This window comes from Oncorhynchus gorbuscha, linkage group LG25, assembly GCF_021184085.1.
Source record: "Oncorhynchus gorbuscha isolate QuinsamMale2020 ecotype Even-year linkage group LG25, OgorEven_v1.0, whole genome shotgun sequence".
Lineage (NCBI taxonomy): Eukaryota > Metazoa > Chordata > Actinopteri > Salmoniformes > Salmonidae > Oncorhynchus > Oncorhynchus gorbuscha.
The window spans coordinates 36,759,247-36,831,335 of NC_060197.1; the positions used below are offsets into that span (position 1 = coordinate 36,759,247).

The 72,089-nt window shown below is 43.2% G+C and overlaps 2 protein-coding genes and 1 pseudogene across 2 annotated transcripts; 1 reads left to right on the plus strand and 2 right to left on the minus strand.

Annotated features, from left to right (window-relative positions):
- The window catches only part of LOC124013865, a 15,546-nt pseudogene extending 7,343 nt beyond the window's left edge, over positions 1-8,203 (minus strand).
- Positions 8,204-11,680: 3,477 nt separating this feature from the next.
- On the plus strand, positions 11,681-25,624 carry LOC124014321 (activated CDC42 kinase 1-like). The gene is made up of 15 exons (XM_046329173.1): positions 11,681-11,965; positions 16,874-17,058; positions 17,429-17,499; positions 17,600-17,785; positions 18,128-18,280; positions 18,571-18,701; positions 19,444-19,590; positions 19,767-19,893; positions 20,123-20,269; positions 20,519-20,613; positions 21,024-21,263; positions 23,931-24,004; positions 24,198-24,712; positions 24,808-24,903; positions 25,108-25,624. Exons 2-15 carry the CDS (start codon positions 16,896-16,898, stop codon positions 25,309-25,311), a joined length of 2,349 nt encoding a protein of 782 aa, XP_046185129.1. The 5' UTR covers positions 11,681-11,965; positions 16,874-16,895; the 3' UTR covers positions 25,312-25,624.
- A 3,023-nt stretch (positions 25,625-28,647) lies between these two features.
- LOC124014146 (phospholipid scramblase 2-like) lies at positions 28,648-43,106 on the minus strand. The gene is made up of 8 exons (XM_046328888.1): positions 42,953-43,106; positions 37,619-37,700; positions 35,452-35,810; positions 35,261-35,303; positions 34,920-35,140; positions 32,381-32,542; positions 32,008-32,169; positions 28,648-31,851 (listed from the first exon to the last, which is right to left on the minus strand). Exons 2-8 carry the CDS (start codon positions 37,629-37,631, stop codon positions 31,792-31,794), a joined length of 1,020 nt encoding a protein of 339 aa, XP_046184844.1. The 5' UTR covers positions 37,632-37,700; positions 42,953-43,106; the 3' UTR covers positions 28,648-31,791.
- Between the last annotated feature and the right edge of the window lie 28,983 nt (positions 43,107-72,089).

Sequence of the window (72,089 nt, forward strand, 5' to 3'; positions counted from 1 at the left end):
GATTCTCAGGCAGTCCTCCTCTGTGTTGAACCCACAGGCTGTGCTGATCTCAGAGATGAAGTCTATGTATTTCTTATACTGGGACTTCTGAAACTGTCACCGCTGGTACTTCCCATAGAAGTCAAAGAAAAGGCAGAACAGTGTACCGGCCGGAGAAGGATGACCTAGTGTGAGGAAAGTGACAGAAATGACACATCAAAACTATCCTTTATTTCCCTGGTTTAGTCTTAGAGAACCCTGGCCAAGCAGAGGTAGCAGACATCATAGAGGTGAGAACATACTGTAGGAACAACTGAATTAGGCACAACATACTCAAAGTTGCGTGTAAGAAAAATGAGAACAATTTAAAGCCTATGGAGCTGAGGCATTGTTAAGTACTGTTGGGAGCTTTCAAACCAGAGACTAACTTCAAGAGCCAAGCGCAACATCGCCATCAGATGGCCACCGCATCAAACAAGTCCCTTCACACATCAACACACCACCAATCCCCCTCTCCCCAAACCAACCCAACTCATGAAAGTAACATGATTTCAAATTCAATAGATCAGCTGCCACTTGAGGCGGCTAAGCCAAATTGTGTCTGCTGATGACTTGCCAGGCCCCTATAACGGGGGATCCACGGCGAGAGCTCCTCCGAGTGGTTTCCAATCAGCCAGTCTGTATCCAGGAATAAGAAGCCATCACTGGGAGTGATTGCCATTTCCTGGAATAGAACCCACACCCAAAAGCACAAGAGGCTTCTTTAGATCAGAGAGACGCACCGCCAACAACCGTAATTTGATTTTTCAATCATTCATTTTTTTAAATGACTTGTGACACACCCAGCCACTCTCTGTCGCTAAAGAACTCTGTTGCCAACTTTTAATATTGAAGGAGGATAACATCTTGATATTTTTATCCCAGCTCATTTAGTGTTAGGGTGGGTAAAAGGAAGGGTGATCTGAAATAATGAGTCAGATGAGGTTACAAATTCAATTTATTTGTATTTAATTTAAACCAACATTTTGTGCCTATTGCCATGTAGGGCCTAATTAAATAACTGGTCTTATACAACACAACAAAAGTAAACAAGTAAATAAATGATTTTAGCCTAAACCTGTGAACTAGAGAAACTAGATAAAATGACAACAAGGAAAGCCCTTTCAGGAGTTGGAGACCACTTCATGTTCTAGTATACACATCATATCCCATCACCATGTTCTAGTCTAGACACCATCCTATCCCATCACCATGTTCTAGTCTAGACACCATCCTATCCCATCACCATGTTCTAGTCTAGACACCATCCTATCCCATCACCATGTTCTAGTCTAGACACCATCATATCCCATCACCATGTTCTAGTCTAGACACCATCCTATCCCATCACCGTGTTCTAGTCTAGACACCATCATATCCCATCACCGTGTTCTAGTCTAGACACCATCATATCCCATCACCGTGTTCTAGTCTAGACACCATCATATCCCATCACCGTGTTCTAGTCTAGACACCATCATATCCCATCACCGTGTTCTAGTCTAGACACCATCATATCCCATCACCATGTTCTAGTCTAGACACCATCCTATCCCATCACCATGTTCTAGTCTAGACACCATCATATCCCATCACCATGTTCTAGTCTAGACACCATCCTATCCCATCACCGTGTTCTAGTCTAGACACCATCATATCCCATCACCATGTTCTAGTCTAGACACCATCCTATCCCATCACCGTGTTCTAGTCTAGACACCATCCTATCCCATCACCGTGTTCTAGTCTAGACACCATCCTATCCCATCACCATGTTCTAGTCTAGACACCATCATATCCCATCACCGTGTTCTAGTCTAGACACCATCATATCCCATCACCATGTTCTAGTCTAGACACCATCATATCCCATCACCGTGTTCTAGTCTAGACACCATCCTATCCCATCACCATGTTCTAGTCTAGACACCATCCTATCCCATCACCGTGTTCTAGTATACACATCATATCCCATCACCATGTTCTAGTCTAGACACCATCATATCCCATCACCATGTTCTAGTCTAGACACCATCATATCCCATCACCGTGTTCTAGTCTAGACACCATCCTATCCCATCACCGTGTTCTAGTATACACATCATATCCCATCACCATGTTCTAGTCTAGACACCATCATATCCCATCACCATGTTCTAGTCTAGACACCATCATATCCCATCACCGTGTTCTAGTCTAGACACCATCATATCCCATCACCATGTTCTAGTCTAGACACCATCATATCCCATCACCGTGTTCTAGTCTAGACACCATCCTATCCCATCACCATGTTCTAGTCTAGACACCATCCTATCCCATCACCGTGTTCTAGTCTAGACACCATCATATCCCATCACCATGTTCTAGTCTAGACACCATCATATCCCATCACCATGTTCTAGTCTAGACACCATCATATCCCATCACCGTGTTCTAGTCTAGACACCATCCTATCCCATCACCGTGTTCTAGTCTAGACACCATCCTATCCCATCACCGTGTTCTAGTATACACATCATATCCCATCACCATGTTCTAGTCTAGACACCATCCTATCCCATCACCATGTTCTAGTCTAGACACCATGCTATCCCATCACCGTGTTCTAGTCTAGACACATCCTATCCCATCACCATGTTCTAGTCTAGACACCATCCTATCCCATCACCGTGTTCTAGTCTAGACACCATCCTATCCCATCACCGTGTTCTAGTCTAGACACCATCCTATCCCATCACCATATTCAAGTCTAGACACCATCATATCCCATCACCATGTTCTAGTCTAGACACATCCTATCCCATCACCATGTTCTAGTCTAGACACCATCCTATCCCATCACCATGTTCTAGTCTAGACACATCCTATCCCATCACCATGTTCTAGTCTAGACACATCCTATCCCATCACCATGTTCTAGTCTAGACACCCATCATAATATATCACAGAGGATAAGAACACCAGAAAGGACAGGGAGCAGAACCTGACAGAACCCCAAGCCTTTAATGAAAGGTACAGCGAGTCCCTAGCTAAACAAGCTAAACAATTGCCTCATGTAAGTTTGAAAGGAACACAAGAACCATAAGATGCAATAATTAACACAATCTCATTCCGTGTAATTCGTTCTTCTAGTCAACTAGCCTACTAATTGTGTGCAAACACTGTATGGTCGGATGAAAGGTTTTGTGCCTACATTTTTACCGGTATTGTGACATTTTAGCATTGTATTTTTAGATTTCAGCTCTGCTTAGGATTCACTATTTTAGTATATTGGCTAAAACAGAGGCAACAACTAAAAAATACAGTATCTCCGTTTCCTCTTAGTCACTAAATAAATGTTAATGTGCAATCAACCTTGTGCTCACATCAGTACACAAACACAGAGTCTATGGACAATCCATTAATAACAGTCTAGGAGGCCAGTCCAGTCCAGGTTTGCCACAAGCCACCTGGGAGACACACCAAACATGTGGAAGAAGGTGCTCTGGTCAGATGAAACCAAAATTGAACTTTTTGGCAACAATCCAAAATGTTATGTTTGGCGTAAAAGCAACACAGCGCATCACCCTGAACACACCATCCCCACTGTCAAACATGGTGGTGGCAACATTATGGTTTGGGCCTGCTTTTCTTCAGCAGGGACAGGGAAGATGGTTAAAATTGATGGGAAGATGGATGGAGCCAAATACAGGACCATTCTGGAAGAAAACCTGATGGAGTCTGCAAAAGACCTGAGACTGGGACGGAGATTTGTCTTCCAACAAGACAATGATCCAAAACATAAAGCAAAATCTACAATGGAATGGTTCAAAAATAAACATATCCAGGTGTTAGAATGGCCAAGTCAAAGTCCAGACCTAAATCCAATCGAGAATCTGTGGAAATAACTGAAAACTGCTGTTCACAAATGCTCTCCATCCAACCTCACTGAGCTCGAGCTGTTTTGCAAGGAGGAGCTGTTTTGCAAGGTCTCTCTATGTGCAAAACTGATAGTGACATACCCCAAGCGACTTACAGCTGTAATCGCAGCAAAAGGTGGAGCTAAAAAGTATTAACTTAAGGGGGCTGAATAATTTTGCACGCCAAATTTTTCAGTTTTTGATTTGTTAAAAAAGTTTGAAATATCCAATAAATGTTGTTCCACTACATGATTGTGTCCCACTTGTTGTTGATTCTTCACAAAAAAAATACAGTTTTATATCTTTATGTTTGAAGCCTGAAATGTGGCAAAAGGTCGCAAAGTTCAAGGGGGCCGAATACTTTCGCAAGGCACTGTATTTACATTGACCCCCCTATTTACATTTCCCTGTAAGGTCTACCTGTTCTTTTCGGCGCATGTGACAAATAAAATGTGATTTGATATTAAGGCCCTGGGACCCTGCAGGATGACGTTTGTCCTGAATCTTGCCCTGGAGGCAGAACTGAGCCATTTCTGCTAGATGGGTCAGCTGCAAAGTCAAAATTGTCTATATCATAAAGGTTAGGGTTGGCAATGTGGTTAAGGTTAGGTTAAAAATCAGATTTTATGAATTTGTGCCTGTGCCAGCTAGTGACCACTTTGCAGAGCTTCCCCCAGGGCAAGATTCCTGACAATAAATGCCAACCTGCTGCCAGCTGCCCACTGTTCACACGTAACTTGGCATACTATCCCTAGCTGCAAACAAAACTAAGGTTGAGTGTCTTGAATATGTTGCATAATGTGGTGCGGTACTGTAACAATAATCTCTATGTAAGCTAAGTAGGCCATGTTAAACACTTATACAAAATCAACAGAACAGTTTTGAAGTTGATAATCTAGAGTGGAGAGCCCTTGGTGATCGATTGACTGGTATTGTGCTGTCATTTGTTGGTAAGAGGGTAATAGCTTTTCCACAGCAGGGAAACCACAATGGTGTGCCCACTGTCTAGACTTCTGGGTCTGATATAATAAACACATGGGCTATCCTCGCGACTGTAGTCTATATAACTATAGTGGTGTAAAAAACAACAACAACACGGGGGAACTTAAGGTGAACTGCACTCCTGTATGCCAAAGAGAGAAGATGAGATTGTCATTTATACGACGCTGGGGAACTGAGGTGGCAAAATTCTCTCATGACAGCATGTTGGACTGAATTAAATTGACTTCACAGCTCTGACTGTCTGACACCTGAGATGAAATGTCCGAGAGAACAAGTTCTTTTTTGAGGCCCTAATTTAGCACAACTCCCTTTTCTCTCAGGTTATGTCCCAAATGGCCCGGTATTCCCTTTGTAGTGCACTACTTTTGCCCAGGGCCCCATAGGGGTCTGATCAAAAGTAGTGCACTATGTAGAAAATAGGGTGCTATAATCGATTTTATATTAATGCCCTGGGCCCTAATTGAAATCAAGGCTGGTCCAGACCGGACCAAAAATTTGGATCTGTAGATGTTGAAATCAAGGCTAGGGCTGACTGACTAAATTTCAACTACTTTTCAACGTCCGGTGACGGTTGTAGTTCAGTGGGTGAGGATGTTGGTTACAGTAAAGGGAAAGAGAACAGCATGTCTTCAGATGAAACATTGTAGGGGTGCAGGAGGGGGAAAGTAAAGCACAGCAGAGCACTGGTTCCCTGCAACCCCACGTGCAAGTCCATGTGTGTCTATGGGGGTTTAGACTTAGGCTACATGTGACTTCATTTGAAAAGGTGAACGAAATAGTTCATATATTACCGCTATAATACATACTGTACACATCATCTGAATTAATTTGGTATTCACAAATATTTCAAATAGTGCAATAGTTTTGGTTTCTTAGAAGAAAACATGGGAATTCCAAATTTCCACAAAGCCCTCAAAATGAAGTTGATCTTGGGGTCTATTAAAGGGTATTATGAGGCTCATGCAGGATATACACCCTCTAAAGTAACAAGCGCCAACTGATCAAAGCTGAATAAAACAGTGTTTCATTTAGCCCTTCCTCACCTCTAGATAGGTTTATGGGCCGTACATATTCCTTCTGTTTCCTTCTGTTTCACATCGATGCCCTTTCCAGGGTGCTGAAACACAAGCAGGTATGACGGTCAGTCAGTCCCTAATCACTTCATCAGCGGGCAGAACTGAACGTTGGGTACACAAAGACACTATTCACCTACCCCCAGTGTGTCATTTCAATCACGGCTATCCAGCGTTTTGATTAGACGTTAAATCACATCACTGATTGAATTGAACACTGGCATGAAATTGGCGTGGATTAAGCCCGCATCCCAAATGGCACCCTATTCCGTATATAGTGCACTATGGTCAATTCCAAGCCATGAGCACCAACATGTGAAGTTCATAGGAGCATGTCAAATGAAAGCTAAGAGTAAAACATTTGATTTATTAAGGTATATATATACATTTTTCAACAACAAATTCTGAATAAGCTAAGACTGATTTCTTGTCAAACAGATGGAAAAGGGGTCTTTCACAACATCTACCAGAAAGTCTTAAAAGGTATTAAAAATACAGCAAACCATAATGAAGTAAAGACCCCTGCCAACTAATAAACACATTTAGTTTAGCAGAATTTTTTGGCCTTTATGAAACATTGCCTTGTGCTTTGAAATTCCATCATCAAAAATCCACTTATCTTTAAGATATTGTCATTTCTCTCCTTCTTGAGGAAGGATAATGAAAGTTCACAGAAGTAACAAGGTAGATCTATCAATTAGTTAGTGTTTTTACTGATATCAATTTTGTTTATGAATTATTAAAATGAATGTAGACGCAGGGAGTCAGGAAACAAGTGCAGTGAGCTTAATAATAACAAACATTATAAAACAAGAGACAACTAAAACAAGGAAATATAAACAATACTACCTGACGACTGACAGAACAGAGTGCTGGATAAATGATAAGTAATCAAGGTGGTAATGAATTCCAGGTGTGACTGATGTGGTGCAGGTCTGCGTAATAATTGTTGCCAGGTGTGCGTAATGGTCGCAAGGCCCGTAAGTAAGTAAATCGGCGACGTCGAGCGTGAGCGAGAATGGACATGACAAATTTGAAATCCTGTTACCAAATCGTCAACAGAATTTCAGAAGAATCGGTAACAGAATTTCTGAAACTGAATTGGTTGCAATGGGAAATCATAGTAGTTACAAATCACAGTTGGGTCTTCCTCTTTGTAGTGGTAAAAGCAAGAGTGCGAAAGGTCTGGTCTACACATCCCTCTCACTCTTCTCTCCAATTAATATCACATATCTCAGTTCTTACATGTCACCTACCCAATAGCCCCCTCTCTTTCCATTTACTGTAACCAACATCCACACAAACTGAGCACCAATCGACAACTGACATCCCAGGATGTTAAAAAGTAGTTGAAATTTGATCAGTCCGAACTGGCCTTGATTTCAACGTCCATAGACATAATTATTTTGTCTGGTCTGGACCAGCCCTGATTTCAACATGCACAGACGTCTGGACCGGTCTTCATTTGGCCCAAATATAGACTTACATGATTGGTTCAGATTTGGTCTGAACCAATCATAGACATCTGTTCCACAAGTTTGGACAGCACAGTACCGTAAAGAAAAGTATAGTACAGTATAGAGCTGGGTGATATGGACAAAAATCAATTTCGGGAAAAATTGCCCTTTTTTTATTATCCTTTAAAGTACTACTACTGGTTTGATGGTTGTAGCCATCAATTGTCAATTGTATTTCATTTCAAACTTCACATTTCTTTAGTATAGGCTACTTATCGTAATGAACGGTATCAGCAAATGGTTGCAATAAGTGATTGGTTGGTGTCGATCATTTTCGGTTTATGGTCCCAGCTCTAGTACAGTACAGCACAGTAAAGAAAATTAGAGTATAGTTCAGTAAAAGTAGAATATAATTTAGTACAATACAGTCCTGTACTGTAAAGTAGAGTAGTGTACAGTACACACTAGAGTACACTAGAGTTGAGTACACTAATGTACTGTACTCTACTTGAATATACTTTACTCTACTGTGCTGTACCTTGATGTCAGAACTTGTGAAACATAGGCGTTTATTAATGGTTAAGATTGAGTCCGGTGCAGACCAACCAAATGTGGTCTTGTTTGGTAGGGGAGCTCGTTAAAATAGTGTGTAGAATAATACGCAATTATGCAAAGGAAAATATTGCATATTTCTACCTTTGTGTACCTATTGAGGATACAGCACCATGAAGATAATGACACTCACATCCATAATTATCCATTTCTGTGTATTAAAGATCAGGGACCCATGATGAAATTCCGTTACCAGGTGTAAATCCACTTCACTTACAGTTCAATAACCAAAATAGATTTTTTCAATGTGAATGTACACCACCCGATGTCACAGGAAGGCCAAAAAGATCATCAAGGAAAGCAACCACCCGAGCCACTGCCTGTTCACCCCGCTTCTCAGGCAGAAGGTGTATCTGATAGATGTTCTTCCTTCGAAACGCAGTACTTTCCGCACTCTCTTCAACTGGTATGAAGCTTACTTTACTCTTTGAGATTCAAAGTGTGAAAATGTAAAGATTTTTAAAAAGGAACACACAACATTTCACACATCCAACTGTTGTTGTGCACATGCTGTAAAGTCAGCCAGAACTCAATGATAAGCAGCTTATTGTCATTAGCATGTCCTTACTTTTGAGTATGTCTTTATGTACTGTTGTTCCATAACTTTACTTTAGGAATGAATGTCCTCACAGAAAAATACCAGTCTCTGCTTGTCATATTCAAGTTCAATACCACTATTCACTAAAGAAAGAACATCCTTGGACTCTGACGTATCACATCCATGACGTCCACAATGACATTTGTTCACAACGTGTGGTTTATTTATCTAAACATTAACGCCAGACCAAAATCCTCCCGGAAGAGAATTACATTCGTCTGTAAACTTAGTTTCAACATGGTTTTGATGTAAATAGCAAATTGCATAGCACTGAAACATTGTACATTGCAAACGTAATAACAAAAAAAAAACACTTCCGGTGATTTATATTTTCAAAGGGATTTTGTCGCGGGTTGATGACGCCATGAAAGCGCGACTCAGAAGAAAAGAGCGCCGTTTGAGAAACCAACAGCAGAGAGTGCTGTTGTATTTTTAATCTCAACATCTTGAACGACCCTGTACTGATGCTGCTGTCTAGTACCATCCAATTGTACATTATTTTATATGCAGAAAATGTGCAATCAGGATGCAAAAAAAATGATCACAAGTTTGACCTCACACCAATGACTAATCTTATTACCCTTCACTATTTTGCCTTTTTATGCTGATTTCCAAACACTCTGCTCACTGATCACCTTCTTAATGTTTTGATAAACACTTCAGGGGTAGAAGGTCTGATGCAAATTCTGACAACTACCCTCACATTACTGTTACAGCACCATGAACATGCTTCCTGTGAAACAAAGAGCATCTAAAGATTATTTACCCCTAAAAAGTTTCCCCTTTCATCTGTGAAGCATCTGAGGTGGATCCTGGTCCCAATTGTCAGGTGAGAAAAGGCTACAGAAAAATGTCACGAGCCTCCAGGTCACACACACATCATAAAATACGAGCTTCCCATGCTGTAAACTGACACTAAGAACCTTTTGCTCAATAATTTGCATTCTGAACCCTGTGACAGACGTTTAAAGACAAAATTATGGTCACCACTATTCCCACATACTCATGCTCTCTAGAAACTGAATATCACATCGCAACCTGGTATCATTAGGTCGTTATATTTCTCAATCCAGTTGGTAAATTAATGGTAATTAAGCAACGCGTCACTGCTAAAAAACCAATACAAAATATCTGATATAGCAATGATCTCTTTTCACAATAACAATGATTTTTACATGAGTCATTATTGATACATAATCATACATTCATTTACATTTACATTTAAGTCATTTAGCAGACGCTCTTATCCAGAGCGACTTACATCTACAGTGTATATATATATATATTATTTATTATTATTATTATTATTTATTATATATTATTTATTTAACTAGGCAAGTCAGTTAAGAACAAATTCTTATTTACAATGATGGGCCTACACCGGCCAAACCCTAACGCGGACAAAGCTGGGCCAATTGTGCGGCCTATGGGACTTCTGATCACGGCCAGTTGTGATACAGCCCAGGATCAAACCAGGGTCTGTAGTGACACCACTAGCACTGTGATGTAATACCTTAGACCGCTGTGCCGCTCTGAAGCCCTTTCGGTCATTTTATATCCCATGTGATAATGTCATGAAAGAGAACCGGTTTCCACTGTTTTTTAAATGAGAATAGACTCTTTGAGCGCCACTCTTGATTGTCCTTTAAATTGAGCATCATTCCCTTTCTATTGTGTTGTGTGTACCATACCACTAGTACAAGGAAGTGCATGCAGGGGGCACTCCACTTTGTTGCTGCCTGGGTGCACATTCAAATAGGAGGCCATGTGAGAGGCAAAAATCTAGTCAGACTGGCTTGACAGGAGCAGACATGCACAGTAAAGAGGGAGGGAGAGAGAAAGAGTATAGTTTCTCTACAGTACTTGAGTCATTGCTGCTGGCAAGTTTTGACATCATTCAAACAAAACAAGCAAAATATCAATGGAGAAAAATACCCCGAGGCTGTTATTGATGGAATATAACAGCGATATGATTCACTTTATGCTATGGTCACCTGCTTTTCAACTTAATCTTTAGAATTGACAATGTCCACATTCAGGGCCCTTTGTCCACACATGAAAATATAAATAAAAGGGAGGTTGAATCACTAACGTTTTAGGCAAAGGAGAACACAGGATACAACATACATGATATAACATATTTATCTTAATTTATAATTGATGCATAATGCGCATTCAAGTTGTTCAAAAGAGCCATCTACAAGTCCATGCTAGGTAAAGCTCCGCCTTATCTCAGTTCACTGGCCACGATGGCAACACCCATCCGTAGCACGCGCTCCAGCAGGTGTATCTCATTGATCATCCCTAAAGCCAACACCTCATTTGGCCGCCTTTCGTTCCAGTACTCTGCAGCCTGTGACTGGAACGAATTGCAAAAATCGCTGAAGTTGGAGACTTTTATCTCCCTCACCAACTTCAAACATCAACTATCTGAGCAGCTAACCGATCGCTGCAGCTGTACATAGTCTATTGGTAAATAGCCCACCCATTTTCACCTACCTCATCCCCATACTGTTTTATTTATTTACTTTTCTGCTCTTTTGCACACCAATATCTCTACCTGTACATGACCATCTGATCATGTATCACTCCAGTGTTAATCTGCAAAATTGTAATTATTCGCCTACCTCCTCATGCCTTTTGCACACATTGTATATAGACTCCCCCTTTTTTCTACTGTGTTATTGACTTGTTAATTGTTTACTCCATGTGTAACTCTGTGTTGTCTGTTCACACTGCTATGCTTTATCTTGGCCAGGTCGCAGTTGAAAATGAGAACTTGTTCTCAACTAGCCTACCCGGTTAAATAAAGGTGAAATAAAAAATAAAATAAAAATGATAATTACGCAAATGCCTATATAATTGTAGTCGTTTTGGTGTGATTGCGCAACATTATTATGTGTAATATATTATTGTTAAATAACTTACGTCAAACATTATTGTAAAAAAAAGTGATGTGTAGGCGGGTGGCTGGGCAAGTGTAGCACAGGTGGACGTTGAAAAGGGGTGGAGTGAAAATATGAGGAAGAGGCAGAGAGAGCACTGTGGACAGGTAGAGCGAAACACACCAGTTCAGATATTTTGCGATGAAATAAAACAACCGACAACACTAAGAAAATAAAAAATAATGATCATTTGTTGACGAAATGAAGAAAAACAGTATGGCATGTGATGTGGATTATCTCTAGGTCTACCGATCCTATTTGGAATCAGTTAATTTGTTGTTGTCGCGCATAACCGAAAGCTGGGTTCATAAATAAGCAAGATCGTGGCACCAGTAGACTTTCGGTCATTTTGTTGACGGTAAGTATTTAGCACTTATCTTTGTTGAACGAGCCTTTGGTATCAATTTACCCCACCAGTCAATACGGTATATTGACAGTATTTATTTATTCTGAAAGGCTAAACAATGGCGTCCCACAACTAACGTTACAGTTAGTGGCGTTCAGTAATTCATAGGCCTACACCTTGATTTGCTATCAACTCCAGGGTAACAAATGTTGCAGAGTTACTTTTAACTCTGTTGAGAAAAATGGCAATGACATTTTAATAGGCAAGAATGATTTAGAGAAAAGCATATTTTCACATTTTTGTTCTAAACTATTTTTTCGAAAGTCATCATGGATGACAATGGCAGAGTTTCCCAAACCAAAGGGTGCATGTTTTGGTTTTTGCCCTAGACCTACAGAGCTGGTTGAAATAGTCAACTCAGCATTAAGATTTGATTAATTGAATCCGCTGTATAATGCTAGGGCAAAAACTAAAACTTGCACCCTTTGGGGTCCCCAAGACCGAGTTTGGAAAATACTTATTTAACAAGGGTCATAGGCAAATAGTTATGTCACTGCTAAGAGAGGTTAGTGTGTATCCAGGATTGTGTATATATATATCTATATATATTTCTTTCTCTCTGAAATAATTACTCAACTTCCAGGCTACTTCATTGGGATTGCATGAAGGCACTCCCAGAGATTGCTTGAAGGCACTCCCTTTGTTGACTGATGTAGATTGGGGACAGTTCTGGTTGTTATGAATCAGACCGAGTCAGTCAGGCCATGCATTCTGTTAAAAGAGCCCTTCTCTATGAGGAGATGTTATTGGGAAGCTTTGTCAAACTCTCTCTTTGTTAGAATCCCAGTTTATCAGGGATCATGTGTCCAGTAGGTTTTTCAGACTCCAGTTATAAAATCAAAGTTTATTGGTAGCGTACACAGATCTGCAGGTTTTATGGCAGGTGCAGCAAAATGCTTATGTTACTGGTTACCCCATTAGTTTGTCTTTAATTGATCGAGTGCACTCACCCAATCAGCACCAAAAGACGTAGCCTCAATTGTAAACAAAGCCTCCCAAATGCTTCATGGACAGAGCAAATAGGCCCAAACAACCCTATAGCTACCTCCCTCTTATAACATTCATTATCCGGTAACTGAGTGGGTTAAAGATGCATTCATGTGTACATAAATCTGAATAACCTCAAAGCAATGGCATGCATGAGAAATGACCCGTGATTGGTTGCTCGCATGTTTTTACTGCAGACTTGGCACAGGATTGTGACTTTCATGAAATAGTTGGGTGTGGGTTTGGGAGTTGTCATTGGGAATCTCTTTTGACAGGAATAGTGCTTGTCCAGGCTAGCCCCTTCTTGCGTCTGTCTGCATCAATGTGTTTCTGTCGGTCTTTCTGTGGAAATACAAAATGGATATGGCCTTCATCTGTTAACCAAGCTACAGTCTGCACCCACATCAGGTACCCATCATCAGCTATGACATAGACATACAGACATGTTATATCTGATATGTCAGACAGTTGATGTGAGAGAACTGGTTTAGGTTTCCCAGAATAGTTGACACAAGAATGTAGGCCTCTGATTCACACCCTTCTCTGTGATTGTTTTATAGCGGCAATTCCCTGACGCGGAAGTCCACCACCAGACAAGGACATGAAATGACGTGTGTAGTTAGATAGACGTTGAGTAGTTGTTGGAAATTACAGCTTGGCGTCACAGGTGACGACTCTTTGTGAATTGCAAAATTTGAGATCAAGACAGAGAGAAGAACATGCACTTCCAGTAGTCTCTGAGCAACAGACGTGTGGGCTTGCTTGCTTTGAGATTGCAAAAAAATACTATTTCAAAGTTGATGTAGGAGCTGGACAAAAATACGTCACTTGATTTAAGAACCGAAGGATGGGCACCAATGTTGTGGTATGATTAGCTTTATATGTGGTAGCAGTAAACAGTGAGCAAATGTATTTTGACACTAAGTGAATAACACCCACTGGCGTATTCTATTAGCACCCAATTGCTTATTCTTATTCTAACACACTTTCATCTCTTTGTTTCCTGTCCCACCCTCTCTTCCCATCCTCCATTGGTTAATTCTTCTCCTCAATCGTCGCCTTTCCCCTCTGTTTCTGTAACTGGTTCTTTGTCCGTGTGAACAGGGGTGATAGGATTTCCCCCAACAAATGTGATATAACAAACTTGATTCAGCTGACACTGACTTTGGTGCCAGGTAAAAAAAAATGTTGCTCATTAGGGTTGTTTTATGGTGTTGATTTGATACAAAACAAAGGTCTGTTAAATGTTTGGCTGGTACTGAAAGCTGTCACACTCGTTTCCCTCTTCTGTTAGACAGCGCATTAACTCAGGACTTTTATTAATGAATTCTTGTTATGGGTGTCCATAGCGACCAGAAGAGGCCGGTATGTGAACTTTGAACATAATTACGGTAAAACAGGCTGGCTCGTTGTTGAATTGAGGCTCAGAAAAGGTACGGTCTCCTTTGGTTACAGCTCTTTGACTTTCTCTGATGTTCCTCCACAGAACAAAATCTGTGAATTCCCCATTCAATTATGCATAATATTCCAATGGTGAAGCTGCTGGGAATTAGCAACAAGGCAGTGTTTACGCTGCATCTTGGAATTGGCTTGAAATGCATCCTCCCTTAACTCTCTTAAGGTGACCACTGACTGGACTGGGGAAAGCTATACCCTTGCGTACTTACCTACCCATTCTAGTTAGATCAGAAGCGACTTTGACAAAGGAAGGATATATTGTTCTACTAATGGAACCGGACCATCCTGATACTAATGGAACCGGACCGTCCTGATACTAATGGAACCGGACCGTCCTGATACTAATGGAACCGGACCGTCCTGATACTAATGGAACCGGACCGTCCTGATACTAATGGAACCGGACCGTCCTGATACTAATGGAACCGGACCGTCCTGATACTAATGGAACCGGACCGTCCTGATACTAATGGAACCGGACCGTCCTGATACTAATGGAACCGGACCGTCCTGATACTAATGGAACCGGACCGTCCTGATACTAATGGAACCGGACCGTCCTGATACTAATGGAACCGGACCGTCCTGATACTAATGGAACCGGACCGTCCTGATACTAATGGAACCGGACCGTCCTGATACATTATTTGGATCTCCATGAGCTTTGTCAGAAGCAGCAGCTACTCTTCCTGGTGTCTGCACAAAACACAAGTAACAAAACACTGATGCACACTTAAGGGCAAGGTGTGCGGCTCTGTTTTAAGCCAGCTGCAGTTTTGCTAGGTCTTACTTTGCTGCACTTCACCATATTGCCGGACATGTAGAGTGTGGAATCATCCACATACATAGTCATTCTAGCTTTGTCTAAGACCAGTAGCAAATCATTTGTACAAACAGATAAGAGTAACAGCCCAAGGCAACTGCCCTAAGGGACACCGCAATGTACATGTCTGATGTTAGAGAAGCTTCCATTGAAGAACAGATAAGGTCTCTCTGGGTTCTATTGGATAAATGACTCTCCAACCATGTGATGGCAGGTGATGTAAAGCCATAGGAAGTGACAATTTATGATCAATAACATCAAAGACTGCACTGAAATATAACAATACAGCTCAGCTATCATCTTATTATTAGTGATGCATCGATATTACATTTTGGCCGATGACGCTATTTTCCTTGCTAAAATAAATATAATTATAACCGATATTGAAAATATTTGCGGCCTTTTTAGCTTTGGGCAACAGGATAAAGTAGCTGGCTAGCTATTTATTTGAATGAACTGAAGTTCAATAGGTGAACAACAAGTGGCAACATAGCTAATACTTACTCACAGGGATTCCTAAATCATTGCTAAGAATATTCTACAATGTAGGAAAAATAAAGAAAAACCCTTGGATGAGTAGGTGTTCTAAAACCTTTGATAGGGTATGTACATGAGATATCATCAGTAAATTAGCAAAAATTCTGAACATGTTTTCACTTCGTAAATATGTGGTATTGTGTGTAGATGGGTGAGAATCTCAAATTAATTGAATGTGGAATAAGTCAAGGGGTATGAATACTTTCTGAAGGCACTCTAATATGGTAAAATGTAATAAATACATTGTTTATCAGGTCTGTGGGATGTTAGGCTGAAGCTACTGACCCTGAAGCTTGGCTCTCTCATTCCTCCCAAGCTTTAGGGAGGGAGGGTGGACAATGAGCTTGTGTCCCCACGCTCTCTGGTAGCTTTCATAGCTAGGATGAGTTATTTCCACCTCTGGCGCACAGCTCTAGAGAAGTCCTTGTTGAGGAAGATGTCGGTTCCTCTCAATTTCTTAGCTCTCTCCAGAACAGCCGTCTTGTTTTGAACCTTAGGAACTTGACAACTTTCCGCCTGGGTCTGTCACCTGGGCTGGTTACAGGTGTTCCAGACCTGTGGGTGTGGCTCCACCTCAATCTTCCTATGATCCATCTGCAGTTTTTTGTGATATTTCTGCTCACATCCATGTCTCATGATTCACACACAGTGCTGATGTCATCTCGAGAGGACTTCTTGCGTAATGTCTCTTTCAGGACACTCGCCTCTCCCTGTGAGAACTGCAAACTGTTCTGAAGGTCCTGGACCTCTGGTCAGATCGTCCATTCTTTTGTTAGTTGAGTTAACTAGTATTTGGAAAAAGTTATTGAAGCTAGTTTCTTGTTGCTGTAACAATTGCTTGTAGATATATTTTTGTTGATTTTGAAAGGTCTCGCACCTGTGATCGCGAAATACTGTCCACTCCATTACTCCAACCTTTAACTGTGGGTAGCATGATGGTAGCAATATAGGCTAATTCCAGTACTCCACGCAATTCCAGCCAGCACCACTGACAAGGCCGACTTAAACAGCACCTTTACATGACTCTTCCTCTCCATCCTCTTTGACCCCACTAGTGTTGTGGTGCCCTGTAGGGTCATGCTGATGGACCAGGACACTCAGTGGCTGTACCACCTCCTGGCCGAGGTCCAGTTGGAGAGGTTCTACCTGCGTGTCCGGGATGGCCTCAACATCACCCGCATAGAGCACTTCAACTATGTCAAGGAATCTGACCTCGAGCAGATCGGCATTAGCAAACCAGGTCAGTGCTCGACGCAGTTGCCTCCAAATGATTCGTATCAGAGTTTTGCTGTTTTGACCAGATGGTATACAGTTACGGATTAAAGTGACTTTTCGTAGCAATTTAGGCAGCAGGTTAGGATAATTAACGCAGCAGGTTAGGGGAATTGGGTTAAGGTTAGGAAAAGGGTTAGTATTAGCTAAAATACAAAAATTCTAAGTAACATGAACTTGATTATTATTTTTTTTTTTTTTACCATAGCAGTATACCATCTAGCCACAAGCAAACTATCCTCCATGTTGGCACTACCAGTAGATTAGTGGGTTATGGTAGAATTGAGTTGTAAGTGCTGTTGATCTAGTTTGTTTTATGGTTATTTGTTGACATGTAGGACAGAGAAGATTATGGGATGCTGTGAAACGGTACAAGATCACCATGAGACCAAAGTCATGGATCACCAAGGTAAGACATGTACACCACCTCCCACAATATATTTCTTTGATGATTGTTAATTGTAAAACATTTTATAATTTTTAAAATATATTTTCTTTCTTTCTCCCAGGTCTTCAGTGGCCGTGGTCCGGAAGGCGGTGACCAATGGGGCAGTATGGGGCAGGGCCAGGAGACAGGAGGGCGGGCACTCACCTGTCTGATTCAGGACAGTGAACTATCTCTAGGGGAGAAGCTGGGCATGGGCTCCTTCGGTGTGGTGAAGAGGGGAGAGTGGCAGACCCCCACTGGGAGAGTGGTGAGTGTTTCTAGTGGGACACTATTTCCCTTATTTTACTCACCAAGTCCAATGTTATGAATGTAGATATGCAGCAGTACTAGGTTGCCTGTTTGGAAGACACACGGGGCAAGATATCTTAAAGATCAATAGAAATTGCATTACAGTATATTCCCGATCAATAGAAATTGCATTACAGTATATTCCCGATCAATAGAAATTGCATTACAGTATATTCCCGATCAATAGAAATTGCATTACAGTATATTCCCGATCAATAGAAATTGCATTATAATCTATTTGAAATGTTATTAATCAGTATACCTAACTCATCCATCCTTCTCCTTTCTGTTGCCGTGACAGCTGCCAGTTGCGGTGAAGACTCTGAGGAGTAGCCTGTCCAGACAGACGGACACGCTGACAGACTTCCTCCAGGAGGTGACCACCATGCAGTCTCTAGACCACCCCAACATCATCCGCCTCTACGGAGTAGTGCTCACACAGCCCCTGAAGATGGTGAGACTGCCATATTCTTTCCAACCTCTGAAAGATGGAGTATAAAACATATTTATTATTTCTCATATTTCTACATTGAAATCCTGTCGCCTTTAATTCCTGGGCCCAATAGGCTAATATTCTAATTGGAAGATTGGTTATTCAAATACAGCCATTCAAATTCAAAGAAACTTTCAGTGGTCATTCAGATGTTATGTTTTTCAAAGAATTCACTTAGGGAATTTGAGGGGGGAAAGTAAAATCCTCAGAGCAAAGAAGTCCCTTTTAAAACCGTATTATCTTTCCCCCAGGTGACAGAGGTGGCATGTCTGGGATCCCTGTATGACACGCTGCGCTCTCGTCAGTACGAGTACCCCCTGGCACGCCTCTGGCTCTTCGCCACCCAGATAGCAGCAGGCATGGAGTACCTGGAGGGTCGCAGGTGAGACCCAAAACAGTCCCACTCTACAGACTACAACCACAGATAGAACAATGAGACCGATATTTCACTGGATGTATAAATGTGAAGCATTCGCTTGGTGTTTCCACTCACTGCCACATATGGTAGTGAGAGGAAGCCTAGTGGCGGGCAGTGGAAGAAGATGGAACGAGAGATTTTGGCCGACATTCTGCTAATACATTTGAACCCAATACTGTTTTCTGTTCCCAAAACTAGAATCGATTACAAACAGTGTAGACTAAGCTTTGTAGACTTTACCCTTTGTCAAAGTTGTAAAAAATAGCGTTGTTTTATAAGGAGTGCAAAGGCAAATTGAGTTATTGCACACGCACACTTCAGAGTAGGCATTCCCTAATGGAAATATGCAAATGTTTGCTAGAATTCTGCAATAGGATCTCGCTAGCTTGCGCTTGGCTCTGCCCAACTCCTTGCTTGTTCTGCCCACTATGACTCGTTTGTTCCCATTTGGAATGACGGGCTGTGGTCTATCTTGGTTTAGTTATAAAAATCTTTGCTACAACCACATATGCCATTTTAACCACTAACTGTACTGTAACCCTCACCGTAACCCTAAATGTAAACAATTCCTCTGACCAACGTAATACATTTCCTGAAAGCCAATCAAATTTGACCAGAGGCGGATGAAGACACTTCTTACCAATGAAAACCCAGTATCATTTGTGGTTTTGGCTGGTAAAGTGTGCCTGTGTTATATCTCCTCCAGGTTCATTCACAGGGATCTGGCTGCCCGGAACGTTCTCCTGGCATCCAGGGAGATGGTGAAGATCGGGGACTTTGGGCTGATGAGGGTCCTGAGTCAGGAGAAGGACCACTACATGATGACAGCCCACAGACGCATCCCCTTTGCCTGGTGAGCTGAGGAGGAAACATCAAGGAGTGTGTGGGGGGAAATGTTATTTGCAAGTCATTGATTGTTTAGCAGTGTAACCTAATGGAAGCCAATGTGGAGATATCACTACTGTGGAATTTTCTTTGCTGGATGATTGTCAGTTTGTAGTAATTCCATCTCTCTCTTGCGCCCTCCAGGTGTGCCCCAGAGAGTCTGCGTTTGGGCTCCTTCACCCATTCCTCTGATGTGTGGATGTTTGGGGTCCTCCTCTGGGAGATGTTCACCTATTGTGACGAGCCTTGGCTGGGGTTATCTGGCAGACAGGTATGTGTAGAAAAAGTTTTGAAATTGAGTATGGAGATAGTTTTGTACACTTTTAAGATAAACCATGACTCACAACGACTCAAGGCTCCAAGCATCTGTACGACTTCTGAAAAAAAAAAAAATGCATTATTTTAGCAAAAAAAATGTTCAGTGACCACAAAAATTGCAATATAGAGATATTGAATATGTCTTTGTCATTAAACGTTCCTCTCTTCTTTTCTCTCCTCAGATCCTGTGGAGGGTGGAGAGGGAGGGAGAGCGTATGGAGAGACCCCCTGACTGTCCTCAGGAGCTCTACTCTGTGATGAGAAAGTGTTGGGCCTGCACCCCATCCGACCGACCCACCTTCTCCCAGCTCACCACTCTGGTGGCAGAGGTAACAGACTATACATTTCTATGTACATTTGTTATGCACTGTATACAGTTACATTATACTCACCAAAACGTGCACCCGGGGGAGGGGGCAGGACTGAGTTTGGTTATCTCTGCTCTATGGTTATCTCTGCTCTAATCCAGTTGCTCCTTAACATGTTTACTTTTTTAAGCATGTCGGCAGTGACAAGAATACAGGCCATTTTCACTTTGAGACGTGCTTAAATAGTTTTCCCCTCCTCCCTCTATCTAGGCTCAGCCTATGGAGGTGCGTGCTGTGAGGGACTTTGCGGAACCTAGGAAACTCACTCTGCTACCCAACGACCTAGTGACCGTCATAGACCATGGGTGAGTGAGGGATAGGAAGAAAGAGAACATTTATGGACATGAAAGATGGAATAATTTCTTAAACCTGCTCCTTCAAAGAGCTCCATTCATGAACCGCATTCCAACCCTGATTTGATGGTTAACCCTAATCCTCAAATTCTTGCCCCCTTGTGGTAATTCTTGAGAGGGGGGGTATTATCAAATTCTTCATCACGAAAATCTTACAATTACTCCACGCTCTGTCTGCTTTTCTTAACTTGGCTAACACTACATTATGCAGAGTCTTATGTAAAAGTGTCAAGAGGGTTGTTAAGGACTTATAAGCAGTTTATATTTTTAGTTAAGTCTATAAGTCAGTATAAACGGTTATAACTCACTGGTTGAAATTGTACAATGGTCACTGGTTTCTTAATGTGATTCTTCCCCTGTAGTCTGGAGCTGTGTGAGTGGAAGGGTCAGAACCAGAGGACCCTGACGGTGGGCTGGTTCCCCCCGAGCCTGGCTGCCCCCAGCAGCACTCCTGCTCCTCCCGCTGCCCCTGGTCCTCCCGCTGCCCCTGGTCCTCCTGCCTCCAGCCTCATCTCTCCCCCTCTGAAGGGCAGTCTGCAGCACACAGGGCATGGAGACACCCACCCCGACCGTAGCTGGGGCACCCCGGAGCGCCTCGATGAGTCAGTCAAGTTTTAATTAGGTTTCCATAAGGCTTGGATAATGTTTTGCTGCTGGGACTTAATCATGCTGTATGCTAACCTTGGTTCCTGCATTCAACAGCGCTGTTTTCTTGCAATGTTTGACAATGATGAGTTGGTTAAGTTAGAAACTGCCTGCAGGAGGGTCTTAGCTGGAGGAATTAACCACCTTCCACTTAGTATTCAGCACTTTTCTTTTGTAAACATTCCACCATGAGGTAGTGTAACAACCTACTCAACCCATGGCTATATGATAAATGTAGTATGACTTTGAACCTTTGAGTATACATCCCATGACCATTGTTCCCTTTAAATGTTTTCATCACTGAAGAAATGTCAGGTCTGCTGAGCGCAAACTGTAGGCCTACAGAGACTTTTGAAAAAAAAAAACATGCAGGGCTTGACATGAACCTTTCTAGGGCAAACATTCCGCTAGCGGAACCCCTCCACAACATTCTGCTGAAAAGGCAGTGCGTGAAATTCAAAAATATTTTTGGGAAACATGTAACTTTCACACATTAACAAGTCCAATACAGCAAATGAAAGATAAACATCTTGTTAATCTACCCATCGTGTCTGATTTAAAAAATGCTTTACAGCGAAAGCACAACATATGATTATGTTAGGTCATAGCCAAGTCAAATAAACACTCTTTGGCTGGGAAACCATTTTTCCAGCCAAAGAGAGGAGTCATAAAAAGCTGAAATATAGATCAAATGAATCACTAACCTTTGATGATCTTCATCAGATGACACTTATAGGACATCATGTTACACAATACATGTATGTTTTGTTCGATAATGTGCATATTTATATCCAAAAATCTGTTTACATTGGCGCATTACGTGCATTAATGTTTTGATTCCAAAACATCAGGTGATTTTTGCAGAAATACTCATAATAAACATTGATAAAAGATACAAGTGGTATTCACAGTATTAAAGATACACTTCTCCTTAATGCAACCGCTGTGTCAGATTTCAATAAAACTTTACAGAAAAAGCATAATCTGAGAACAGTGCTCAGAACCCAAAACAGCCAGAGGAATATCCGCCATTTTGGAGTCAACAGAAGTTAGAAATTACACCATAAATATTCACTTACCTTTGATGATCTTCATCAGAAGGCACTCCCAGGAATCCCAGTTCGACAATAAATGACTGATTTGACTGTTCCATAAAGTCCATCATTTATGTCCAAATAGCCATTTGTTGTTAGCGTGTTCAGCCCAGTAATCCATCTTCATGTGGCGCAGACAAAAACTCAAAGTTCCGTTACAGTCCTTTAGAAACATGTCAAACGATGTATGGAATCAATCTTTAGGATGTTTTTAAACATAAAACATCAATGTTCCAACCGGAAAATTCCTTTGTCTGAAGAAAAGCACTGGAACGAGAGGTAACTCTGTCGGGAGCGCGCGTCATGAGACCAAGGCACTCTGCCAGACCACTGACTCAGAGGTTTCATGAGCTCCTCCTTCATAGTACAATCCTTATTCAAGTTCATAAAGATGGTTGACATCTAGTGGAAGCCCTAGGAAGTGCAACTTTATCCATATCTTAATGTGTATTCGGTAGGCCAACCTTTGAAAAACTACAAACCTCAGATGTCTCACTTTCTGGTTGGATTTTTCTCAGGTTTTTGCCTGCCATATGAGTTCTGTTATACTCACAGACATCATTCAAACAGTGTTAGAAACTTCAGAGTGTTTTCTATCAAATACCAATAATAATATGCTTATATTAGCATCTGGGACAGAGTAGGAGGCAGTTCACTCTGGGCACGCTATTCATCCAAAAGTGAAAATGCTGCCCCCTATCCCAAAAGAGTTGACCTGTTTATCCACTTGTCCTTCAGACAAAGAGGTGACTGAAAATGTTGTTTGATGCAAGAATCCACTTTAAAATTGCATCATTATTCCCATACAATTATGCTACCCCCTGCATATTGGAAACTTATTCAAGCCCAAAATACAACACTGCCGCTTTAAGACAAAAAACGCTCTTTACTTGACTCACTTTTCAAAGTTTTCTGCTCTTGTAGGAAGCAATCACTCCCCTATTGCTGACTACACATCATCTATAACTGGGCTAATAACTCACTAACTAGCAAAGGATATTAACAAAATGTACACACGTGGCTTCATGCAGCTCACGCTTTGATCTCAAAACAAGCGCATCTACTCACGACCGCTCATGCGCTAAACACAGTCCAGTTCAAAGTGAATGGCACAGATCCATATATGGCAATTGTCTATTTGCATATAGGCCTACTGCAGCTCTGATTCGTTATGGCGCGCCGGTCTGTAGAATGTGGGCCTGAGTCGTGCATGTCAATGCAATAGAATCCTACTCCGATGCGTTCTGCCGACAACAACATCTCTTGCATAGTTAGTTTTGCATAGTTTGTTTTGGTATGTTGCATTGAAAGTGGCTAATATTGCATTGATTCGATCACAATTGCCACAGTAAAGGGAAATGTTAATAGTGTTAACTAATGGGGAAAACTCTAGAAAGTTGAATCTCATGCTTCTCTGTGCACGCTGATATTTCTTCTGCGCAGCTGCGGCCCGCACTCAGCTTAGAGGCTGTGACCAGTGTGTGTTTGGAGAGTGTGTTTACCTGTGTTTTGTTTTCTGACATTTTTCAGGAGCGTAAACTGGAGGAGCGGCCCAGCAAGCAGAGATCGCGAGGAAGAGGGCTCCAACTTACAGAAAATGTCAGGTAACGACGTCAAGCAGAGCTCTTTGATCAACATATGGCTGATACGAACATGTTATCCATGTTCTACTAGCATTGAGAGCAACGGGTCGGAAGTTCGATACCAACTAGGGATAACCACCCCCCAACATGCTGTATACTGTACATCTTTTGTACACAATAAATATGTTTAATATAACTATCCTTTCGTCCCCAGGTATGACCAGGAGTCTGGAGTCTGTCCTGAGCGACCCCCAGAGCTGGACTCAGACGGTAGTAGGGGTCAGGGTGGACCCCCGTCGTGGACCAGTCCCCGCCATGGGGGCCCACAGCGTGGGGATGCAGCAGGACATCCGTAGGTTCAGCGAGGCCAGCATCAACCCCCCGGCTCGCCCGCCCCCACCGAACCCCAAAAACTTCAAGATCCCCCAGGTGGTGATCCGAGATCAGAGGCCTACTGCAAATCCAGCCCCAGGCACCTCATGGCCTCCACCGCCTCCAACACATCCACAGCAGCAGATGCTACAGCCAGCCCAGCCTCAGCCCCAACCACCGCAGACCATGGGAGGAAGCAATCTGGGCAAGATGGCCCACATGGCACGGTCAACACCAACACTGGATAACTATGGGGACAAGGAGAGGGATCAAGAAAAGGAGAGGGTGGTGAGGGAACGAGAGAGGGAGAGGTACCCGCCTCAAGTGCAACGCACCAGGGAAGCCGTCATAGCACAGGTATGGAATTGATGTAGGGTCTTTAGTTCTTGAGGTGTTTAGACAGTTCAGGCTCTTTAATTAGTCTAACTTACTAAGGTATTCTGATTGGTCAGGTCATGGAGGCGGTGCATGGAGTAACCAATGAGGAGGTTCGTAATGCACTTCGCCGCAATGAGTGGAATCCTGTTAGGGCCCAGCAACAACTCAAGGTAAGACAGAATTTCTCTTATAATTCTTATGTAATAATTCCGAAATAATGCATATTTTATTTACATATACTTAAAATGTATTCTCCATTGACCAACATAGTTAACTAAGAATACTACAATTAAGTATTTGGATCAGTGTTTATGTAATTAATACTAAATATGATGCCCCAACCTCAATTCTCTCTCTCTCTCCTTCTCTCTCAGATGGAGCAGCTGTACTCTCTGAGCCTGTGTTCTCGTGACGACTGCGTCATGATCCTGTCCCGCTACCAGTGGAATCTACAGCTGGCCAGTCGCTACCTGATCAGAATGGTACGGGAGGACAGGACTGGAGGAGGGGAGAGGAAGAGGAAGGATGGAGAGAGAGGGACACCCCCTGTTGCCATGGCGAGACGAGGAGGAGTATGAGAGGTGGAGGGATACTGGAAACAACAGACAATAAAGCTTTACAACATTTAAGAGGAACTGACAAGGAATTTTAGGAATTAAATGGATGGGAGGAGGATAAAAAGGAATTGAATATATATGGAGTGAACCATAAAGACGTTACAGTCCTTAAATACTATTTTATCCTTTTTTTTTACAGTTCTGTTAAACATATTTTTTTGTGACGAACTGCCACATCCTCTCTGTTCTCAAAAATAGTTGTATCGTGATGAATTTGTATATATTGTATTAGCATTGATTATATTTGTTGAATAAATTGTTGATACAAAATGTGCATGAGCTAGTGGTGTACATGTGGCTCATGCCCGTCAATTTTACAAATCATTAGAGCTGGGATGTCGTAGAATCAAGAGAATATACAGTGTGATGTCATTTCCTTTCACAGGAAGTGTTTGGCATTTCTCACTGCCTTGACTTCCTAATTGACCTCTGGTTGCGAGCTTCCCATTATGCTGTCTATAAAACTAGAGCAGGAGGAGAATACATGGGGCTGGAGAATCCTCTATGGAGGGAGATGGCCTTATGTTAAACTGTACTTCAGCATGCTTCCAGCAAGTGGGGGGAGTAATGAGAACACCTCCCTTATGTTGTGAACCTGCCTTACTCCTTTCAGGCCCCCCTGGCACTTTGCCACTACTATTTTGTGTTTGAGGTTTGAATCGTCAACCTGGTGACCAGGATCTCTTTAAAATGAAGCACGACTCTGTGTAAATTGAGATTGACAATCACAATAAACAAATTGATCATGCTTTGAAACCACAAGACAATTTCCCATTGAGCCGAAATATGCAGCATTTAACCGTGAACGCAGGAACATAAATAAAATAACTTTTTCTCGGCCTAAAATATAGACAACTGCACATGTATCAACTGTTGTATTTAATATTAGAACTTGGGGTGTCACGTTCACAAAGATTAATGCCTACACAAAGTGTTTGAACCCAGGTCTGTTTGGGATCGGGGCATCTGTCTTGTATTCCTATTGTCATTTATTTGTTAATGGGGTGAGTATGAAGTTGGCTCTATGCCAGGGTTAGGCAACCCTGGTCCTGGAGTGCTGCAGCAGTTCATGTTTTTGTTTTAACTGACATGGAAGACCAGGTGTGTTGAATTTAGGCAATCACTGAACTGATCAATTAGCTCAGCGTGGTGCCTACTGTACATGTAATTATGACAATCCTGCTGTACCTGCAGCACTCCAGGAACAAGGTTTCCTACCCTGCTTTGTATACAATTTGGGTAAAGTTTTTTTGTATTAGGTCAAACAATTATTCTTTGTGGTAAATAGAGCAGTTTGGGATCTTTCGTTCAGTGTGACCTGTAGTTTTACACTAGTGCTGAGATTCAATATGTCAAGTTCTAGGCATTGCAGCTTTTATGGTGGATTGAGATGCAGCCCATACAACAAAAACATCTCTAGCTTTAAAGGCAATTGCCAACTGAGCCAACATATGCAGTGTTTACCGGTAATCGGATTATCCTTTCAAAACCGCAATGTCTATAACCTGCGATTGGATTGAATCCCGGCCTAGGTTTTGTGAGTGCCACTGAGGGTGGGGTGGAGAGCAGTGTTTATGAAGCCCTGTTTAAATAAATGACATGTGTTACTAATTGGAAAAATGTATACTTCCTTACAGGCTTTTCTTCTCTCTTTCACCAGTCTCCACCCAACATTTTTTAAAGTCATGGGTCCAATTCCATTATTCCCCTAGTCTCCTTCCCTAGCTCCTACCCTTTCCTTAAAAAAAGGTTATGGGTTTAAACCTTGCCGTTGCTTTATTCTACTTTGCTATCTAATTATTTTTGATGTTTTTGCACAATTTTACATCTAAGGTGTTTGGTGCAGTATTTCGGAAGTAAAATATGCAACGTGCTGTCTTAAAGTCGGAGCTGCTGGGCAGGTCTGTCTCACTGTCTATGCTATTGGATAGAGAGCAATAACCACAGCTGTTCACCCCGTGTTAGTGGGCAAATGAACATCATCAAATCAAATTCCAACCCATTTACCTGTTGTGATGCACAGATGTTCCAAACTCAGTTTTAGACGAGACTGACTTTATGACCAAAATAATTATATTTACACTTTGTAGTCAATTTTGGCACTAGAATAACCTGATTCATATGGATGCTGTTTTCAAAGGTATTCTTTGCTTCTTAAAGGCAGTCACTCTTTAAAGTAATCCATTTAGTTCTATGTGTCACTTTTAAAGCTACAGATGTGCAACTTGTATGAAGAAGGCATTGGCTGGCTCATGGCGTGTCTCCCTGCCTTTCAACCAAGAGGTTTTGGGTTCAAACCTCACCTTTCGCTTTAGTCAATGTTTCTGCAACTGTTGATGTCTCACATGAAAATGAGTACAATTTATGTGGAGGCAGTAGCTCTGGGGTTTGGTCCCTCCCTTGTAACCTAAAAAGGTTATTGGTTCAATCTTATCTCTTCTGCAACTGTTGATGTCAAACATAGACATGTCAAGTCAAAAATGTTAAGAAGGAGTCTGTAGCTCCCTGCCTTCCATCCAAGAGGTTATGAGTTTGATCCTTGTCCTTTATAGACTACTGCAATTGTCAAATTTACAAAGAAAAGTGTAAGATGTGTGAAGGAGTCTGTTGGCTCTGGTGTAAGGATCTCGACCCATAAGCATGGGGTTGTAGGTTTGAACCCGGCACTGGAGCAAGGTTATGTGGACAACATGGACTCCTGGTCAGTGAGCCATGGCTACAAAGATGGCTGAAGGGTGCAACAAGTAGGGGGGGGTTAAATTCTGGGGTTTCCCCTGTGCAATTCCAAAACAGTAATGAGCAGTGGTTATTGGGGAACCCCCATTAGTCTTCCAACCCCCGCAAAGTCAACACAACCACACTCAAGTGCCAAGCCTGGGATCTAACCCACATCAGGATTCAGAGGCAAGCTCCTTATACCTGTGCCACTTATTCCTTCACACATTTCTTCCTGGTCAGAAGCAGAACACACAACTTCCTTGATGAAAGGTCAAACACCGGAGCCAGGCTTTTGTTGACAAATACTGTCTAAGACTTGTCAACAATGCTGAGATGGCATTCAAGGTTTAATGCTGTAGATGTCAACTCTGGAAACTACCTCTAAATGTCAAGTGAGCTCCTACTCGGTTGGGATTGAATCCCACCCCAACTTTGAAATTAACTGAGGTTGGACAAATATTGCATGTCCTTTCCTCCTGTTCTCAAAAAAACAACATGAGAACCAGAGGCTTCAAGGAGAGCAAAATATTTCCTGCTCATGGTTCCAGAAGGTGAGGACAGGAAGAAAAAAAAACAAGGAAAGGCTGAGGTGTAGGTTTAATTAGTTGCAGTATACTGTAAATCCTCCGGGTGGAGATTGCTTGCATAAAAGTAACCTATCTCCCAATCACATTAGTTTCTGCCTCAGAACAAGATTGGTTTTCTTTTTAAAAAAACATAACATTTGGAAAAGTTTCCCAGGAAAATGTTCAGAAACAAAAATGGTACAAAACATCTCCACTTGCCCCAAAGAATTTAAATGTTTGACATATTTGCCTAATGCACTATCCACAAACAATGCAGCCTCTAGACATCCGGGTTGCCTCCCACGATTTTCAAATGTTCACCTCAACACGTCTGTACGTAAAACGCCAATTTGACAGAACTACATCACTTCATATTTCACTTGAATAAAATGCTAAATAATAGCTAGCAAGATGGAGGTCACAGAGGTTATTTTTAGTGATTGCATTTTACAATCATTTTACGTAGAAAATGCACTAGAAACACATCTATTGGCTATTTCCTTGATAGGGGTCATGCTTACACACAAACAGAACATTAAGCTATCGCATACAGAGCACATTAATGGCAATAATACAATCTCACATTTTATAAAGTATAGCCTATATTAAATTGAAACACAGCAATATGACACTATTTCAATGCTTCCTGATAGTGACTTTGGAGAAGTCATCGACAGATACTTTGTCTGTCCAAAATGGATCCCTACTAGTGAAGATAGTTGGGGTGTGAAAAGGCACTTTTGTGAACCACAGCCACACCCCATTGAGGGACACGATATCCATTTAGACCATAGAGACTGATAGAGGACTCTTCTTTGTATCTGTCCCATTCTGGCATTTGTGATATGGCATCTGTGAGCGCATGAGCATCTCCATTAAAGAGCTACTGAACACATCGATTAGCACGTTTTTTTCTCTGTTGCTCATTAGAAAAATGTGATTTCAGTCTTGGAGGTGTGTTTCCTGACCAAAAGTAGTCAGTATTTCACAAGTAAAATATGCGACGTGTCGTCTTTAAGTCAGAGCTGCTGGACAGGTCTATCTCACGGTCTATGCTTATTGGATACAGAGCAATCAATGAAGCTGTTCACCCAATGTTAGTGGGCAAATGGACATCATCAAATCCCAACATTAATTTACCCGTTGTTCCAAACTCAGTTTTAGACGAGACTGACTTTATGACCAAAATAATCCTATTTACACTTTGTAGTCAATTTTGGCACTAGAATAACTTACTCATATGGATGCTGTTTTCAAAGGTATTCCTTGCTTCTTAAAAGGCAGTCACTCTTTAAAGCAGTCAAATTTCTTTGTCTACTCCTATGAGTTGGTAAACAAACTGAAAGGGTACTACAACCTGGAATGTGTTTAAACAGGTATAAAGCAAATATTTGCAATTTACTGTTACCTGCAGCTGTGGAATGTTTTCTCACGAGTATAATTAACTGGCTGATCCCTCCTGATGACCCAGATGGAATTATGTGATCCTTCCTTAACCCATAGGAAATCCCACCCCGTTAACTACTTCAACTGGTGAAAGTCAATGGCACAACCCATGCTAAAACAGGCTTTGGGGCACAAGAGTCCTCTATCCATCTCTATGGTAACTTGAGACACAACAATAAGTGAAATAAAAGGTTAAAGACTTAACGCTTTGTTCCAATGCTTTGTTCCAAGGACTACGGCTCTTCGCAACATTTGCACCACAGTTCCACTGATCTATACTCCTCACAATCACATGGTAATGTGCCAATGTCCGTACAACTTATAATGAATTAATGTATTGGCCATGAATTCTAAGTAGTATGCAAGTGGACATTGAAACAGACATTCAAATCTGTTAACCATTCAGGATCTATGCCGGATGAGTACAGTATACTTCCCAACACAATTGGTAAGGCATCATCTCACTAATATAATAGCATGGTTACACAGGAGAGTAAAGTGTTTCACTGACTCTTATTTTCCAGGCTGTCAAGAGGCTAACCGCCTGACCTCAATGTTCAGTAATGTTCTCTCCCACCCACTATTTCCTTCTAACTACCCAAATCTCTTTTTCCGGTTTCCTCCCCTCTCACCACGCCCTCTTCCTTTCAGTTTCTACTGGCACAAATTTCATCTCTAGAGACGAAAAAGGAGTGACAGTCTCCATAGAAACAGAAAAGACCATGCACACTGCAAACAATGCACAAATTCAGGGAGACAAGCCAAGAGAAAAGAGGCAGGGAAAGAGTAGCCTCGTTGACCCCTACTGCATGTGCTATAGCCAACTCTTCTGTGTGGCATGACAACATAGTTACACATACTGTATGAGACAAGGTTAGAGAAAGAGCAATTTAGAATACATGAACATATCTGCAACCATCTCATTTTCCTACACATTTAGCACAAGCATTCCTAGTCAAAATGAGCCTTCTCCCACTACTGGTAGTGTCCCAGTCTTCACCATAGCGCATAAGTATACTTTGTATGGTTATGTGCATGATCGTCTTACAAAATATGATACAGGAGCTAATAACACCATAGCTGGTATAGTTACTATAGTATTGTACATGCAAATTCTACAATCTGTTTAGAAGTACTAGACTAAACCATGAAATTACCTAGATCACTACAGTAATACATTTGATGGCCGGTTCAAGTTTAGAAAGATGGACATGTATTAACATATACATTTGGTTTATGAATGACATGTATGCTAAATATATCAATGCAAAACAGAAATCGCAAAATGTAGAGTCTAATATTTCTACTTAAACATTATGGTATTTGTGGTTGCCGTGGTTATCACCAAAAAAATCTGGAATGTAGATTTAAGCATGTCAATTTAGGTTGATATAAAACAGGTACTTTTCCATCTATACTGAAACCCACACATACAGATAACAAAAAAAAAAACTTCCTGATTCTTATATTTGGACGGAGAGAAACAGTCCAGAAAGGCAATTTTGGCGCAAAGGACAGCTCATCGTCAGATAAGGTCTCATGCGGTTTCACACAAAGAGTTCTGGAACTGGCATGGAATGGCAGATCCTCTAAGCTTTGGAATAAGGAAGGAGTTTCATCCGGAATCTGAAAAAAAAGTGGGTTCCGAACAGGAACTGAAAAACAGAGTGCATTGAATCAAGCGCTCGGTCTTTCCCTCCTTTTTCCTTTTTCACGAGAAGACTGTGTTGCGCTGGTTCATGTCGCCAACCTTCTCGAAGAACATGAAATCCTATGAAGCGAAATAGAGGAAAGAAAACGTCAAAGAAATTTCCTCCAACAACTGCACATCTTATTAGCTCAGTGATAGGCCTTACTCATCATGTTCTGTGATTAGAAAAATCTCCATTTGAATCAAATATATCTTTATTTAAACAGGTGGACTCACAATGAGGAAGCAGGCGCCCATGAGCACGGCCTTCATCTTGACATCCATGTCCAGGGGGAACTGGATGCCAAAGTTGTCTGTGTCAGTAAAGACCTCCTTTAGCAGGCCACTCCACTGCTTACTGATGCGGCCGATGGGCTTGCCTCCATCTTTCCCCGTCAGCTAAAGGATTAGATGGGTGTAGACTTTAATACAATACTAAGTTTTCCACCTTGCCCGATAAGCAACAATCTTTTCTGGTCTACAAGAAATGTCAAGGTGGATTTATAGTTGGTGGGGGAAAAAAAATTGTCAAACCGATGGAAGCTTAATTCCCAAGTGCCTCCATTGGATGACATGAAGTGGTTTAACCCCCGGGTTTATGACCCCTCACCTCAAAGTTGACATCCCCGCAGCAGTTGCAGGCGAAGCAGGGTCCCTCCAGCTTCATCACGGTCTCCTTGTTGGCACCCTTGATGGAGAACTTGGGCACACAGGGGTTCCAGTCCTGTGACACATAGCCTATGGTAGTGCCAGGCGGGGCTTGGACCTCGAGCTGAGGGACACACGCATCGAAAACTAAAGATATTTGAACGTGCTTAAAAATACTTTATTTAAAAATATTACAATTTTTTTTTTAAACAAAAATCAGGCTTCGGTCCTTACATTGTGGCTTGAAATAGCAGGTGCTTTGGTTACTGCAAAGCTTGCGTCGACATGAAATATGGCACTGATTTGAGAAGTGCATTGGTGTATTCTATTGGCTTAGCAACCATTGCAAAGACAAAGGTACCATGCTTCACATGGTAACAGGCTATGTCTCCATAGATGCTGAATTAAAGTGTGAAATTGCAGTCAGAAGGGACATTGACATCTCATGGGAATGTACTGTAGTTAGCGTGCCAGCAATGGGATTCAACAGAGAGCTTAAAAGATGAAGTGATGGCACCAGATCAAGACAGTCAGAGGGTTTGGACTGACAACGGACCATTCAGTGTCATTCATGAGTCTTTACAAAGCACAGGGACTGGGGAGACGTTAGGACAATCCAAAATGGCTTCTATATATATATATATATATATATATATATATATATATATATATATATAGTGAGGGAAAAAAGTATTTGATCCCCTGCTGATTTTGTACGTTTGCCCACTGACAAAGAAATGATCAGTCTATAATTTTAATGGTAGGTTTATTTGAACAGTGAGAGATAGAATAACAAAAAAAAAAGCATGTCAAAAAGTCAATCACCACCTTCCGGAGACACCTGAAACCCCACCTCTTTAAGGAATACCTAGGATAGGTTAAGTAATCCCTCTCACCCCACCCCCCCTAAGTTTTAGATGCACTATTGTTAAGTGACTGTCCCACTGGATGTCATAAGGTGAATGCACCAATTTGTAAGTCGCTCTGGATAAGAGCGTCTGCTAAATGACTTAAATGTAAATGTAAATGTAAAAATGTTATAAATTGATTTGGATTTTAATGAGGGAAATAAGTATTTGACCCCGGCTCAATCAGAAAGATTTCTGGCTCCCAGGTGTCTTTTATACGGGTAACGAGCTGAGATTAGGAACACACTCTTAAAGGGAGTGCTCCTAATCTCAGTTTGTTACCTGTATAAAAGACACCTGTCCACTGAAGCAATCAATCAGATTCCAAACTCTCCACCATGGCCAAAACCAAAGAGCTCTCCAAGGATAGCAGGGACAAGATTGTAGACCTACACAAGGCTGGAATGGGCTACAAGACCATCACCAAGCAGCTTGGGGAGAAGGTGATAACCGTTGGTGAGATTATTCGCAAATGGAAGAAACACAAAAGAACTGTCAATCTCCCTCAGCCTGGGGCTCCATGCAAGATCTCATCTCGTGGAGTTGCAATGATCATGAGAACGGTGAGGAATCAGCCCAGAACTACACAGGAGGATCTTGCCAATGATCAAGGCAGCTGGGACCATAGTCACCAAGAAAACAATTGGTAACACGATACCCCGTGAAGGACTGAAATCCTGCAGCGCCCGCGGCTCAAGAAAGCACATATACATGCCAGTCTGAAGTTTGCCAATGAACATCTGAATGATTCAGAGGACAACTGGGGAAAGTGTTGTGGTCAAATGAGACAAATGGAGCTCTTTGGCATCAACTCAACTCGCCGTGTTGAGGAGGAGGAATGCTGCCTATGACCAAGAACACCATCAAACATGGAGGTGGAAACATTATGCTTTGGGGGTGTTTTTCTGCTAAGGGAACAGGACATCTTCACCGTATCAAAGGGACGATGGGCAGGGCCATGTACCGTCAAATCTTGGGTGAGAACCTTCCCTCAGCCAGGACATTGATAATGGGTATTCCAGCATGACAATGACCCAACACACAGCCAAGGCATAAAAGGAGTGGCTCAAGAAGAAGCACATTAAGGTCCTGGAGTGGCCTAGCTAGTCTCCAGACCTTAATCCCGTAAATCTGTGGAGGGAGCTGAAGGTTCGAGTTGCCAAACGTCAGCCTCGAAACCTTAATGACTTGGAGAATATCTGCAAAGAGGAGTGGGACAAAATCCCTCCTGAGATGTGTGCAAACCTGGTGGCCAACTACAAGAAAAGTCTGACCTCTGAATGCCAACAAGGGTTTTGCCACCAAGTACTAAGTCATGTTTTGCAGAGGGGTCAAATACTTATTTCCCTAATTAAAATGCAAATCAATTTATAACATTTTTGACATGCGTTTTTCTGGATTCTTGTTGTTATTCTGTCTCACATTGTTCAAATAAACCTACCATTAAAATTATAGACTGATTATTTCTTTGTCAGTGGGCAAACGTACACAATCAGCACTTTTTCCCCTATATAATCTCTCCCCCTCATGGTTGGGGTCCTGTTTATATAGTCAAAGTAATGAAATGTGTCAGTGGTCAGCACGCCAACATACCTCCTGCAGGCAGCAGGGGCACCAGCAAGAGGCACAGCGGAAGGGTCGTATGAGGCGGATGACCTCACGGTCCATGTTGTCCTTGATCTTCATGTCGAAGCTGCGCAGGGCACCGCAGCAGTTGCGCGTGCAGCAGTCGTTCTTCTCTTTGGCCTTGTAGATCTTCTGACCCAGGCTGTTCTTGATCTCGTACTGGTTGTTGGTCTCAAAGCCGATGAATGCTGAGGAGAGGAAAACAGAGAGAGAAGAGGGGGATGGTGAAAGAGGCAAGTTTAAAATGACCACAGTTTATCACCTTTCATCCTGATCTCTCTATACTAAGAGAAGACAAGCAAGCTCACCTTCTAGCAACTCCACTTTTTGGTGTATAAGGATCTGGTCAATCTGAAACATGGAAAACAGAGAGCGATAGATATGGAAAGAAAAGAGAATGGAAGAAAACAAACCCCAGCATGTACACTGTGACAACAGATGTTGGTGAAATCAGTGGATTTGACAACCTGTTATGTCACTCCTCCCCAGCCTAACCTACCTGTGTTAGGTATTCCAGACCAGGTGGAACGCCGACTGGCACAACTCCTGCAGGGGCTGGGGATATGGCTGCATGAGGCCCTGAGTTAGGAGCACCGTATTCGGGCCCGGGACCACCATAGCCTGGGCTAGGACCCATCTGAGGTGCACCATATTCAGGCATGGGCATAGGACCTGGGCCCTGGCCTACTGGTCCAGGCTGGTACATAACTGGGTGGCCTGGCTGGGGTTGTTGGTGGTTGTAGCCCATATGGAAACCAACTGGTGGTGGAGCTTGGTTAGGGTCACCATACCCCACCTGAGGAACAGGGTAAGGGGCCATGGAGTAACTTCCAGGACCTTGGTTAGGGGATGGGTAACCTATAGGAGGAAATACAAATATTTTCATGTTGACAATATATTCATATAAATAAAAAGCTAAGCATGGTTATAGACGCAAGTATGTGGGGTGTGAGAACTGGTGGCTCATGAAGTGTATTGGAGATTGGAGATTCTACATAAAATAAATTACTATTTTGCTTAACACCACACCCGTTTCAATGGAAACTGCAAGGAACAAAAGTATTGTATCCAGCAAACTCAGTCGCCACATGATTATCCCAATAATCGTCACACACAGTTCACATCAACATAGTCAGCCTTTTATACGCCAAGCTCTGGTTTCAAATTCTTATCTCGAATACTTTGAAATAACATTATACAAATCCTGGGGGGGGGGGGGGGTGTTGCACTATGGTGCAACAGGAAAATTAGGGATTTGTTGCCAAGAATCAGCAGTAGGCCTGCTCTCCTCCTGCTCAGAATTTAATTCCAGTAAAAGCATCTCTAGCACTGCTTACTATTCTCATCAGGTATGGCTGGACTGCTATACAGACAAGACATTCAGTATGGCTACAGGAAAATAACACATTCAAATCTGTCTGACTGCAATGGTGGGAAGTAAACTGTAATCATAAATATAACCCATGCAAAAAGAGTGTTAAAAACACCATCAAAAACAGTCCTGTCGGAGCAAGCTTTCAGCCACCATGTCGGTCAGATAAAACCGATTTCTGGTTTGTAAAGTTAAGAAAAACAGTTGCGTGTTAAGGTGTATAACTAATGTACTAAAGTAGTTTGTTTATAATATCTAGAAGACATGTTTGACAGTTACGAGAACACTTCCAGCCCATCAGGGTTTCATAAATACACACCACGTCTGTGTTGACACCTCAGTGAACCAAAAAGCAGGTGTCTATGGGTTGGTGTGAACCGCTGCCCACACCCACCCAGACACACAGTGGAAGGTGGTGTATTTGTTTTTATATTCCTCTCTCAACACAACTTTTGTATTACCTCAAGATTCATGTACACTATACTGTCATTAGAGCATTAGGAGATGTAAAAATCTAATTCAAATCTGACTGGGCATGTTTAAAGCAGACAAGCGCATTTCCTTATTTACGATCAAACTCACACATAAGTTAACCTCAGTTCCCAGGCCAAAAATGTATGTCTGTTAGCAGGCCAATACCCTGACCCTGGTTAAACAAATTATTGAGGGACGGTCAGGGTAGAGTCAAACAAAGGCTCCTAACATGAGTCCCTAATGTATTTTGCTAGTCATTTGACTGGTAAATGGAAGAACGCAGCCAGTCAGACAGTCATGGAGTGTCTTGTTTCCTGGCTGCAACCTGGTAGGAGAAGCCCTCTTAAAAAGTAGTGCCTGTGACAAATATCTCCCTTTATAGGAAGACATCATTTGGGGGTTGTATGAATCACAGTGCAGGTGTCATTTTACATTGAATTGGCCTTTTTTAATGCGATGTGAGCAGAGCAACCCACTGAATAGTATACCAATCACTACCTCCAAGGAAGGAAAACAGACAAAGTTAACTAGCTTTTTAAAAAGTGTGACCCATTTCAAACATCCTCGCTATTTGAACACTTTTGGGGAGGATAAGGTTTCAGTGGAGGGCTCGAGGAATGTGGAGTAGGTGAAGTTATCCATTTATTCAGGAGACAACCAAACAAAAGTCACACTCACGAACGAGTTAGTGGTGGCGAACAGAATCACATTAACAATATGAACACATGCAAAATGATATGCAAAGACGCAATTTATGAGGACATCGCAACAACCCAGTATAATATCTAAAGCAACAGAGACTTAGAGAAGAAAACATTACCTGGGGCTGACATGATGACTTAGTTACTGGACGCAATGGGGAAAGCAGGCAGACTTCCTCTGTTGTCCGCTACCGGGGTTCGCTATGAGACAAAGAGAAAAGGGGGGGGGGGTGAATGACAGTAAACATGTCCACCGTTCTAGACAATCTATTAACAAGGCCGCTATTAAAAAAAAGGGAACTTTCTCCTCTAATATTCTCAAACATTAAATCCTAAACATACACAAGTGAATTTGCCACTCTATGTTCAAAAAGCATGTGGTTGGGCAACATGGTTGATGATACACAGTGTACACACACACTAAGTCTTTGAGGCTTCAAGGTGTATAGGGGATATCAGCAGAGGCTGGTGGGAGGAGCAATAAGAGGACGGACTCATTGTAATGGCTGGAATGGTATCAAACATGGAAACCACATTTGACTATGTTCCATTTATTCCATTCCAGCCATTGGAATGAGCCCGTCCTCTTATTGCTCCTCCCATCAAGCCTCCACTGGAGGATAGGTGTGATGAGTCAGAGATCAACCATTTTCTACTGTGCATTTTCGATCGGGTTCAAGTCTGGGCCACTCAAGGACACAAAGCTTTGTCCCGAAGCCACTCCTGCGTTCTCTTGGCTGTGTGCTTAGGGTCGTTGTCCTGTTTGAAGGTGAACTGTCTGGAACAGGTTTTCATTAAGGATCTGTACTCCACTCATCTTTCCCCTCGATCCTGACTAAACTCCCAGTCACAGCCACTGAAAAAACATCCCCACAGCATGATGCTGCCATCACCATGATTCACCGTAGGTATGGTGCCAGGTTTCCTCATGATGTGACACTTGGCATTCAGGCCAGAGTTCAATCTTGATTACATCAGACCAGAGAATCTTGTTTCTCAGGTCAGTGTCCTTTAGGTGCTATTTGGCAAACTCCAAGCGGGCTGTCAAGTATATTTTACCGAGGAGTGGCTCCCGTGGGCAACTATCATAAAGGCTTGATTGGTGGAGTGCTGCAGAGATTGATGTCCTTCTGGAAGATTCTCAAATCTCCCCAGAGAAACTCTAGAGCTGTGGCAGAGTGCCCATCGGGTTCTTGGTCACCTCCCTGACAAAGGCCCTTCTCCCCCGATTGCTCAGTTCAGCCAGCTGTAGGAAGAGAGTCTTGGTGGTTCCAAACTTCTTCCATTTAAGAATGGAGGCCACTGTTCTTGGGTAGCCTTCCCCAAATCTGTGCCTCGACCTAATCCGGTCTCAGAGCTCTACGGACAATTCCGTCGACCTCATGGCTTGATTTTTGCTCTGACATGCACTCTCAACTGTGGGACCTTATATAGACAGGTGTGTGCTTTTCCAAAACATGTCCAATCAATTGAATTTACCACAGGTGGACTCCAATCAAGTTGTAGAAACTTCAAGGATGATCAATGGAAACAGGACGCACCGGAGCTCAATTGAGTCTCATAGCAAAGGGTCTGAATACTGTTTTCACTTTCTCATTATGGGGTATTGTTTGTAGATTGAGGGGAAAAAATGTAATTTAATCAATTTTAGAGTAAGGCTGTGTAAAATGTGAAAAACGCAAAGGGGTCTGGATACTTTCTGAATGCAAAAGCGTGGTAGATTTGGAAAGGCGACATCTGGGAGATGAGGAAATGATCAAAAGATGGGATATACAATTCAGAACACACAAGCTCAAGCACACACTAACATTTACTTTTTATTTTGAAAGTCATCTTTCATTGACAAGCTATAAGTGAATTATTGATGACTAGCGCTGGAAACGCATCAGATGGCTTCCACAACATGTGAACAATATCAGAAAAAAACGGGATTGATAGACCTAACAACTAGAAATGGGCAGATGTTTTAGTAAGTGGTGTCAGGTGAGGTCACGGGATATTTCCAAGTCTCCCAAAACCTCTCCAAAGTGACATATGTCTGTAAATTAGCTATTACATATTTGCAATCCCTGGTTTAAATAATGCAAAAACAAAGTGTTGGAGAAAAAAGTAAAAGTGCAATATGTGCCATGTAATAAAGCTAATGCTTAAGTTCCTTGCTCAGAACATAACATATGAAAGCTGGTGGTTCCTTTTAACATGAGTCTTCAATATTCCCAGGTAAGAAGTTTTAGGTTGTAGTTATAGGACTATTTCTCTCTATACAATTTGTATTTCATATACCTTTGACTATTGGATGTTCTAATAGGTACTTTAGTATTGCCAGCCTAATCTCGGGAGTTGATAGTGATGTTTGAATGAATGCTTACGAGCCTGCTGCTGCCTACCACGGCTCAGTCAGACTGCTCTATCAAATCATAAGACTTAATTATAATAACACAGACATACGAGCCTTAGGTCATTAATATGGTCAAATCCGGAAACATTCATTTCAAAAACAAAATATGAATTATTTCAGTGAAATACGGAACCATATTTTATCTAACGGGTGGCATCCATAAGTCTAAATATTGCACAACCTTCAATGTTATGTCATAATTCTGGCAAATTAGTTCGCAACAAGCCAGGCGGCCCAAACTGCTGCATATACCCTGGCTCTACTTGCACAGAACTCAAGAGAAGTGACACAATTTCCCTAGTTAAAAGAAATTCATGTTAGCAGGCAATATTAACTAAATATGCAGGTTTAAAAATATATACTTGTGCATTGACTTTAAGAAAGGCATTGATGTTTATGGTTAGGTACACATTGGTGCAACGACAGTGCTTTTTTCGCAAATGCGCTTGTTAAATCACCTGTTTGGCGAAGTAGGCTGTGATTCAATGATAAATGTACAGGCACCGCATGAATTATATGCAACGCAGGACAAGCTAGAGACACTAGTAAGATCATCAACCATGTGTTAGTGATTGTTAAAATGGATTGTTTTTTTATAAGATACATTTAATGCTAGCTAGCACCTTAACGTGGCTCCTTGCTGCACTCGCACAACAGGTAGACAACCTGCCACACAGTCTCCTCGTGGAGTGCAGTGTAATCGGTGTCCAAAAATGCCGATTACTGATTGTTATGAAAACTTTAAAATGGCCCAACTTTAAATGGCCCTAATTAAAATCGGTCACCCTCTATTACATAGGTATTCCTCTTGTCCAGATGGGCAGACAGGTGATATAGAGCGTAGGCAGGCAACATATTTTTGATGCACAAAGACAATCTATGCTGCCATTAAGTCATGCATCAGATATCATTGGCAATAGGCTAGATTTGTTCATATGTAACTCCCCCGTGTAGCTATAGCGCAAAGACCGACCAGATCTAAGCTTACCTTGTAAAATGTTAGCTGAAAACGTTGTGTAAAATAAACATTTTGACTCCGGGGACTGATTATCAATAATGGTCAGTCACAGGCAGACAAATAAGATATACTCATGATCGGTGGAGTCCCGGCTTTCAGTGTATATCAACATATTCCGTGTTTATTTTGTTTGTGCGTCACAACGGTAAACAGAATGTAGGTAGCAGCAATCTTGAAATGAAGTTATCGGCTTGGCTAGGGGCGGCAGCGTAGCCTAGTGGTTAGAGCGTTGGACTAGTAACCGGAAGGTTGCGAGTTCAAACCCCCGAGCTGACATTCTGCCCCCCGAGCTGTCGTTCTGCCCCTGAACAGGCAGTTAACCCACTGTTCCCAGGCTGTCATTGAAAATAAAATTCTTAACTGACTTGCCTGGTTAAATAAAGGTAAAATTAAATTAAATTAAATTGGCCTGGCCTTATAAAAAGTTGTAGTAAGTCATACCAAAGATTTGAAGGCACAAATCAATAGCCAACCATGCTTTTGCAGATGGGGGCTACCGTTCTCAGCCCAGACTGAATTGAATGAACACAAATAATTTTTAAAAATATGGGAACTTGACATTTAAGAGGTTTAAATTACCACGTTTGCTGTGCTAAACTATATAGATACGAATATTGGCCTATTGGAAACTACAACTCGCTACTACTAGATTGCACAGTTCCGGCTTGGTCTGAGGTGTGTTCAGTTCACTAGAACGTTTGCTACGTTGCGGAAAAGTTTGTACTGACCGACACGTTTCCCCAAAACGGTTCTTGAACAGACTTGAGGTATATTTGCTCCCGTTCGGTGGAAGTGGCAAGGTGTGGATTGAAGCAATTCCATGCTGACAATATTCCCCCAGGGGCCTGTATCTCTTTTAAATTCCTCTGTGGTTGATGCAAGTAGCATAGATTTACATTAAAATAGATTCATTGGCAATATTAACATCAAAGAAATGTAATAATAAAACAGATTAGGAATATTGTTTGTGATAATCTTGCTGAGGGAATTGTATTTTGGTCAAATATCTTGGTGATATACAAAAGGGGGTAAAGCATGGAAAATTGCTAACAAATAGTGTATCAGTAACAAAGCAAAGGAAGTTTAATTTAATGTTACATATAATTTATCATGTGAAACATGTTTTGGAAAGATTCAAGGTGAATAACTGATTTATGTGGAATGGAGGAGGAGACCATTTTGCCTTTATTTATAGTAGAATGTTTTGGATTGACATTCAGAATTTTGTTACAAAAAAAGAGGACCGGTTGTACTACAATGGTTTTGATATGATTTATTTCAGAAATTGACATAGCATATTTAATTCAACTGCTAATAATACTAGGTAAATGTCATATTCACAAATGCAAATGATCTAATTCAAAACCTAACTTGTAACTTTATAAATGAGTAAACAATGGCACCACTAACTAAAAAGAAAAACAAAGGCAATTAAAACTTGTATTAGTAATGAATATGATTTGTTTGTTTAGGATTCCTGGCAATGTAAATAGTTTGTATGCATGTGACTATACCTCTTTTGCTTTTAGATATTAGTTTATATATTTTTATAAACTATTTTAAAGAGCGTTCCCCAATCCCTCCCCGTTTTTCAACTGGTTATTCAGTACAGCATCGTTTCCTTGAACATTCCACAATGTAAAAACGTACTGAATCCACCCCTGATTTTTCGCTAGACAAACTGCGCAATGTGCGTATTGAGCTCACAGAAAACAAGTATTAATGGGATTCAAGTAGTTGAACAGACGTTGGTCAATAAGTTGTTTTTAAAACTGAAATATTAACCGACATTTTGATAAATCGCTCAGCACTACTTTCGATGGAACTTTGTGCTATTGTTGATTGTTAGTATTGCTAATATGAACACTGTACAATGGGCTATATTTTCCATTGTTCAATACCTCCAGAAACACTGAAGAAAAGGTTGTAGCCTAATGTTTTCAATCATGTTGAACACCAAACAAATTTTCTAACCTTTGTGGTCCGTTGTCTTTACATTGGTGAAAGTAAGGGAGGGAGATGGCAGGAATGTCTTACCTTTCAGATGACCAAAAAGGCGATGTTTGGTGGTTCTTGGCCCGAAAAACTGAGGACAATTGGAATAGTAGGAAAATTCCTACTTGCTTGCCAGTCTTGTTTGCTATCAGCTACATTCGTCTTCTTTTCGATACCCCGCCCCTTTAGGTGCTGCCACAAGACCCATAATTGAAAGGAGGCAACGTTTTGTGGTATTTCTTTCTGCAACGTTCGAGAACATTTTCGTACTAAACTTTTGTATTATTACTATTATTGCAATTCCATATTTTTTTAATGAAAAAATGCAAATATTTAATTAAAATGTATACATCCTTCTTTAAAAAATGTAACAAAACATCATAAACAGATAAACACATTACAGGATTTTTACGTTCAAATAATTTTGAAAAGCTTAAGAGTATCAATTGATTTCAATACCTTCTTATTCTTAGAGTATTCAATGTGGCAAATAAATTATTTAAGTATAATTTAGCATAGCCCTGGTTTGCGGAAAAAGGGGAGGAAAACATAGGCTAATGCTGCGTTCATAACCAAGTGGGACGGTATTAAGCTTTTTACCACATATGACTGAGAAAAATCCACTTCAATGTCCCTCAACTGGTAATTATAATATTGGGAAACGTGTCTATCATAACTGAGCTCCAACCTCTTGCTGCCCTAGCAACCCACATGCTGCCCTTTGACGCACCTACTAATGAAATGACCTCTATAGCAGCATTTTCTGCAGTTAAATGCAACAAAACATTGTTTTTTAAAGCTATCTATTTATATGATTTTTGAGAGCTAATTTGTTTACTAACATGATATCTTTACTTTTAGTTCATTATTGACGTAGCTCGTGGGTCATTAGCCAATCAGCATTTCTCAACCAGTTCAAAACGCTGAATGCATCCAATTGGTTTTGCGACTTCACAACTGGTAATTACCACCTTCCCACCTGGTTATGAACGCAGCATAATACTTGTTAGAAACGACCCTGTAAACGGCCCGACAATTTTCAGTAGACAAGAACATTTGTAAAGGCGCACATACATCTAGTTAACGAGCACTGTAAAGTGAAACATTGCAGCGACGCTCTTCGACTGCGGCTACAATGTGCCGTATCTGCTGAAGGGAATATACAGTATTTTCTCGTGCCTTTATCATAATAATAATAATAGGTTACTTTTTACAATTAACACTGATTCCTTCAGAATCCTCTCAAAGTTAGGTTGACGTGTAGGGGTTACAGGTTTTCATGTTTTTCATCAACTGACTACGTCATTAACATTTTCTCAACTTTGACAAAAAAGCAACATCCACAAGAGGGCGATGTCGACTCAATTATGGGCTAATAAATATTCTACTGATCAGTTGAATAGAATTAGCCTGTAGGCCTATATTTGTCCCCCCAAGTTTTCTGTAGAATTTTCATTGTTGGGCATAAAAAACTGTAAAACCACCAGGAAATCAACTCCAAGTGATTTTAATTTAGGAAATCTGGGCGGCAGGTAGCCTATTGATTAAGAGTGCTGGACCAGTAACCACTGGGCCAGTAACTGAACGCTTGCTGGTTTGAATCTCTGAGCCGACTAGGTGAAAAATCAGTATGTGCTCTTGAATAAGGCACTTAACCCTAATTGTTCATGTAAGTTGCTCTGGATAAGAACATCTGCTGAGTGACTAAAATGTATTTTCACGCATAATAGAGAGACACGTGATCATATGAAAATGTGGGCAAGGTCAATTTTCAGTCTACAAATTATTTGAAATTATGTTCTGGCCCCCGACCATCCGTTCAAGAAGAAATCGTCCCGCGGCTGAATCTAGTTGATGATCCCTGCTATAGGCTATTATCGTTGTGGATAGAACATGTTATCAAATCAAATACATTTTTATTTGTCACATGCTCCAAATACAACAGGTGTAGTAGACCTTACCTTGAAATGCTTACTTACAAGCCCTTAACCAACAATGCTGTTTTAAGAAAATAGAATTAAGAAAATATTTACTAAATAAACAAAAGTACTAACTAAAGTAACACAATAAAATAACAATAATGAGGCTATATACAGGGGGTACCGATACTGAGTCAATGTACAGGTTAGTTGAGGTAATTTGTACATGTAGATAGAGGTAAGGTTACTAACCATAGATAATCAAACAGCTGGAGGCAGGGCTTTCTCCTATTGAGCTCCATTTTTATGGAATGGTCTGCCTGTCCATGTGAGAGACGCGGACTCAGTCTCGACCTTTAAGTCTTTATTGCAGACTCATCTCTTCAGTTGTTCCTATGATTGAGTGTAGTCTGGCCCAGGGGTGTGAAGGTGAACGAAAAGGCACTGGAGCAACGAACCACCCTTGCGATCTCTGCCTGGCCGGCTCCCCTCTCTTTACCGGGATTCTTTGCCTCTAACCCGTTTACGGGGGCTGAGTCACTGGCTTACTGGTGCTCTTCCATGCCGTCTCTAGGAGGGGTGCGTCACTTGAGTGGGTTGAGTCAATGACGTGATCTTTCTGTCCGGGTTTGGCGCAACCCTCGGGTTTGTGCCGTGGGGGAGATCTTTGTGGGCTATACTTGTCTCAGGGTAGTAAGTTGGTGGTTTGAAGATATCCATCTTGTGCTGTGGGAGCTGTGCTCTGGCAAAGTGGGTGGGGTTATATCCTGCCTGGTTGACCCTGTCTGGGGGTATCGTCAGACGGGGCCACAATGTCTCCCGACCCCTCCTGTCTCAGCCTCCAGTATTTATGCTGCAATAGTTTATGTGTTGGGGGCTAGGATCAGTCGGTTATGTCTGGAGTATTTCTCCTGTGTTATCTGGTGTCCTGTGTGAATTTAAGTATGCTCCATCTAATTCTCTCCATCTCCCTCTCCCTCCCCTCCCAGAGGACCTGAGCCCTGGGACCGTGCCTCAGGACTACCTGGCCTAATGAATACTTGCTGTCCCCAGTCCACCTGGTGGTGCTGCTGCTCCACTTTCACTGTTCTGCCTGCGGCTATGGAACCCTGACCTGTTCACCGAACGTGCTACCTTGTCCCAGACCTGCTGTTTTCGACTCTTCTCTCTACCGCACCTGCTGTCTCTAACTCTAAATGCTCCGCTGTGAAAAGCCAACTGTCATTTACTCTTGAGGTGCTGACCTGTTGCACCCTCTACAACCACAGTTATTATCTGACCCTAGTGGTAATCTATGAACGTTTGAACATCTTGGCCATGTACTGTTATAATCTCAACTCGCACAGCCAGAAGAGGACTGGCAACCCCTCAGAGCCTGGTTCCTCTCTAGGTTTCTTCCTAGGTTCCTGCCTTTCTAGGAAGTTTTTCCTAGCCACCATGCTTCTACATCTGCATTGCTTGCTGTTTTCAGGATTTAGGCTGGGTTTCTGCATAGCACTTCGTGACATCGGCTGATGTAAAAAAGGGCTTTATAAATCAATTTGATTGATTGATAATAAACAGTGAGTAGCAACAGTGTAAGAGGGGACAAAGTGGGGGGGGGGGGGGGCGTGTAAATGCAAATAGTCCGGGTAGACATTTGATTAATTGTTCAGCAGTTTTATGGTTTGGGGTAGAAGCTATTAAGGAGCCTTTTGGACATAGACTTGGTGCTCCGGTACTGCTTTCTGTGGGGTAGCAGAGAGAACAGTTTATGACGTGGGTGACTGGAGTCTTTGACAATTTTTTTGGTCCTTCCTCTGACACCGCCTAGTATATAGGTCCTGGAAGTTAGGAAGCTTGGCACCAATGATGTACTGGGCTGTACACACTACCTTCTGTAGCGCCTGCCGAGCAGTTGCCATACCGGACAGTAATGAAACCGGTCTATTACTGGGGTGGCTGGAGTCATTGACAATTTTTAGGGTCTTCTTCTGACACCGCCTGGTATGGAGGTCCTGGATGGCAGGAAGTCTTGTTCATCCTTGGGAGCAATTTCCAAAAGCCTGAAGGTACCACGTTCATCTGCAGAAACAATAGTACGCAAGTATAAACACCATGCGACCACGCAGCCGTCATACCACTCAGGAAGGAGACGCGTTCTGTCTCCTAGAGATGAAAGTACTTTGGTGCGAAAAGTGCAAATCAATCCCAGAACAACAGCAAAGGACCTTGTGAAGATTCTGGAGGAAACAGGTACAAAAGTATCTATATCCACAGTAAAACGAGTCCTATATCGACATAGCCTGAAAGGCCGCTCAGCAAGGAAGAAGCCACTGCTCCAAACTAGCCATAAAAAATCCAGACTATGGTTTGCAACTGCACATGGGGACAAAGACTGTGTACTTTTTGGAGAAATGTCCTCTGGTCTGATGAAACAAAAATAGAACTGTTTGGCCATAATGACCATCGTTATGTTCAGGGGAAAAAGGGGAATGCTTGCAAGCCGAAGAACACCATCCCAACCGTAAAGCAAGGGGGTGGCAGCAGCATGTTGTGGGGGTGTTTTGCAGCAGGAGGGACGGGTGCCCTTATGTGGATATATTGAAGCAACATCTCAAGACATCAGTCAGGAAGTTAAAGCTTGGACGCAAATAGGTCTTCCAAATGGACAATGACCCCAAGCATACTTCCAAAGTTGTGCCAAAATGGCTTAAGGACAACAAAGTCACGGTATTAGAGTGGCCATCCCAAAGCCCTGACCTCAATCCCATAGAAAATGTGTTGGCAGAACTGAAAAAGCGAGTGTGAGCAAGGAGGCCTACAAACCTGACTCAGTTACACCAGCTCTGTCAGGAAGAATGGGCCAAAATTCACCCAACTTATTGTGGGAATCTTGTGGAAGGCTACCCAAAATATTTGACCCAAGTTAAACCATTTAAAGGCAATGCTACCAAATACTAATTGAGTGTATGTAAACTTCTGACCCACTGGGAATGTGATGAAAGAAATAAAAGCTGAAATAAGTCATTCTCTCTACTATTATTCTGACATTTCACATTCTTAAAATAAAGTGGTGATCCTAACTGACCTAAGACAGGGAATTTTTACTTGGATTAAATGTCAGGAATTGTGAAAAACTGAGTTTAAATGTATTTGGCTAAGATGTATGTAAACTTCTGACGTCAACTGTATTTAATCATCAGCCCCAATGGTGCATTATGTCATTCCACAAAGGCTGATTTTACACAAAGCAACCTGCACGCAATTTTTAAAAAGTTAACTGAATTTTGGGGAAAACGGTCTCAGGATCAACAGGTTACAAATGACAGTGAGAGATTTTAAAACATGTAAAAACATTCACACCACATGGCATGTATGCAGCCTGATACTGTAGTTGACCTATGACCTAGTAATTGTTTTATCCTGTCAACTGTTCATCAATTTCTTAATCAGTGCTATTGAGATCAGAGACATACACACTCTGTGATTCATAGGCAAAATTGCCATGGGGGATGGGGGGACATGTCCACCTTAATATTCAGAACATTCACACCCCTTGACTTTTTCCACATTTTGTTTTGTCACAGTGAAAGATTATTGGAATCTGTGTGTAGCTGGACAGGTAGGATGACTGACAATGAAGGTGAACAGGTGGTCACGTGTCAGGTGACATAGGAATGGATGAGACTGAGGCAGGAATTCCTTTAACCATAAAGTGGTATATTTACTGAGTAGTCTGTGGATTCATGGACGCACAGAACTTCTGGATGAGATGGAGTTAAGGAAGAGAAAGCAGCGAGATCAGGCGATGGCAATTTCCTCCTTTTATGGAGTTGAGATCTGTAGGACATTTCCACCTGACCTAATTAAAGTGCCCCTGGCCCAGCTGAGTAAATGGCAATGAATTAAAGGAGTATTCCACCAACTCCATGAGCCTTTTCTACACACAGCCTGAATTTAAAATGTATTAAATTGAGATGTTGTGTCACTGGCCTATGCACAATACCCCATCATGTAAAGTGAAATGAGTTTTTTTGCCATTTTTACATATGAATTAAAACTGAAATGTCTTGAGTCAATAAGTAGTCAATGCCTTTGTTACGGCAAGCCTAAATACGTTCAGGAGTAAATCTTTGCTTAACAAGTCACATAATGAGTTGCATGGACTCACCGTGTGTGCAATAACATTGGTTAACAGGATTTTTTTAATGACTACCTCATCTCTGTACCCACACAACAGTAAGGTCCCATAGCTGAGCATTGAATTTCAAACACAGATTCCACTACAAAGACCAGGGAGGTGCCGGTACAGTGTCAATGTGCTGGGGCACCTGTTAGTCAAGGTAATTGAGGTAATATGTATATGTAGGTAGAGTTAAAGTGACTATGCATAGATAATAACAGAGAGTAGCAGCAGCGTAAAAAAGGGGTCTGGGTAGTCCTTTGATTAGCTGTTGAGTAGTCTTATGGCTTGGAGATAGAAGCTATTAAGAAGCCATTTGGGGGGGGGACAAAATGGCGCCATAGAGAGAACACTGTGTTTCAGCGAGCTCCCGTGGCATTCGTAAATGTATATTCTTACATTAATCTCCTAGCTTGAAAAAGTGGTAGAATTGGCTAAATAAGATATCATACAATGAGTCTTGAAGGCTATTTCTCAAAAATCTCTGACAACAAGCCCAACAGAACTACTAAGAACTCGACCAAAATCACCATCCCCTGCAGATGTGCAGGAGGAGCTCGCTAACGTTAGCGAAGCTAACACCATTGCGGATCCAGGCACAATGGACCTGGTGATTCAAAAGATGACTGATAACATTACTAAAGTGATCAATGTTAAGATAAGAACGGTCTTGGAAGCAATAGCAGGCCATTCAGCTGAACTGCAGAGGGTTGTCAAACGTGTTGATGAGGCAGAAGGAAGAATTGCTACAGTGGAAACTTCAACTACATCTATGGACACCAAGATAAAAGCACTTGAGAAACAGGTGCACGAAATGGCGGAGCACATTGACGACTTGGATAATTGAGGACGCAGATGCAATATTTCCGGTTGTGGGACTCCTGGTAAATTCTGAAGGGACACGTTCAGTAAAAAAAATGAGGAATGGATCCCTGGCTACCGACAAATGGACACGAAGGCTGGTCGTGTGAAGCTGGACAGAGCCCAATGCTCTGAAGCACCGATAACCGGTCCCAACCAGCGCCCCACAGCCAGTGTTTATAAAGTTCCACAACCTCACCAACAAGCAGCGCGTCATGGACGCGGCTAGAAACATCGGCTCTGACGGTAGTCAATGTAAAGGTCCAAAGGTCTCATTCTTCAATGATTATTCCACAGCGGTTGTACGAAGACGCAAAGCGTTTGATGAGGCGAAGGCTCGACTCAAGAGAATGAAGATGGCCTACGCACTGCTGTACCCGGCCACATTGAAGATTATGGTCAACGGATCGCCTAAAAAAACTCTACACACTTGAAGAGGGTGGTGCGTTTATTGACTCTCTCGGGTAAATAACTCTAAGCTGCACCTCTGCAGCATTGAATAACCTTTTTATTTTTAGTTGAATCTGATCATGAAACAGTGGTGTGAGTTCTCACGTGCCCCTGTTCAGTAATATTCGTATCTTTTATTATTTTTCTTGCTAAAGTAACTGCCACTATAGCCCAGGCTGAGATATGTGTGAATCCATATTGGTGCCCAGGCTTGGTTTTAGGTGGAAGAGCCTCAATCTCCTTCTATTGATTTTCATTTCCATATATATAAAGGATGAGGCTATTGAGTGGCAATGCAGACTTAAGAGTCTACATTGGAAAGTTGAAATCCCCTGCATGTTAGCTAGTGAGAAAAACCCCTTTTGGATCTTTACATGTTTAATTTTTGGGTTTAGTATAGTTCGAGTTCAGGGTTCATATCGTTTGTTTATGCTCGGTGAGATAGAAGAGAGTTAGAAGAGAGTACCAGTCTGGATATTGAATGGGCAAGGCAAAATTGCAGGTAACAGACTGCGTGTATGTACATAGAACATTAGAGGGAGCCATAACCCAATTAAAAGGAAGAAGGTACTGTCTTTTTTGAAAAAAGACAATATTGATGTCGCACTGTTGCCCTGTTGCCCTGTTGCCCTGTTGCCCTGTTACAAGAAACTCATTTGGATGGTAAGGGGCATCTGAAATTACAACAAAGGGGTTTGGTCAAGTGTTTTTCTCATCATTTACATCCAGAAGTAGAGGTGTAGCAATTCTTGTGAAAAAGAACTTACCACTTAAGGTCCTGAATTGTGTGAAAGATACATTTGGTCGCTTTGTTATAATTAATGGTACTTTACAAGGGCAGAACATTTCCATAATTAATATTTACTTTCCCCCCCTGCCCACCCCCCTGATTTCCTCACTAAGGTATTTCTAGACATTTCAGAATTAAACTCAGACACTGCAGTGGTTGGAGGAGATTTTAATTGTTTGTTGAACCCCCCTTATTGATAAGTTTCCCAGCGGTATAGCTTCACTCTCTTCTCAAGCTAAGTCACTTAAAGCTATTTGTGATGATCTGGGGTATGCTGATGTTTGGAGAACTTTTCATCCCTCCAACAGAGTTCACTTTTTTCCCTGCACCTCATGGATGTCAGACTAGAATAGATTCATTTTTATGCCCAGGATGTCTTTGCAGTCTGTTTTATCCGCTAGGATAGGAAGCATAGTCATATCTGATCATGCGGAGGTGATCCTGGACATAAAACTCAACAGGGCATTCAATCGGTCAAGATGTTGGAGGTTGAATACAACCATTCTTAAAGACCATACATTCACATCATATTTTATTACAGAGTTTAAAGCATTTTAATCTATTGACTCTCAATCAACAGATAACCCCTCGCTCCATTGGGAAACCTGTAAAGCGTATGCCAGGGGTCTGATTATGTCATACACAGCCACTAAGAGACGGAAAAAGCGTGAAAAGCAAAATGTTAGAGGGTGAATTAGGAACTAAAGAGAAGGACTACGTTAAAACTCCCACTCCTGCCCTACTAAAGGAAATATCAGTCCTTAGATCAATATTGGACTCTCTCCTAACACAGGACGCTGAAAAGAAAACGAGATTTGTCAAGCAAAAGCTATATGAACATGGCGATAAGCCAGGAAAGTACTTGGCATACCTAGCTAAAAAAGAGAAATGACTATCAGTCAATTGCCACTATTACTGATTCTGATGGCAATCAATTATATGAAAATAAATGTATAAATGACTCATTTAAGAAATTTTATGCAAACCTTTATGCCTCAGAACTGCCAAATGATTCACCCAAATTAATGGAGAACTTATTTTCTAAGATTGAGCTCCCTACTATCTCTGAAGAACAGAGGTCCCTCCTTAATGCCCCTATTACCGAGGAAGAGATAATGTTCGCAATTAAGAATTAGCAAAATGGTAAGGCCCCAGGACCAGACGGGTTTTGTAGTGAGTTCTATAAAGAGTTCTATGGCCTGATGTCATGTTTTGTCTTAGATTGTCTTGTCATTTTGCTTTTCCCTCTTCGTTTTCCCCCTGCTGGTCTTTTTAGGTTCGTTCTCCTCTTTTTCTCTCTCCCTTCCTCTCTCTCTTCTCTCTATCGTTCCGTTCCTGCTCCCAGCTGTTCCTATTCCCCTAATCAATCATTTAGTCTTCCCACACCTGTTCCTTATCTTTTCCCCTGATTAGAGTCCCTATTTCTTCCCTTGTTTTCCGTTCCTGTCCTGTCGGATCCTTGTCTATTGTTCACCGTGCTGTGTCTGTGTATCGCCCTGTCGTGTCGTGTTTCCCTCAGATGTTGCGTGGAGAGCAGGTGTCTGAGTCTGCTAGGTTCAAGTGCCTTCCCGAGGCAACCTGCAGTTCTTGATCGAGTCTCCAGTCTGTTCTCGTCATTACGAGTGGAATTATGTCTTTTGTTTGTAGAATTACTTTACTGGATTAAAGACTCTGTTTTCGCCAAGTCGCTTTTGGGTCCTTATTCACCTGCATGACAGAAGGATCCGACCAAAGAATGGACCCAGCGACTACAGACGTTCGTAACACTGCCGTCGAGATCCAAGGAGCCATGCTCGGCAGACACGAGCAGGAATTGTCTGCGGCTCGCCATGCCGTGGAGAACCTGTCCGCTCAGGTTTCCGACCTCTCTGGACAGTTCCAGAGTCTTCGTCTCGTGCCACCTGTTACTTCCTGGCCTGCCGAGCCTCCGGAACCTAGGGTTAATAACCCACCTTGCTACTCCGGGCAGCCCACGGAGTGCCGCTCCTTTCTCACCCAGTGTGATATTGTGTTCTCTCTCCAACCCAACACATACTCTAGCGAGAGAGCTCGGGTTGCTTACGTCATTTCACTCCTTACTGGCCGGGCTCGAGAGTGGGGCACAGCTATCTGGGAGGCAAGGGCTGATTGTTCAAACAATTACCAGAACTTTAAAGAGGAGATGATTCGGGTTTTTGACCGTTCAGTTTTTGGTAGGGAGGCTTCTAGGGCCCTGGCTTCCCTATGCCAAGGTGATCGATCCATAACGGATTACTCTATAGAGTTTCGCACTCTTGCTGCCTCTAGTGACTGGAACGAGCCGGCGCTGCTCGCTCGTTTTCTGGAGGGACTCCACACAGTGGTCAAAGATGAGATTCTCTCTCGGGAGGTTCCTTCCAGTGTGGACTCTTTGATTGCTCTCGCCATCCGCATAGAACGACGGGTAGATCTTCGTCACCAAGCTCGTGGAAGAGAGCTCGCGTCAACGGTGTTTCCCTGCTCCGCATCGCAACCATCTCCCTCCTCTGGCTCAGAGACTGAGCCCATGCAGCTGGGAGGTATTCGCATCTCGACTAAGGAGAGGGAACGGAGGATCACCAACCGCCTGTGCCTCTATTGCGGATTTGATGGACATTTTGTCAATTCATGTCCAGTAAAAGGCCAGAGCTCATCAGTAAGCGGAGGGCTACTGGTGAGCGCTACTACTCAGGTCTCTTCATCTAGATCCTGTACTACTATGTCGGTCCATCTACGCTGGACCGGTTCGGGTGCTACATGCAGTGCCTTGATTGACTCGGGGGCTGAGGGTTGTTTCATGGACGAAGCATGGGCTCGGAAACATGACATTCCTTTCAGACAGTTAGACAAGCCTACGCCCATGTTTGCCTTAGATGGTAGTCATCTTCCCAGTATCAGATTTGAGACACTACCTTTAACTCTCACAGTATCTGGTAACCACAGTGAGACTATTTCTTTTTTGATTTTTCGTTCACCTTTTACACCTGTTGTTTTGGGTCATCCCTGGCTAGTATGTCATAATCCTTCTATTAATTGGTCTAGTAATTCTATCCTATCCTGGAACGTTTCTTGTCATGTGAAGTGTTTAATGTCTGCCATCCCTCCCATTTCTTCTGTCCCCACTTCTCAGGAGGAACCTGGCGATTTGACAGGAGTGCCGGAGGAATATCATGATCTGCGCACGGTCTTCAGTCGGTCCCGAGCCAACTCCCTTCCTCCTCACCGGTCGTATGATTGTAGTATTGATCTCCTTCCGGGGACCACTCCTCCTCGGGGTAGACTATACTCTCTGTCGGCTCCCGAACGTAAGGCTCTCGAGGATTATTTATCTGTGTCTCTTGACGCCGGTACCATAGTGCCTTCTTCCTCTCCGGCCGGGGCGGGGTTCTTTTTGTTAAGAAAAAGGACGGTACTCTGCGCCCCTGCGTGGATTATCGAGGGCTGAATGACATAACGGTTAAGAATCGTTATCCGCTTCCCCCTTATGTCATCAGCCTTCGAGATTCTGCAGGGAGCCAGGTGCTTTACTAAGTTGGACCTTCGTAACGCTTACCATCTCGTGCGCATCAGAGAGGGGGACGAGTGGAAAACAGCGTTTAACACTCCGTTAGGGCATTTTGAGTACCGGGTTCTGCCGTTTGGTCTCGCCAATGCGCCAGCTGTTTTTCAGGCATTAGTTAATGATGTTCTGAGAGACATGCTGAACATCTTTGTTTTTGTCTATCTTGACGATATCCTGATTTTTTCACCGTCACTCGAGATTCATGTTCAGCACGTTCGACGTGTTCTACAGCGCCTTTTAGAGAATTGTCTCTACGTGAAGGCTGAGAAGTGCTCTTTTCATGTCTCCTCCGTTACTTTTCTCGGTTCCGTTATTTCCGCTGAAGGCATTCAGATGGATTCCGCTAAGGTCCAAGCTGTCAGTGATTGGCCCGTTCCAAGGTCACGTGTCGAGTTGCAGCGCTTTTTAGGTTTCGCTAATTTCTATCGGCGTTTCATTCGTAATTTCGGTCAAGTTGCTGCCCCTCTCACAGCTCTTACTTCTGTCAAGACGTGTTTTAAGTGGTCCGGTTCCGCCCAGGGAGCTTTTGATCTTCTAAAAGAACGTTTTACGTCCGCTCCTATCCTCGTTACTCCTGACGTCACTAGACAATTCATTGTCGAGGTTGGACGCTTCAGAGGTAGGCGTGGGAGCCATTCTATCCCAGCGCTTCCAGTCTGACGATAAGGTTCATCCTTGCGCTTATTTTTCTCATCGCCTGTCGCCATCTGAACGCAACTATGATGTGGGTAACCGCGAACTGCTCGCCATCCGCTTAGCCCTAGGCGAATGGCGACAGTGGTTGGAGGGGGCGACCGTTCCTTTGTCGTTTGGACAGACCATAAGAACCTTGAGTACATCCGTTCTGCCAAACGACTTAATGCCCGTCAAGCTCGTTGGGCGTTGTTTTTCGCTCGTTTCGAGTTTGTGATTTCTTACCGTCCGGGTAGCAAAAACACCAAGCCTGATGCCTTATCCCGTCTGTTTAGTTCTTCTGTGGCTTCTACTGATCCCGAGGGGATTCTTCCTTATGGGCGTGTTGTCGGGTTGACAGTCTGGGGAATTGAAAGACAGGTTAAGCAAGCACTCACGCACACTGCGTCGCGCGCGCTTGTCCTAGTAACCTCCTTTTCGTTCCTGTTTCCACTCGTCTGGCTGTTCTTCAGTGGGCTCACTCTGCCAAGTTAGCTGGTCATCCCGGTGTTCGAGGCACTCTTGCGTCTATTCGCCAGCGCTTTTGGTGGCCGACTCAGGAGCGTGACACGCGCCGTTTCGTGGCTGCTTGTTCGGACTGCGCGCAGACTAAGTCGGGTAACTCTCCTCCTGCCGGTCGTCTCAGACCGCTCCCCATTCCTTCTCGACCATGGTCTCACATCGCCCTAGACTTCATTACCGGTCTGCCTTTGTCTGCGGGGAAGACTGTGATTCTTACGGTTGTCGATAGGTTCTCTAAGGCGGCACATTTCATTCCCCTCGCTAAACTTCCTTCCGCTAAGGAGACGGCACAAATCATCATCGAGAATGTGTTCAGAATTCATGGCCTCCCGTTAGACGCCGTTTCAGACAGAGGCCCGCAATTCACGTCACAGTTTTGGAGGGAGTTCTGTCGTTTGATTGGTGCGTCCGTCAGTCTCTCTTCCGGGTTTCATCCCCAGTCTAACGGTCAAGCAGAGAGGGCCAATCAGACGATTGGTCGCATACTACGCAGCCTTTCTTTCAGAAACCCTGCGTCTTGGGCAGAACAGCTCCCCTGGGCAGAATACGCTCACAACTCGCTTCCTTCGTCTGCTACCGGGTTATCTCCGTTTCAGAGTAGTCTGGGTTACCAGCCTCCTCTGTTCTCTTCCCAGCTTGCCGAGTCCAGCGTTCCCTCCGCTCAGCGTTTGTCCAACGTTGTGAGCGCACCTGGAGGAGGGTGAGGTCTGCACTTTGCCGTTACAGGGCACAGACTGTGAGAGCCGCCAATAAACGCAGGATTAAGAGTCCTAGGTATTGTTGCGGCCAGAGAGTGTGGCTTTCCACTCGCAACCTTCCTCTTACGACAGCTTCTCGTAAGTTGACTCCGCGGTTCATTGGTCCGTTCCGTGTCTCCCAGGTCGTCAATCCTGTCGCTGTGCGACTGCTTCTTCCGCGACATCTTCGTCGCGTCCATCCTGTCTTCCAGGTCTCCTGTGTCAAGCCCTTTCTTCGCACCCCCGTTCGTCTTCCCTCCCCCCCTCCCGTCCTTGTCGAGAGCGCACCTATTTACAAGGTACGTAGGATCATGGACATGCGTTCTCGGGGACGGGGTCACCAATACTTAGTGGATTGGGAGGGTTACGGTCCTGAGGAGAGGAGTTGGGTTCCGTCTCGGGACGTGCTGGACCGTTCACTCATTGATGATTTCCTCCGTTGCCGCCAGGATTCCTCCTCGAGTGCGCCAGGAGGCGCTCGGTGAGTGGGGGGGTACTGTCATGTTTTGTCTTAGATTGTCTTGTCATTTTGCTTTTCCCTCTTCGTTTTCCCCCTGCTGGTCTTTTTAGGTTCGTTCTCCTCTTTTTCTCTCTCCCTTCCTCTCTCTCTTCTCTCTATCGTTCCGTTCCTGCTCCCAGCTGTTCCTATTCCCCTAATCAATCATTTAGTCTTCCCACACCTGTTCCTTATCTTTTCCCCTGATTAGAGTCCCTATTTCTTCCCTTGTTTTCCGTTCCTGTCCTGTCGGATCCTTGTCTATTGTTCACCGTGCTGTGTCTGTGTATCGCCCTGTCGTGTCGTGTTTCCCTCAGATGCTGCGTGGAGAGCAGGTGTCTGAGTCTGCTAGGTTCAAGTGCCTTCCCGAGGCAACCTGCAGTTCTTGATCGAGTCTCCAGTCTGTTCTCGTCATTACGAGTGGAATTATGTCTTTTGTTTGTAGAATTACTTTACTGGATTAAAGACTCTGTTTTCGCCAAGTCGCTTTTGGGTCCTTATTCACCTGCATGACACCTGATCCTTGAGCCATTGCGTGATATGTTTAACCACTCATTTTCAAATGACCAGCTCCCTCAAACGCTGAGAGAAGCCAACATTCACTTATTCTCAAAAAGGGGAAATGTCCAGTGTCTTGTTCCTCCTACAGACCAATTTCCCTTCGGAATGTGGATAGAAAATGGCTTTCTAAAATTTTAGCCACAAGATTAGAGGACTCACTGCCACTAATTGTGAAAGGAGACCAAACTGGCTTCATTAAGGGCCGTAAATCATGCAACAATGTCAGGTGGCTTCTTAATGTAATTCAAGCCTACCAACAAAGTGCTATGGATGGTCTTGTGCTCTCACTAGATGCTGAGAAAGCATTTGATCGTGTGGAGTGGTCTTACCTATTCTTTGCTCTAAATCAATTTGGTCTAAGGGACAACTTTATAAAATGGGTGAAATTTTTATATGATGATCCTCAGGCTGCTGTTCTTACTAATGGGCTAAGGTCAAAAACCTTCTCTATATACAGAGGTACCAGACAGGGATGTCCTTTGTCCCCTCTCGTCTTTGCACTCGTTATGGAACCACTGGCCGAGGCCATCAGGGTAACGCCTGCTATACAGGTTCACCACAAAATGTTCACCACAAAATAAGCTTGTATGCTGATCATGTCCTGATATTCATCTCTAGTCCCGAGACTTCAATTACATCTCTTATTAATATTATTGAATTATTCCGCGAATTCTCAGGATTAACTTAACTAAAGCAAAGGCTATGCCACTTGGTAACCTTCACTCTGTACCTAATAACTCTCCCCCCTTCCCTTTTAAATGGTCTCCCTCAGGTTTATGTATCTGGGTATATTTTAACTCCTAAATTCCAGCAAATGTACAAAGCCAATTTTGTTCCCTTGTTTGATACAATAAGACAGGCTCTGGAGCGCTGGAACTGTAACGGCTCTCTTCTATCTCTTCCTCTGACAAAGAGGTAGAACAAGGATCGGACCAAAATGCAGCGTGATGATGATTCATGATATTTTTTAATAAAGAAAAAACTATACATATAGAAACTACAAAAGTAATGAAATGAAATAATGAAAACCGAAACAGCCCTATCTGGTGCAAAAACAAAGACAGGAACAATGACCCACGAAACACTCACAGAATATGGCTGCCTAAATATGGTTCCCAATCAGAGACAACGATAATCACCTGACTCTGATTGAGAACCGCCTCAGGCAGCCATAGACTACGTAAACACCCCACAAACCCCTAAGACAAAAACACACCACAATAACGCATGTCACACCCTGGCCTGACCAAACAAATAAAGAAAACACAAAATACTAAGACCAAGGCGTGACAGGAACTCTCTCCCGATTTCTTGGTTGGGTAGAATATCCCTCTTGAAAATGAACATTTTACCTAGACTACTTTACCCAATCCAGATAATCCCAGTATTACTCTCCAATAAGGTAATAAAGGATGTAAATGGATGGCTAAGTTCCTTTATGTGGAGTAAACGCAAGCCAAGGCTTAAGATGGCAACATTGCAGCTACCAAGTTCTATGGGTGGCTTGGATCTGCCCAATATCAGGTTCTATCAGTGGTGTGCCCACCTATGTTATATTTCTGACTGGATCTGTCATGTATTGTCATATATTGTCATGTCTTGTCCCTGTGCTTTCTCTTCTATTCGTTTTCCCCCTGCTGGTCTTATTAGGTTTCTTTCCCTCTCTCTATCCCTCTCTCTCTCTATCGTTCCGTTCCTGCTCCCAGCTGTTCCTCATTCTCCTAACGACCTCGTTTACTCTCTCACACCTGTCCCCTATTTTGCCCTCTGATTAGGTATCTATTTCTCTCTCGGTTTCTGCCTCTGTCCTTGTCGGATTCTTGTTTGCTGTTTGCTGTGTCCTTGTTCCGTCCTGTCGTGTTTTGCCTTATCATCAGATGCTGCATGTGAGCAGGTGTCTCTGTCCGCTGCGGCCCGCGCCTACCCGAAGGGACCTGCAGTCTGTTGCCGCTTATCCTGCAATTCCCCTCAACAACTAGAGGATTTATGTTTTCCCCGTTTGGACATTTCCTGTGAAGGATTGAGGATTATGTTATCTCTGTTTGGACTTTAATAAACTCAGTTTCTGTTAAGTCGCTTTTGGGTCCTCACTCACCTGCATAACAGGATCACAAACGATGACTCCTCTATTTGGTTAGACATTGAGACTTCTTTTCATAATACCCCTTACAGGATCTTTTATTTTTCAGAAGTTTCAAGTCTGTAGAAGATCACTGCAATAATCCCATTACACTTAACACACTCAAAGTATGGAGGTCAGTTCAACGCTTCCTGGGAAGGTCCAAACTAACCTCTGCTCTTACCACAATTAACAACCCAGATTTTGGTCCAGGATTGCTGGATGCTGGCTTTCACTTTTGGCTTAATAAGGGCATATTCAGACTAAATTTATTATTTGCTGATAAGATTTTATTGTCATTTGAGCAGATGGTCGACTCCCAAAGCAGGACTTTTTCCGCTTCCTACAAGTAACACATTGAAAGAATGCTTTTTTTCCCACACAAAGGAAAATGTCTGTAAGTCTGTTTTATGATGCTTTAAGGTCCTTTTCTGCTGTCAACACACAGAGGGTGAAACAAGTGTGGGAGAAAAAATTGTCTGTTACTATTGATGAAGAGATGTGGGAGGACATTCAGTTCGCTGCAGCTAGCGACTGGAACGAGCTGCAACAACCCTCAAACTGGACAGTTTTGTCTCCATCTCTTCATTCAAAGACTCATGGACACTCTTACTGACTGGCGGCTTTGCATTGCTGTGCTGTTGTCTGAGTACAATCATTATTGGGCAATGTTTTGTGCTGCTGCATACAGAAAACATTTATTCAATCAATTTTAGTTAGCTTTGATACAGCAACAATCCACTGGATGTCATAAGGTGAATGCACCAATTTGTAAGTCGCTCTGGATAAGAGCGTCTGCTAAATGACTTAAATGTAAATGTAAATGTAAATTTGGAGATATGCAAAAACAATATCTATCTGTAATCGTACTAGAGCAATCCAATTACTGTTTTTTTTATTGCTAAACGACAGTGGACACAACTGGAGTCACATGTGCAAAACTCTAACTACAGTCTGCACAGCAGCAGTTCATGTGGACCAAACTCTAGTTCGTTTTTCATTGCTTGAACACAGTTTTCAAAACTCTATACACTTATCCCATGACTTTAACCACAACCTGCACAACACTGTGGATTTACAGCACTTTGTTCAAATGCTAACACACTGCTGTCAAAACTGTGAACCACACATTCAAAACGTAATAGATTTCAGCCTTGTGCCTTTCAAACACTGCTGATTGCAATTTCAGCTGAAAGGCTAAGCAGGTGTCTTGTTTTAGACTTGTTAGTGAACACACACACACATATTACAGTATATATAGGTAGAGCTCAGAAAGACTCATTTTGGAAATGGAACAAGGAAGATGGGTTCGTGGAGGGAGAAGGGTGGCTGGGAGAGGGTGGATGCGTGGAGGAAGACAAAGAAGACAAAGAGCTGAAATTTCAGATGAAATAAGGGCTACACTTATAGACCATGTCGTGAACCATGGTCTCTCCTTGAGAGAGGCAGGGTTGAGGGTGCAACCCAATCTGCTAAGATCCACAGTGGCATCTGTAATGCAGATTTTCCATCATGCAAACAGGTGAGAGTTACATCCTTACAGTAAATGAAAACATTACAGGAATCTATTTTGTATTGCAATTATAGAATATTTACACAGATATATATTACAGTAAGTGTGACTGTAAAATATATTTTTACAACAGGACCCAAAGGCTGCCCCCAATAGGGGGAAGAGGAAAAATATTTTCAGATGCGCAGGAAAATGCTATTGTTGACATGGTTGTTGTCAACAATGCAATAAAACTGCGGGAGATTCAAGATAGAGTGCTGGCTGATAATGATATATTTGAAAATGTTAATTCTGTCAGCACAACAACTATTGCACGAGTCCTAAAGAAACACCAAGTTACAATGAAACAGTTATACACTACCGTTCGAGAGAAACAGTGAACGGGTAAAAGAGCAAAGATACCAATATGTCCAGGTAAGACGTCTGAGGTTACGTACACAGCTATACAAAATATTTACAGTAAAAAAAAAACACTAGCATTTCTACAGTAAACTGTGCACTTACTGTTTTTCAGAGAGTAATGGAGGTGGAAGCACTGGAAAGACCACATTCATTTGTATTTATCGATGAAGCTGGATTTAACCTTGCCAAAACACGGCACAGAGGAAGGAATGTTATAGGTCAAAGGGCCACTTTGGAGGTTCCAGGCCAAAGGGGGGGAAATATCACCATGTGTGCTGCAATGGCCAATGATGGTTTGCTTCTCAACACACCACTCATTGGCCCATACAACACAGAAAGGCTTATAGCTTTCCTAGAACAGCTCTATGCTCAGCTAGTGCCAGCAGAACAGGGGGAGCCAGTAAGAAACCCCCAAGTTTTTGTCATAGTTTGCGATAATGTTGCTTTTCACCACTCTGCAGCTGTCACAGATTGGTTTGCAGCACATCACAGATTTATGGTTTTGTACCATCCTGCATATTAATATATAATAATAATAATAATATATGCTATTTAGCAGACGCTTTTATCCAAAGTGACTTACAGTCATGTGTGCATACATTCTATGTATGGGTGGTCCCGGGGATCGAACCCACTACCCTGGCGTTACAAGCGCCATGCTCTAACAACTGAGCTACAGAAGGACCACATATTCACCCTTCCTCAACCCAATAGAGGAGTTTTTCTCTGCCTGGAGGTGGAAAGTGTTTGGTCACCACCCACATGACCAAATGTCTCTTTTGGAAGCCATGCGTGCCGGATGTGAGGACACGAGTCCAGAGGACTGCCAGGGATGGATAAGGCACTCCAGAAGGTTCTTCCCCAGGTGCATGGCAAGAGAAAACATTAGATGTGATGTTGAAGAAAACCTGTGGCCTGATGCTAGAGAGAGGCAGGATTAGCCCCTCAATTATTTGTTCGAATTACAGTATGTATTTTTAGTTTCTACCTTTTTTTTCTTATTACTGTAATTCCGTAAATTACTACAGACTATTGAAGCAAACTGCTCATTTTCATTTACCTTAAAGAATTGTTATGTTCTAAAAAAATATATAAATCATGTGAAAGAATGTCACTCTTTTCTTGAAGAAAATATTACTTTGTATGACGTCACTGAAATTGTTCAAACTGTAAAGATGAAAAGTTTGTATTTTCTGTATTGGTGTTTGATGCTAGTGTTTTTACTCTCAGTGTGTTCTGAGTGACAGTGTGTGTTATCTCAGTGAGGGTTGTGCATAGTGTTTGGCTGCACTGAGCGTGTTTTGAGCCATGTGTTAAGAGTTGTGTTGCTTGGAATGAGTTTTGCAGGTGATGTGAACTGTTTAGCTCAGGTGACTGTTGGTAGTGCAGACTGTAGTTAGAGTTTTGCACATGTGACTCCAGTTGTGCCCACTGTCGTTTAGCAATCGAAAAAAACTGTAAGAATAACACACAGATTGCATATATCCCCAAATCGCAGACATGCTTTTAGCCCCTCTTCCTCTTCTCCTCAGTGTCTTAAATGCAAAACTGATACAGGCACCCTAACACATTGTTTATGGTCATGTACAAACATACTGGTCTGGTTGTTATGCAGGTGAATGAGGACCCAAAAGCGACTTGGCGAAAACAGAGTTTTTTAATCCAGTAAGATACTTAACAAAACAAAAGGCATAATACTACTCGTAAAGACGAGAACAGACTGGAGACTTGATCAAGAACTGCAGGTTGCCTCGGGAAGGCACTTGAACCTAGCAGACTCAGACACCTGCTCACCACGCAGCATCTGAGGGAAACACGACACGACAGGGCAAAACATAGACACAGCACGGTGAATATAGACAAGGATCCGACAGGGCAGGTACGGAAAACAAGGAGAGAAATAGGGACTCTAATCAGGGAAAAGGATCGGGAACAGGTGTGGGAAGACTAAATGATTGATTAGGGGAATAGGAACAGCTGGGAGCAGGAACGGAACGATAGAGAGAAGAGAGAGCGAGAGAGTGAGAGAGGGAGGGGAGAGAGAGGGATAGAAAGAGGGAAAGAACCTAATAAGACCAGCAGAGGGAAACGAATAGAAGGGGAAGCACAGGGACAAGACATGATAATTAATGACAAAACATGACAGTACCCCCCACTCACCGAGCGCCTCCTGGCGCACTCGAGGAGGAACCCTGGCGGCAACGGAGGAAATCATCAATAAGCGAACGGTCCAGCACGTCCCGAGACGGAACCCAACTCCTCTCCTCAGGACCGTAACCCTCCCAATCCACTAAGTATTGGTGACCCCGTCCCGAGAACGCATGTCCATGATCTTACGTACCTTGTAAATAGGTGCGCTCTCGACAAGGACGGGAGGGGGAGGGAAGACGAACGGGGGTGCGAAGAAAGGGCTTGACACAGGAGACCTGGAAGACAGGATGGACGCGACGAAGATGTCGCGGAAGAAGCAGTCGCACAGCGACAGGATTGACGACCTGGGAGACACGGAACGGACCAATGAACCGCGGAGTCAACTTACGAGAAGCTGTCGTAAGAGGAAGGTTGCGAGTGGAAAGCCACACTCTCTGGCCGCAACAATACCTTGGACTCTTAATCCTGCGTTTATTGGCGGCTCTCACAGTCTGTGCCCTGTAACGGCAAAGTGCAGACCTCACCCTCCTCCAGGTGCGCTCACAACGTTGGACAAACGCTTGAGCGGAGGGAACGCTGGACTCGGCAAGCTGGGATGAGAACAGAGGAGGCTGGTAACCCAGACTACTCTGAAACGGAGATAACCCGGTAGCAGACGAAGGAAGCGAGTTGTGAGCGTATTCTGCCCAGGGAGCTGTTCTGCCCAAGACGCAGGGTTTCTGAAAGAAAGGCTGCGTAGTATGCGACCAATCGTCTGATTGGCCCTCTCTGCTTGACCGTTAGACTGGGGATGAAACCCGGAAGAGAGACTGACGGACGCACCAATCAAACGACAGAACTCCCTCCAAAACTGTGACGTGAATTGCGGACCTCTGTCTGAAACGGCGTCTAACGGGAGGCCATGAATTCTGAACACATTCTCGATGATGATTTGTGCCGTCTCCTTAGCGGAAGGAAGTTTAGCGAGGGGAATGAAATGTGCCGCCTTAGAGAACCTATCGACAACCGTAAGAATCACAGTCTTCCCCGCAGACAAAGGCAGACCGGTAATGAAGTCTAGGGCGATGTGAGACCATGGTCGAGAAGGAATGGGGAGCGGTCTGAGACGACCGGCAGGAGGAGAGTTACCCGACTTAGTCTGCGCGCAGTCCGAACAAGCAGCCACGAAACGGCGCGTGTCACGCTCCTGAGTCGGCCACCAAAAGCGCTGGCGAATAGAAGCAAGAGTGCCTCGAACACCGGGATGACCAGCTAACTTGGCAGAGTGAGCCCACTGAAGAACAGCCAGACGAGTGGAAACAGGAACGAAAAGGAGGTTACTAGGACAAGCGCGCGGCGACGCAGTGTGCGTGAGTGCTTGCTTAACCTGTCTTTCAATTCCCCAGACTGTTAACCCGACAACACGCCCATAAGGAAGAATCCCCTCGGGATCAGTAGAAGCCACAGAAGAACTAAACAGACGGGATAAGGCATCAGGCTTGGTGTTTTTGCTACCCGGACGGTAAGAAATCACAAACTCGAAACGAGCAAAAAACAACGCCCAACGAGCTTGACGGGCATTAAGTCGTTTGGCAGAACGGATGTACTCAAGGTTCTTATGGTCTGTCCAAACGACAAAAGGAACGGTCGCCCCCTCCAACCACTGTCGCCATTCGCCTAGGGCTAAGCGGATGGCGAGCAGTTCACGGTTACCCACATCATAGTTGCGCTCAGATGGCGACAGGCGATGAGAAAAATAAGCGCAAGGATGAACCTTATCGTCAGACTGGAAGCGCTGGGAAAGAATGGCTCCCACGCCTACCTCTGAAGCGTCAACCTCGACAATGAATTGTCTAGTGACGTCAGGAGTAACGAGGATAGGAGCGGACGTAAAACGTTCTTTTAGAAGATCAAAAGCTCCCTGGGCGGAACCGGACCACTTAAAACACGTCTTGACAGAAGTAAGAGCTGTGAGAGGGGCAGCAACTTGACCGAAATTACGAATGAAACGCCGATAGAAATTAGCGAAACCTAAAAAGCGCTGCAACTCGACACGTGACCTTGGAACGGGCCAATCACTGACAGCTTGGACCTTAGCGGAATCCATCTGAATGCCTTCAGCGGAAATAACGGAACCGAGAAAAGTAACGGAGGAGACATGAAAAGAGCACTTCTCAGCCTTTACGTAGAGACAATTCTCTAAAAGGCGCTGTAGAACACGTCGAACGTGCTGAACATGAATCTCGAGTGACGGTGAAAAAATCAGGATATCGTCAAGATAGACAAAAACAAAGATGTTCAGCATGTCTCTCAGAACATCATTAACTAATGCCTGAAAAACAGCTGGCGCATTGGCGAGACCAAACGGCAGAACCCGGTACTCAAAATGCCCTAACGGAGTGTTAAACGCCGTTTTCCACTCGTCCCCCTCTCTGATGCGCACGAGATGGTAAGCGTTACGAAGGTCCAACTTAGTAAAGCACCTGGCTCCCTGCAGAATCTCGAAGGCTGATGACATAAGGGGAAGCGGATAACGATTCTTAACCGTTATGTCATTCAGCCCTCGATAATCCACGCAGGGGCGCAGAGTACCGTCCTTCTTCTTAACAAAAAGAACCCCGCCCCGGCCGGAGAGGAAGAAGGCACTATGGTACCGGCGTCAAGAGACACAGATAAATAATCCTCGAGAGCCTTACGTTCGGGAGCCGACAGAGAGTATAGTCTACCCCGAGGAGGAGTGGTCCCCGGAAGGAGATCAATACTACAATCATACGACCGGTGAGGAGGAAGGGAGTTGGCTCGGGACCGACTGAAGACCGTGCGCAGATCATGATATTCCTCCGGCACTCCTGTCAAATCGCCAGGTTCCTCCTGAGAAGTGGGGACAGAAGAAATGGGAGGGATGGCAGACATTAAGCACTTCACATGACAAGATACGTTCCAGGATAGGATAGAATTACAAGACCAATTAATAGAAGGATTATGACATACTAGCCAGGGATGACCCAAAACAACAGGTGTAAAAGGTGAACGAAAAATCAAAAAAGAAATAGTCTCACTGTGGTTACCAGATACTGTGAGAGTTAAAGGTAGTGTCTCAAATCTGATACTGGGAAGATGACTACCATCTAAGGCAAACATGGGCGTAGGCTTGTCTAACTGTCTGAAAGGAATGTTATGTTTCCGAACCCATGCTTCGTCCATGAAACAACCCTCAGCCCCAGAGTCAATCAAGGCACTGCATGTAGCACCCGAACCGGTCCAGCGTAGATGGACCGACATAGTAGTACAGGATCTAGATGAAGAGACCTGAGTAGTAGCGCTCACCAGTAGCCCTCCGCTTACTGATGAGCTCTGGCCTTTTAATGGACATGAATTGACAAAATGTCCATCAAATCCGCAATAGAGGCACAGGCGGTTGGTGATCCTCCGTTCCCTCTCCTTGGTCGAGATGCGAATACCTCCCAGCTGCATGGGCTCAGTCTCTGAGCCAGAGGAGGGAGATGGTTGCGATGCGGAGCAGGGAAACACCGTTGACGCGAGCTCTCTTCCACGAGCTTGGTGATGAAGATCTACCCGTCGTTCTATGCGGATGGCGAGAGCAATCAAAGAGTCCACACTGGAAGGAACCTCCCGAGAGAGAATCTCATCTTTGACCACTGTGTGGAGTCCCTCCAGAAAACGAGCGAGCAGCGCCGGCTCGTTCCAGTCACTAGAGGCAGCAAGAGTACGAAACTCTATAGAGTAATCCGTTATGGATCGATCACCTTGGCATAGGGAAGCCAGGGCCCTAGAAGCCTCCCCACCAAAAACTGAACGGTCAAAAACCCGAATCATCTCCTCTTTAAAGTTCTGGTAATTGTTAGAACAATCAGCCCTTGCCTCCCAGATAGCTGTGCCCCACTCTCGGGCCCGGCCAGTAAGGAAGTGAAATGACGTAAGCAACCCGAGCTCTCTCGCTAGAGTATGTGTTGGGTTGGAGAGAGAACACAATATCACACTGGGTGAGAAAGGAGCGGCACTCCGTGGGCTGCCCGGAGTAGCAAGGTGGGTTATTAACCCTAGGTTCTGGAGGCTCGGCAGGCCAGGAAGTAACAGGTGGCACGAGACGAAGACTCTGGAACTGTCCAGAGAGGTCGGAAACCTGAGCGGCCAGGTTCTCCACGGCATGGCGAGCAGCAGACAATTCCTGCTCGTGTCTGCCGAGCATGGCTCCTTGGATCTTGACGGCAGTGTTACGAGCCTCTGTAGTCGCTGGGTCCATTCCTTGGTCGGATCCTTCTGTTATGCAGGTGAATGAGGACCCAAAAGCGACTTGGCGAAAACAGAGTTTTTTAATCCAGTAAGATACTTAACAAAACAAAAGGCATAATACTACTCGTAAAGACGAGAACAGACTGGAGACTTGATCAAGAACTGCAGGTTGCCTCGGGAAGGCACTTGAACCTAGCAGACTCAGACACCTGCTCACCACGCAGCATCTGAGGGAAACACGACACGACAGGGCAAAACATAGACACAGCACGGTGAATATAGACAAGGATCCGACAGGGCAGGTACGGAAAACAAGGAGAGAAATAGGGACTCTAATCAGGGAAAAGGATCGGGAACAGGTGTGGGAAGACTAAATGATTGATTAGGGGAATAGGAACAGCTGGGAGCAGGAACGGAACGATAGAGAGAAGAGAGAGCGAGAGAGTGAGAGAGGGAGGGGGAGAGAGAGGGATAGAAAGAGGGAAAGAACCTAATAAGACCAGCAGAGGGAAACGAATAGAAGGGGAAGCACAGGGACAAGACATGATAATTAATGACAAAACATGACACTGGTGTTCTGCAAGAAATTGAAAAGATCAGAGGAAAACATCCTTTTACAGTGGATTAGTGATAAGGTTCCTTCTATTAAAGATTGGCATAAGATACTATTTGAATGGGTGCCTCTGGAATATCTGACATGTACATTGCATTCTAAAACAGATCAGTGCTATAAAGTATGTGTCATGTTTTGTCATTGATTATCATGTCTTGTCCCTGTGCTTCCCCTTCTATTCGTTTCCCTCTGCTGGTCTTATTAGGTTCTTTCCCTCTTTCTATCCCTCTCTCTCCCCCTCCCTCTCTCGCTCTCTCGCTCTCTCTCTCTCTATCGTTCCGTTCCTGCTCCCAGCTGTTCCTCATTCTCCTAACTACCTCATTTACTTTTTCACACCTGTCCCCTATTTTGCCCTCTGATTAGAGTCCCTATTTCTCCCTCTGTTTTCCGCTTCTGTCCTTGTCGGATCCTTGTTTGATGTTCGCTGTTCTTGTCCTCGTTCCGTCCTGTCATGTTTTTTGCCTTCTTCAGATGCTGCGTGTGAGCAGGTGTCTAGATCAGCTACGGCCTGCGCCTTCCCGAAGCGACCTGCAGTCTGTGGTCGCATCTTCAGTTGTTCCCCTCTACTGTCTAGAGGGTTTCAGTATTCCTGTTTTGACTTGGAATAAACTCTGTTTCTGTAAAGTCGCTTTTGGGTCCTCATTCACCTGCATAACAGTATGGGAACCTTATCTAAATTACCTATAACCTGCGGTATCAGCTATTATGCTGCAAGGATTCTCTTAGAATGGTGGTGATCTATGTATTTCAGAATTACACTGTACGTTCCATGTGTGGAACCTAACTTCTCGGTTTAAACTGAGCTTTTTTGTTTAATTTCTGTTTGTAAATTTGTTGAAAATGTATGTATTGAGAGACGCAATGATGGGGATGGGGTGAGAGAAGCGCCGAGCGGGAAGAGGAAAATGGTGTATGTGTATGTATGTTTGTGTGTGTGTGTGTGTGTGTGTGTGTGTGTGTGTGTGTGTGTGTGTGTGTGTGTGTGTGTGTGTGTGTGTGTGTGTGTGTGTGTGTGTGTGTGTGTGTGTGTGTGTGTGTGTGTGTGTGTGTGTGTGTGTGTGTGTGGCCTGCTGGAGGTCATTTTGCAGGGCTCTGGCAGTGCTCCTCCTTGCACAGAGGTGGAGGTAGCGGTCCTGCTGCTGGGTTGTTGCCCTCCTACGGCCTCCTCCACGTCTCCTGATGTACTGGCCTGTCTCCAGGTAGCGCCTCCATGCTCTGGACACTACGCTGATAGACACAGCAAACATCCTTGCCACATCTCGCATTGATGTTCCATCCTGGATGAGCTGCACTACCTGAGGCACTTTGTGTGGGTTGTAGACTCCGTCTCATGCTACCACTAGAGTGAAAGCACCGCCAGCATTCAAAAGTGACCAAAACATCAGCCTGGAAGCATAGGAACGGAGAAGGGGTCTGTGGTCACCACCTGCAGAACCACTCCTTTATTGGGGGTGTCTTGTTAATTGCCTATAATTTCCACCTGTTGTCTATTCCATTTGCACAACAGCATGTGAAATTTATTGTCAATCAGTGTTGCTTCCTAAGTGGACAGTTTGATTTCACAGAAGTGTGATTGACTTGGAGTTACATTGTGTTGTTTAAGTGTTCCCTTTATTTTTTTGAGCAGTATATATACGCAGGTATGTGTAAGTGAGTGCTGGTTTTTTTTGTTGCTTTGTCTCTGTTGTTGTATCTCTTAATATGGGTGAAAATAGTGAAATTCCAATAAAAAATACTGTTACAAAAATAAGCCATTTGGACATAGACTTGGCGCTGGTGTAGCTAGTTTGTTAGCTAAGCTAAGCTGAATGTAGCTAGCCAGTAACTCCTCCAGTATGTGTTGACTCATATCATATTCATCCATTTGTGTTGTTTTTAGCATGAAATGACTTGGTATGGTTGTGTGTTGATCAATTACACAGCTTAAACCGTCAACCTTTAAAGTAACTGTGCAGTGTTTCCAGATATCTATGAATAAGTCGCTCTGGATAAGAGCGTCTGCTAAATGACTTAAATGTAATGTAAATGTAAAAATACTACCTATAATTAATTACAATATATATGAAATAGTTTTCCTTACAAATGTGTTTATTAAGCATGTTAAAAAGCAGCTTTTCTGTGTTGGAAGGGTGTGGGTGTACCCCAACAACAGAATGGTGTGGCCTTATACCAGTCATTAAAACTATTCATGTGAGTAGACCGCTGATTAGCCAGCTCATCCTCCTCAGGAGGATTACATCATCCTCTATTTGGAAATAGCAATGATTTTTGTTTAGGATGAATCAACAACATTATTAACAGAATATTAACTTTTAAAAGTGAGACTCACTGGACAATTACTTTCAAACTCTCAGCCTCGTGTCGAAATGTGAAGGGTAGCAGGAGAATTAATGTAAACTGCAACATTTTCTCTTATCCTCATTGAAAATGTTGAAAAAATAGTATGAGATGAGCTATAAAACAGAAACCAAAAAATCTGTGACCCATGGCAAAATGTGTATGTCACGCCTTGGTCTTAGTATTTTGTGTTTTCTTTAATTATTTGTTCAGGCCACAGTGTGACATGGGGTTATTGTATTGTCTTATTGGGGTTTTTGTAAACATTGGGATTGTGGTTGATTGGATGGGGATTCTAAAGCTGACGGTGAAGGACGTGTTTTGTTTCCAAGGCAACTCGTTGGAGGGAGCATACGACGTGGCGCTATATACAGAGGAAAAACACAATGATATCCTGAGAAGGGCAAGAGCAGTGGGAGGTGAGAGGCCGATGTGCCACTATGAAATAACAAGCCTGGCGAAGAATAACTTTAGGGTTGTAACTGTCAACATTTACAACCCTTATGTTAAGGACGAAGAGGTGAGGGCTTTTCTGGGGAGATACATGGATAACGTCTCCTCAGCAAGGCACCTCAAAGACTCCCTTGGGTTTTGGAATGGGAGGAGAGGCTTCCAGGCCCTCCTCAGAGAGGACCCAAAGGGACATGGTGGCTACCTCCATCCTCCTGCTATGTTCTCCCTAGGGGCTGACAGGGGGACGTTGTTTTATGCACGTCAGCCCCCATTTTGCAGGCGCTGTATGGCCTACGGTCACATATTCGCCTCGAGCAGCACAAGAAAATGCAGATTTTGTGGATCTGAGGAACACGAGGCGAGGGATTGTGACAAGCCTAAGACGTGCCATGGGTGTGGCTCGTCAGCACACCTGTGGCGGGGGTGCCCGGCCCGTCAGAGGTCACATGCGTCTGCGGCTGGGGGGGGGGAGCAAGGGCGGGGGATGGGGGAAGAAGAGGAGGGGAAGGAAGCACGCCTCATGACCAGAGTACAGGTCCAGAGGGGAAGGCCACAAGGAAGGAGGAGGAGCAAGAAGCGGTGGATGGAAGAGAGAAGGAAACGGAAGGCACGGGAGTAGGAGAACC

Excerpts from the sequence above, each read along its gene's own strand:
- LOC124014146 (XM_046328888.1), bottom strand. Across the intron at positions 35,304-35,451 it reads GTCTGGAATACCTAACACAG|ATTGACCAGATCCTTATACA; the intron begins GTAGGTTAGGCT and ends TCCATGTTTCAG. Across the intron at positions 32,170-32,380 it reads GCGGGGATGTCAACTTTGAG|CTGACGGGGAAAGATGGAGG; the intron begins GTGAGGGGTCAT and ends CTAATCCTTTAG.
- LOC124014321 (XM_046329173.1), top strand. The coding sequence starts at position 16,896 with ATGCTGATGGACCAGGACACTCAGTGGCTGTACCACCTCCTGGCCGAG. Across the intron at positions 20,614-21,023 it reads GTGACCGTCATAGACCATGG|TCTGGAGCTGTGTGAGTGGA; the intron begins GTGAGTGAGGGA and ends CTTCCCCTGTAG. Across the intron at positions 24,713-24,807 it reads GGGAAGCCGTCATAGCACAG|GTCATGGAGGCGGTGCATGG; the intron begins GTATGGAATTGA and ends CTGATTGGTCAG.